The 60,948-nt window shown below is 40.7% G+C and overlaps 2 protein-coding genes across 2 annotated transcripts in view; one reads left to right on the top strand and one right to left on the bottom strand.

Annotated features, from left to right (window-relative positions):
* Positions 1–244: 244 nt before the first annotated feature.
* On the bottom strand, positions 245–38,212 carry cd2ap (CD2-associated protein). Its single transcript, XM_034161983.1, is given in 20 exon segments — positions 245–3,855; positions 4,855–4,918; positions 5,188–5,405; positions 7,814–7,897; positions 9,300–9,412; positions 14,844–14,864; positions 14,867–14,952; positions 15,056–15,209; positions 19,744–19,806; positions 20,993–21,029; positions 21,242–21,295; positions 22,508–22,606; positions 22,941–23,035; positions 23,157–23,241; positions 25,258–25,461; positions 26,671–26,769; positions 27,232–27,332; positions 29,747–29,930; positions 38,143–38,178; positions 38,180–38,212. Coding segments are annotated over 20 exon segments (1,857 nt in total). The 5' UTR covers positions 38,198–38,212; the 3' UTR covers positions 245–3,813.
* A 21,194-nt stretch (positions 38,213–59,406) lies between these two features.
* The window catches only part of epm2a (EPM2A glucan phosphatase, laforin), a 5,978-nt gene continuing 4,436 nt past the window's right edge, over positions 59,407–60,948 (top strand). Inside the window, exon 1 of the mRNA XM_034162596.1 lies at positions 59,407–59,860. Within this exon, the coding sequence (XP_034018487.1) occupies positions 59,614–59,860 (247 nt within the window). The 5' untranslated portion in view covers positions 59,407–59,613. The remainder of the gene's footprint in view (positions 59,861–60,948) is intronic.

Genomic DNA, 60,948 nt, shown 5'->3' with positions numbered 1-60,948 from the left:
TTCAGGATTAACTGGTGACTATAAATTGGCTGTGGGTGTGAATGAGTTTGTCGACATGCATTCGCCCCATGACAGACTGGCAGCCTGCCCATAGTGAACCCCACCTCTGGAAGAGGCTCAAGCACCCCCCCCCCCCCTCCTCTAGTGACCCACAACTGGAATAAACAGGCATAGAAAACGGGTGGACGAACTTTAGCCTTCAAGATGTTTCGCCACTTAGTCAAGCGACTGTTTCGGTTTTTAAAAATGGTCCTCACAAAAGTAAAAATTAAGGAGCCGTACATTCTGCTAAGCTTTAGAAAAGTACACTGGAGATATGAAACCAGGGGTAACCAGCCCTGCTCATGGAGATCACCTGTCCTAAAGCATCATAAAACCACAAGACATTAGTATGGAGGTAAGAAAATGTCCAAGTCAATGAATATCCATTAGAGTCCAGTTAAATACACATTTAAGAAATTGAAAGCGACAAGTTCACCAAGAGACCTGTGACTTCATTCAATGAGCGTCATCAGGAGATGACATACCCCACCGTCTTGGGATCACCCAAGCACACCCTTCTGCCAAATATGAATGAAATCCCACTTGGAAGGGCAGCAATAACATCTACTATCTTGCTGTGACCTTAAAATTTACCCCAAGGTCACCATAATCTACCAGTGTCTGTTGATCACTCAAGTACACCCTTATGCCAAATGTGAATGAAATCGGTCAACTGGTTTTTGAGATATCACGCCAACGAGCGAAAGCAGACACATGTGGACATGCTAAACGCTAGCCTCCAATTTCATACTGGGGGGGGATAAAAAAGGAGCATAAGACAAACACTGCACAAGACACTCAACATGCACTCCACATCATGAAGCTTGGTGGTGGCAGAATGATGCAACGTATAACAAAAGCGACAAAATACAAAGAATTCTAGAGTTGGTTTGCAAAACGTCCTGGAACAAGCAGAAGAGTCATTTTCCAGCAAACTAACGACAAATCCACAAAAGAATGGACCAAACAAATGGCCTCCCAAATACAACCACACAATTGTGAAAGTGTTAATGGGTAAATTACAGCACAGAAACTAAAAGCTGCAAAAGTGTGCAGATACTAAAAGATTTGAAGGGGGCGAATACTTAAGCAATAATTTAGTGTTTTAAATAGTCCATTTCTTTTTGATCAGCGTTTCTCACTTTTTCAGACCAAGAACCCCTTAACCAATAAAAATAAATCTGACAACCAAACTGCAGAAATATACAAAAACAATCAATGTGTTGCTATGTTAGAATTTTGGAGGCACTGAGAAACACTTAGGTTCAAATATGATATTAATTTAAAATGTGATTTTACGAATATACTCAAAGTGGTCGGTGGATGATTTTGATGAAATGTCACTTTGTGAACACTATCAAGAGGTTCAAACTTTTGGTAGGAACTGTTCAGCTTTCAGTGACAGATGGGTCAAACAGGGACGCACACAAATACAGTTTTGATCTCTTAAGACTTCAGTACACAAAATGTATGTTGATGCAACTCAAAGCATTTCCTCAAAGTGCCATCAGCCCTATTCAGCAAGACTATTTTAACACAGGGAGGTGTGGTTAAATAATTATTACCAGAGTTTGTCAGTGATTTTTATGCAGTCCAAACACAGTTTATTTTTACTGATTGCACCCTTGTGTACCAGTACAGATTCAGACAATGTTAAGAAATGACCTCAGGTTATAATAATCCTGTGCAAATACAAACATCGAAATCCTCTGAAAAAGGAGTTTTCTGACATTTATCTCAAGTATGGAAGTGCTGAAAGAAGCATTTCGAAGACAATCGCCGCAACAGCAGCGGAGATTTGACATTCATGCTCAAATTTAGTTTTTGTAGAATTTCTGTGTCAATGTCACACATCACGGCTATGAAACCATGTGATCAAGTTGGATGGAACATTTATTATTTGGTGCGTGTATGAGAGGTGTTCAGACCTCCTGCTATGGCACACCGAACGTGCCCCTCTCTACACACCCCAACCAACCAAAAATGTAAGAAGTGAACAAGACGGATAATGGGACAGACTGGATGATAGAAAGTGGCCGCAAAGACAAATCCATATTCTATTCAGTTGAGCAATTTTAGTAGTTTTTTTTTTTAGGCCTGATGGGTCAGGCCTATTTATTAAGTAGTCACTCCCATCTGTGTCATTTATACAAAGCTTTTCTTTTCAGTATAAAACTACATCACTTCACCTCCCCTTATACAAGTAATCCCATCTGAATTTATCACACACAGACGGCTGCAAACTCACCAATCCGCACAATGGGAGCATTGTGAAGTTTTATCATCTTGCTCGAGGACACTTTGATACAGAAACACAAGAACGCTCAACATGCGATAAAATAGCATCAGGTCATTTTCGAGCTGACATCTTGACATAACGCTACTCCATGATGGAACTCACGCACAGGTTCCATGTTATTCGTTTCATGCCACAGCCAATCAAACTGGCCTCTCCACTTCTTTACAGTATAATCAGTTTAGCCTGGTGTCAAAGGAAGATAAACACCCTGAAGTCAAGCAAAGGCCATCCGAATGACTCAAAGTGCTTTTGAGAAAAATAATACTACCCTCCCTCCCTAATAAACCCAATCCTCCCCGTTTGAGAACTTGGTTTTGATTATTATTGCTCCATTGTGATTCCAGTTTTCTCGATGTTTACTTGGAATGTGGGAATAACAGTAAATCTGAAGTTAAAAACAAGCATCCTATTAATTGTTCCTCCTCTCTGGTGACACAGTTCACTAATTAAATTGAAAGCCACAGTACAGAATGCAAAGATTAGAAAACACGGCAGAAATGAAGGCAGTTTTCGAGATGATCGCTGGAAGAAAATAAGCCTCTTACATTCTTGCCCTCCCTTCTTCTGTTTCAGGTAGTTTTTGTATAGATACTGTTAATATCCTGCAGGCTATAGCAAGAGCGCGACAACGTTGCCAGCGGCTGCGAACAGACAGCGCAGAACGTGGCCGACATCAAGTCAGTGAGTAGGAATGTTTAAAAATAGAGCTATAATATAACATGCTGCAAATTTCCAGATACCATCACGGTAAACGCACAACACTCCCAGCACAGAAACTAAATACAATTCAGATTTCAACAGGCACGTTAGTGTTACCCTGGGTAGGAAGGCAAGGAAGAAAGAAGAAAAAAAATAAATAAAATAAAAGCACCGCTCTCTCTAAAACACAACAAAGGCGCAGTGTGGAATTTAAAAAATAAAATGTCTCGTCGCGTCACAAACTGATTTCAAGATGTTAAAAAAAAAACAAAAAAAAAACCTGAAATCATACATTTTTTAAAAACCAATTCTGTGCATAAAAAAAAAAAAAAAAAAAAAGAAGAAAATAAAGAATACAAGCACCCCCTGCTTTACTCAAAGTCAGTAGTACTAGGAAGGAACCTCCTCCCTGAGGAGTTGTGAGGGAAAGGGAGAGAGCATGAAGGAGAACTGCAAGTCCAACGACAGTTTTTACTAAGGCCTCATTATTATTATATTTTGTGTGTGTTGGTAAAGGCAGAGAGAAACATATACATCTGTAGCTTAATTATATCTGCATGAAAAAATATATGTGCAAAGTGTAAATTTTACAAACTAGGCAAATAGATTATTTTTTTGTAGATCACTGAAAAGGATTGTGTGAAAGATATTTCTTCCGTTTCCCCACCCTCTCTCCAGCCGTGATTATTTGTCCGTCGCAACCCTCCAGCAATGTGATTGGCTGACAGGACAGCAGCTGATCTGGAGCGTTGTTGTTGACTGGAACGCCGGCTTCACGTCGAGTGGATGCTCCGCTTTAGTTTCTCTACCTCCATCTGAGCGTGGGCACAAAGACACAATAAAAGCTCATTATAGACTGAAACTCAAACGATGTGTAACTCTGACATAATTTTCATTTTAGTGTCAAATTATTTGTTTGACAAAAGGCTCAACAGGTAATAAGAGATACAAGACACCTCCATTCACTGAGACAGGAATACGAGTATGTGATTTCATGGGTGGGTTATGCCTCCACTGTGGAAAATCCAGCACACGTACCCTGTAACATGCAGTGAGTGAATCATACATAACTTGACAAGAATCCACTTCCTAATACTTAAGAAAAACTCCTTATTTCCTGCATGTGGAACTCACATTTTAAATGCAGCCTTTGCCTGAGGGTGAGTTTAATAAACTGACAAGAACTCTATGTAACACATGTGCACTCCACAGTGTGGGCTGTTACTTAACATAAGTTCTTTTAAATGACAAAAAAGCAAGATGGCTACAGGTTAACTGGACAACATACTGGATGTTATTTGATGCAGATAAACACTGATCATTGACCCTCACCGATGGAAACACTACAATAAAAATGTGAGTTCATTTTTTAACTCAGCTCATTTATTTCACAAGAAACCAAATATCTTGTAATAATGTGCACATTAAACCCCTATTTTTGGCATACAACTTACAGGTCCTCCCAAAGTAAGTTAAAAGAGATTTATATTGAGGCATGCAGTGTGGTTGTGCGTGCTAAAAATAAATGATGCGCAGCAGAAAACACAAGGGAAGCACTTCATAGGAGAAAGGCATTGACAGATTGTAGGGAGAGATGCTTCCCTCCGTGTGCATCAATGATTTTTAGCACACACGAGCAGGATGAGTACCAGTTATGTGCACCAAGTTGCTGTTTGTCTGTCACACATTGCAAAAAAACTGTTTGCAAATCAGTCAGTGTTTTACGAGCTGCTTTTGTGTGAACATGACATCAATATCTGGCAAGTAATGAATTAGGACAGTACAAAGTATTTTTACAGGACGATCCATTTTACCTGCAAGGCCACACGTTTTACTCTTTCCTCATCCAACTCTCCTCGTAGATCTGTTATTTCTTTCCTGGAAATACAGAAATACTCATTACACACATCTGAAATACACACAAAATGAGATAAATACGCACACCAAAAGAATTTTTAAAAAACGTTTGCATGATGGGAAACACAAAGTGTTTAACATGCAACAACTGGCATCAGCACATTCCCTGGAGAATATTTGTTCAGCAATTTAAATGCAACATAATCAATCTACATGCACGTGTCAGGAAGCATTAGCTGGAAAACTACCGCCAGATTCAAACATATTCTTCACTCCTTCAGTGTCATTACATTTGCTGAGCCTTCAGCAGCTCCACAGACAGCAGAAGTTCCTTTATCTGACTCTTCAGCTCCTCCACCTGGAGGTTCGTCTCGTTGGGATGCGACCGGCCTCTGCTCTCTGGCGAAGCGCCGTCTGTGCTGGAGTTTAGGACTGATGTGGGCGTGCTGGGCTTTGGCTCAGTGGGCTTGAGATGTGATGGCGGTAAAGCCACTGAGCTTGTGGAAGGCTGTAGAGAGAAAAATGAGGGGGGAAACCAAAGTGATGTCTCATGGGATGACGATAATATAACCACAGGTATAACATGCGAGTACGATAAAACGGATATCGGACACATCATAGTACAACTCCAGCCAAAACTTCTCCGTTTAGATCAAAATTCTAGCTCAGCAACTTCAGAATAATAATGTTTTTTTTTTAAAGAGATCATGAAAAATACTGTGGTAACATTGCAAACTGTGACCTTTTCGTGAGCACAAAGTTGGAGGAAATATGACTTAAGGTCATACTGTTGTTTTTCACCAAGAGACCAGGTCAGGGAGCATGCACATCACTGCATCAGCCATCTATCCACTGCAGCCATGGGAAACGCATGGGATATGCAAGCGTCTCCCTGGAGTTTTCCAGTTGCTATGAGCCTAAGCTCTGACAGACATGCATGCTGGCTCATGCCCAGAGAAATGTGCCACACTGCCGCAACGTTGGATCAGACGTTCCGTCGCCACACAAGTGATGCTCCTCAGAGTCTGCCCAAGAACAGTCTGACACACAGGCTTTCCAGTGGAATCCAACAATCCTCCAGAAAGGCAGAGTACCAAAGACATTCAGCCGTCACATTAGGTAGACTGTTAGTGCTCAGAACTTCCAACCAGACAGGAAGCACAGCATCCAAACAACTTGGTCCTCTATTCTCTTTCAAAGACAGCGCTAAACACTTCTCTCTAGTGTCCAATATTAAGGTCACTGCTGAGGTTAAGTGACTCTCCCAACAAGTTTGGCAATTTTACACAGATTGATTCATTTGTGGTGGCTACGTCCAGGAAGTCGCTGAAAGCGTGGGCTCAAGAACAGAGTAGGAGCCAGAACACATCCCTGTCAGTCTCTGCCTCCATCCTGCACAGCACTAACAGTAACTGTGTACAGGCCAACTAAGATGTCCAGCAACTTATCAAGGATCCTGTGAATTTTCAGGATCTCCCACAGACTCGGAGTCGACCGATTACTGGCCTGGCCGATTACCAGAGCCAATAGTCAGCATTTTTGTGGATATCTGTATCGGCCACTTATACTGGCAGAGATCCCAGTTAATTTTGGCAGCGCTGGATGTATCAAGTCACTGGTCGCCAAGTTCCACCTTCATGCACTGTGCGCTGTGGCCTCACTCTGAGCTGCGGAGCACAGCTGAAAGCAGCATCTCTTTCTGAGTAAAAGAAAAAAAACTTCATCAAAATCCTTTATTTAATAATCCAGAGTTCCTCCTTTGTCCATAGCTGCTGTTGCATTTAGAAATCAACGGTTTATTTTACAGATTAAAGGCTTTATGTTTCCAAAAAGCTCTGTTTCCTCAATAAGACAAAACCAGCAGAGATGGTGTCTGAATCAAGGAGAGGACAGGGCAGGGGGAAGAGTGTCAGAGACAGGAGAGGAGAGGGGGGTTTCATTCACTGTCACATGAAAACAAAAGTTATACTTTTCATGAAATGTTTATAAACTGTACAAGCTGTTTACAGACGATGACAATCATTTGTGTGAACAGCGGACTTTAGCTCTAAATGCTTGTTAAAGCAGCGGAGGAACTTAATCACAAATGATCATCTTTGGCACACAGCTTCACTTCGTGAAACTTTGATTCATTAAGTTTTCTTCCAAGTTTTATCCTTTACAATGAAATCAGTCCAGGTTCAGCTCTTGTTCAAATGAGACCATTATTAAAGGGGTTATACTGTTAAAAAAGAAGCAATGCAATTCCAATCAAAAATGTTGAAAGAAAAAAACTATCAAGATGACAGAAAAACTGACTGACATAACGGGATGAAAGCTACTGTGCTGTGTGTAAATTTACAAGGGCATTGCAGTAACATTGAGAAACAGATGGACAAGTTGACAGACAATAGGGCACAACAAGACTTTTCTGCCAATCTGTTTGGGCTGAGATGTAGAAAACCACAAAGGAGGACATATTTATGTAATTAACACTTTGGTAAGAATGGACTGGACCAGTACTTTCAACTTATATTTTCACTGACTGATTTTATAAACCACCACAAGGTGCAAAAAAGCATACAAATCAAAAATAAAACAGTCCAATCTCAAATGAATGTGCTTCGACTATACTGTATTTAGTTTTACTGCTCTCGAGAGTAATGAAAGCGTAAAACTCAATAAATTTGAAACTGGCAATGCTCATATAGACCATGAACTCCCAACGCATTACTCGGCACAAGCGGAATTTATAAAAGGCACTGCTGCCGTCTTCCCTGCAGAAATAAATCAATGCATTTTATGTATTGGAATGAGTTGGCAGATGTCTTCATGACAACGCTGAACTCTTTAGCTGGATTAAATGTCTATTAGGTTGTCTAAAGGCATTTAGAATCTGTAACATCATAAAAATGAATGAGAAGCAGTCCAGGTTACCTTTCTGGGTTCTGTCAGCTTTGGTTTGGGTGTATCCTCGTCATCATTCTTAAACGATTTCTCCACATTCACTTCCTTGGTGGGCTGTAAAAGAAAAAGGTTGCCGTGAATGTTTACATGTCATTTTCATCATTTCACCTCGGCACGTGGGAAGGAAATAAGATCATCATAATATTTCAAAAAGAAAACCATTGAAAGACGAGACAAATTTCAAGTTAAATATACTCATTCAGCCAATCACACAGCAGCAAATCAATGCATTCAGGCATCTAGGCATGGTGAAGACAACTTGAAGTTCAAATCGAGCATCAGAATGGGGAAGAAAGAGGATTTACGTGACTTTAAATGTGGCATGGTTGTTGGTGCCAGATGAGCTGGTCTGAGTATTTCACAAACTGTTGACCTACTGGGATTTTCATACGCAACTATCTCTAGAGTTTACAGAGAATGGTCCAAAAAACAGAAGATATCCAGTGTACAGCAGTTATGTGGACAAAAATGCCTTGTTGATGTCAGAGGAGAATAAGCAGACTGGTTGAACGGGCGACTGCGTGACTCCATGTCAAAATGGACCAAAATCTCCAAGGACTGTTTCCAACACCTTGTTGAATCTATGCCATGAAGAATTAAGGCAGCTCTTAAGGCAAAAGAGGGTTTAACCCGGTACTTTCTCAGCTTTTGCATCAGGGAGGGGGGGGGGTTCCAAAGACTTTCAGTAGTAAGTGCCTTGTTACTGGTTTTAAGACACCCACCAACAAAATGCCGGTATTTAGCTGGACTTGTACATCCATCATCATGACCATTGGAATGATCGTTGTCGTGAGAGGACAAAATCCAGTATATGATGTATAACATCATTTAATGGAAAAGCTGCCTTTTCACATTTGCTTTTTGTCACCATTCTGAAAATACTGCTTAAATTTTGTGCAAATATGTAGTAGAAACCCACTTAGTTCTTGTGATATTTTGATCTAAAATAAGTGTTTACTTGAAGGTTTTTCCACTTGCCACTCTGTTGTAACATTCTGTAGCTGTTTAGCCCATGAAGGCATTCGTGTTCAAATTTAATACTGGACTGATTAAGATCAACAAAGAGTCCAGTTTGAAAATCCTGGAGTTCCCCAATAAAGCTGCAGACTGTTTTCTTGGAAAAACAAAATGGAAACCAAATCTTCAACTTAATGGTGCCAGCAAAGACTCAAGTACAGTGTTCGAAGTTACGGCAATTGTAATGGTTAAGAACAAGCAGCCATTCGTATTCTACACTTAAAAACACCAATCACCTGCCTTTTATCTTGTTACCAAATTCAATCCAACACCTCTCACCTCTCTAATCCTGTCGCTTGTGGAGACATTGCAGATTTTTTTTTTCTTGAAAGTTATGAAATTATTCCATTTGTGAATTAAAGCCACCATATAGTCTTAAACTCTTTTATACAGTCCTGCACAGCTACAGTGTGTATGTGTGTGTCTTGGGTGTGCTCACCAAATGTCCAACAAAGTGGGCAGGCAGCCTCCTGCCAGGCATTTTTGCTCTGGTTGCGGTGGGGTGAGAGAGCTTCTCCGAGTTAGAAGATAAGTCATCAAAACTCATCAAGTCTATGGAGAATGGACAACAACATGCAACCATTTCAAATGACAAATTTTAAACTAAAAATCTGCAGAAGATAGGGACAACATGAACAAACATGCAATTGGAAAACAGGTGCACTACATTTAGGATGTGATCCAAGTATCAACCAGTTTGTTTTGTCAAGTTCAGCCAGCAGGTCTCTTATTCTCAGACTGAAGTTGCCTTTCATATCATACATTCGGGCAACAATTGTGGAATCGCCACAAGTCAAGGACATTAACTCTGCTTCCTTAATTAACAGAAGTCAGTCCTATGCAGGTCCTGAGGCCCCTGGTGACGGTGCTCATCCCTGGACACCCTAGTGTGAAGTTTAGGGTCTACAACTCCACCTGTCTGTCTATTACAGGTTACTTCCCAGCCAAGGCCAGTATCCATTTATAGCTGGGTTGAGTGGGATAAAACAGACAATGTACCTTGCCCAAGGGCACAGGCGGGTAGCCTGAATCACACACACTGTCAACTACACCCTAGTTTATAAATGCACTGGTAGTCAAACTCCCGTCCCACAGAGCAACCTGCTGTTGACTAAATTCTTGTTGGCTCCCTTAACACCTCAGATTCAGTTTTATTAATTAATGGTGTATTGTGTTCCAGAAGAAGTAGATGAGTTAAAAAAAAAAAAAAAAAAAATCAACCAAAAATGACATTCAACACTTTTGGTGCTTCTAAAACTTTTAACCGCCAGAATTCCTGAAGGACCTCAAGAATGAAAGATAATTTTATCCATCGAATTGCTTCCCACTGTGTAGCAGTTGAACTTTCCCATTTCCTCTCTTGCAGGATGGAGCCTTTTCATGCACTAAATTCCTTCATTTCCAATCAGATACGGACCATTTTACTGGCCATGTCAATGAGTTATATGAATTTCCTGGAGAAAAGCTTTCATATTTTTTTGCTCTGTAGTAAGATGCATTATCATCGCTCCACATGACTGTGCTCACCAAAATCAATTTTGCACCCAATGGAATAAAAGAAACACACACAAAAAGTCCAAACTTTTACTGTACTCTTGTTCACTGACTGCTGATGTAATGACTGTCATCTCCCATGGTCCTTTACCTGACATGCAACCCTGCATCATACATGAGTGAGGAAATTAGTAAATACACACAGTATTGAACTGTAAGCTAAATGTCTGGCATAGGCAGTTCACAAAAACTGGGTGACTGTACAAGGAAGAGACAAATTGAGGCGCTGTACGGTGCATCTAGAAAGTATTCACAGCACTCCACTTTTTGTTATGTTACAGCCTTGTTCCAAAATGGAGTAAATTCATTTTTTCCGGACAAAAGCAAAAGTCCCAATGCTTTTTTATGGTTTTCCATGTTATAAAACTGTCTATACTGGGTCTTGTACAACAGATTTTCACTCGCATCGCACAAAACCTCCCATCACAAAGCATTTACATTAAAACCACTCGCATGTGTCTGAATGCATTATATGCGAGTTTTACTGTACTTTGTTGACACACCTTTGGCAGCAATTACAGCCTCAAGTCTTCTTGAATATGATGCTTGGTGCACCTATCTATGGTCAGTTTTGTCCATTCCTCTTTGCAGCACCTCTCAAGCTCCATCAGGTTGGATGGGGCGTGTCGGTGCACAGCTATTTTCAGCTCTCCCTCCTGAGATGTTCAGTCAGATTCAGGTCTGGGCTCTGGCTGGGCCACTCAAGGACATTCACAGAGTTGTCCTGAAGACACTCCTTTGATATCTTGGCTGTGTGTTTTAGGTCATTGTCGTGCTGAAAAATGAACCCTCACCCCAGCCAGTCTGAGGTCAAGAGCGCCTCTGGAGCAGGTTTTCATCCAGGATGTCTCTGTACATTGCTGCATTCATCTTTCCCTCAATCCTGACAAGTCTCCCAGTTCCTGCCACTGAAAAACATCCCCACAGCATGATGCTGCCACCACCATGTTTCACTGTCGGGATGGTGCCTGGTTTCCTCTAAACATGACACCTGCATTCATGCCAAAGAGTTTAATCTTTGTCTCATCAGGCCAGAAAGTTTTGTCACTCATGGTCCGAGGGTCCTTCAGGTGTCTGCCATGTGGCTTTTACTAAGGAGTGGCTTCCGTCTGGCAACTCTACCAAACAGGCCTGATTGGTGGATTGCTGCAGAGATGGTTGTCCTTCTGGAAGGTTCTCTCTCCACAGAGGAATGCTGGAGCTCTGACAGAGTGACCTGACTATCAATCAATCAATCAACTTTTTTCTTATATAGCGCCAAATCACAACAAACAGTTGCCCCAAGGCGCTCCATATTGTAAGTCAAGGCCATACAATAATTATGAAAAACCCCAACGGTCAAAACGACCCCCTATGAGCAAGCACTTGGCAACAGTGGGAAGGAAAAACTCCCTTTTAACAGGAAGAAACCTCAGCAGAACCAGGCTCAGGGAGGGGCAGTCTTCTGCTGAGACTGGTTGGGGCTGAGGGAAAAAACCAGGAAAAAGACATGCCGTGGAAGGGGGGCAGAGATCGATCACAATGATTAAAGCAGAGTGATGCATACGGAGCAAAAAGAGGAAAAGAAACAGTGCATCATGGGAACCCCCCCACAATCTACGTCTAAAGCAGCATAACCAAGGGATGGTCCAGGGTCACCCGATCCAGCCCCTAACTATAAGCCTTAGCGAAAAGGAAAGTTTTAAGCCTAATCTTAAAAGTAGAGAGGGTATCTGTCTCCCTGATCTGAATTGGGAGCTGGTTCCACAGGAGAGGAGCCTGAAAGCTGAAGGCTCTGCCTCCCATTCTACTCTTACAAACCCTAGGAACTACAAGTAAGCCCGCAGTCAGAGCGAAGCGCTCTAATGGGGTAATATGGTACTACGAGGTCCCTAAGATAAGATGGGACCTGATTATTCAAAACCTTATAAGTAAGAAGAAGAATTTTAAATTCTATTCTAGAATTAACAGGAAGCCAATGAAGAGAGGCCAACACGGGTGAGATATGCTCTCTCCTGCTAGTCCCCGTCAGTACTCTAGCTGCAGCATTCTGAAACCAACTGAAGGCTTTTTAGGGAACTTTTAGGACAACCTGATAATAATGAATTACAATAGTCAGCCTAGAGGAAATAAATGCATGAATTAGTTTTTCAGCATCACTCTGAGACAAGACCTTTCTGATTTTAGAGATATTGCGTAAATGCAAAAAGGCAGTCCTACATATTTGTTTAATATGCGCTTGGAATGACATATCCTGATCAAAAATGACTCCAAGATTTCTCACAGTATTACTAGAGATCAGGGAAATTGCCATCCAGAGTAACGATCTGGTTAGACACCATGCTTCTAAGATTTGTGGGGGCCAAGTACAATAACTCAGTTTTATCTGAGTTTAAAAGCAGGAAATTAGAGGTCATCCATGTCTTTATGTCTGTAAGACAATCCTGCAGTTTAGCTAATTGGTGTGTATCCTCTGGCTTCATGGATAGATAAAGCTGGGTATCATCTGCGTAACAATGAAAATTTAAGCAATACCGTCTAATACTGCCTAAGGGAAGCATGTATAAAGTGAATAAAATTGGTCCTAGCACAGAACCTTGTGGAACTCCATAATTAACTTTAGTCTGTGAAGAAGATTCCCCATTTACATGAACAAACTGTAATCTATTAGACAAATATGATTCAAACCACCGCAGCGCAGTGCCTTTAATACCTATGACATGCTCTAATCTCTGTAATAAAATTTTATGGTCAACAGTTTCAAAAGCAGCACTGAGGTCCAACAGAACAAGCACAGAGATAAGTCCACTGTCCGAAGCCATAAGAAGATCATTTGTAACCTTCACTAATGCTGTTTCTGTACTATGATGAATTCTAAAACCTGACTGAAACTCTTCAAATAGACCATTCCTCTGCAGGTGATCAGTTAGCTGTTTTACAACTACCCTCTCAAGAATCTTTGAGAGAAAAGGAAGGTTGGAAATTGGCCTATAATTAGCTAAGATAGCTGGGTCAAGTGATGGCTTTTTAAGTAATGGTTTAATTACTGCCACCTTAAAGGCCTGTGGTACATAACCAACTAACAAAGATAGATTGATCATATTTAAGATTAAAGCATTAAATAATGGTAGGACTTCCTTGAGCAGCCTGGCAGGAATGGGGTCCAATAAACATGCCGATGGTTTGGACGAAGCAACCAATGAAAATAACTCAGACAGAACAACCGGAGAGAGAGTCTAACCAAATACCGGCATCACTGAAAGCAGCCAAAGATAACGATACATCTTTGGGATGGTTATGAGTAATTTTTTCTCTAATAGTCAAAATTTTGTTAGCAAGAAAGTCATGAAGTCTTACTAGTAAAGTTAATGGAATACTCAGCTCAATAGAGCTCTGACTCTTTGTCAGCCTAGCTACAGTGCTGAAAAGAAACCTGAGGTTATTCTTATTTTCTTCAATTAGTGATGAGTAGAAAGATGTCCTAGCTTTACGGAGGGCTTTTTTATAGAGCAACAAACTCTTTTTCCAGGCTAAGTGAAGATCTTCTAAATTAGTGAGACGCCATTTCCTCTCCAACTTACGGGTTATCTGCTTTAAGCTACGAGTTTGTGAGTTAGGCCCTTCTAAGGCTAAGTGACTAAGGCCCTTCTACCCTGAATGCTCAGTTTAGATGGGCGGCCAGCTCTAGAAAGAGTCCTGATGGATCTGAATGTCTTCCATTTACAGATAATGTAGGCCACTGTGCTCATTGGAATCTTCAAAGAAGCAGAAATGCTTCTGTACCCTTCCCCAGATTTGTGCTTTGAGACAATCCAGTCTCAGAGTCTACAGACAATTCCTTTGACTTCATGTTTGGTTTGTGCTCTGACATGTACTGTCAACTGTGGGACCTTAACTGAATTTACCCTAGGTGGACTCCAATTCAGCTGTAGAAACATCTCAAGGATGATCAGTGGAAACAGGATGGACCTGAGCTCAATTTTGAGCTTCATGGCAAAGGCTGTGAACACTTCAAACACCTCTGACTTCTTCATTTTTTATTTTTATAAATTTACAAAAATCTAAAAACTTTTCACATCGTCATTATGGGGTATTGTGTGTACAATCTTGAGGAAAAAAATGAATTTCATCCATTTTGGAATAAGGCTGCAACATAAAAAAAAAAATGTGGAAAAAGTGAAGCGCTGTGAATACTTCCTGGATGCACTGTGTATATACAAATAGCCATGACCTCTCGAATTAAGGCCCAAAGACTACACTACAAGTGCATCTTGATAGTTTAATTTTAATTCCATCACTATGGTCTGCAGAGACAAAATTACAAAACTGTCACTATTCCAAGTAGTTGTGGACCTGACTGTGTGCAAAAATATCTAATGTTCACTTCTGTTCCAAGTAAGGTTTTTCACATGGAACAACCATGCTGGCCCCACCTATGAGTCACACGTACCCGTATCTGAGGTCTTCTCACCCAATCACCAGAGAGTGTTTTGGGTTTAGTGGGCACTGTTGTCTCAAAATCGACCTTTGGCCCTGAGGAAGGGGCGTCGCCATTGTGTCTGCAGAAGGAAACAAAGATAGTGTATAGAATTCCTTTCATGTACGCAAAAAAATTTCAAAGGTAGCAGAGAGCTAAATGGCCTGAAAGTGAAAGGAACTTACTTCAGGTTTGGGGAGGGAGCACTGGGTTTATCAGGCCTCTTTGGTGGGATGCTTCCTGCTCTGCTCTTACCAGGAGGAAGGACCGGCTTTTTCTTTGGGTGGACCAAAGGTGCGCCAGGCTTGGTTGGTTTGTGATCAACCACAGGTGTGTCAACTGGACAAGAGAGAAATTCCATGTGGCAAGAAAACAGAAAAGGTGAAATGAAAAAGGTTACAACAGTCAGGTAGCAGCCGGTGGACAAAAACTTCTGGTGATGCTACACAAGTACAGAGTGCAACCAATACATTGGAATTACACCAACTGGATTTGCTACATTCAGGATTATTCCTGTGATGTGTGTGTGCGCTTCACATCATAAAAGCCAGTTGACAAAAGAAAAAAGATAAACGCACCACTTTTTTGTGGGCAGGGGTTACTGAAAGCTTCTTTGTTGTAACAAAAATACCCTCTGAAGTCACATGGAGTCATGAGAGGATGTCAATATCCTCAAGAACCAAAACAGAAGAAAAGAGCCACAGAATGGCAGACACATAGGTGCAACAATTAAAAAAACAAACAAAAAAAAACCCCACAAAGGCTGAAGAAACAGGAAGCAACACAATAAAGGGAGAGAGCCATGGAAACGGAGAGTGCGGTGTAACCACCTGGATGGAACTCTAACAATTATAGTCAGAAAATGTTGCTGGGGTGAGGGAAAGGCTTGAGCGGGAACAAGAGTTTGCACTTAGTGACTCATATGGGCATCACCTTTCAAAGCCCAAAAAACAGTGGAAATGGAAATGTTTCCACTTGATTTACTCAAAAAGAAAAGAGTCAATGAACAGAGAGACCTGTCCATGTACTTTGAACAGACACCTCATCTGCATTGTTTCACCCAGCTGCAAGAAAGTACCAACCTTTTCTGGGGACTGGCATCCCTAACTCTATCACAGACTCTCATCCAGTTTGTGTAACAAAATCCAAGGTACACTTTTGCACCAATAGGCCTCAGGACCAATACAGGACCTACTTTCTTCTACATTAGGTGGGATATGTGCACAAAAACTAACATCCATATGTAGTGACATACAGCCTAGACAGGACTTATTATGTAGTGACATTTTAGACACAATGGAAAATGGTGATATGGATGATAAAGTTGTGAAATTACACTTGATTATTCCAACCACACATCAGTTTGTGACGGGCTCATGATGACCTGCTGTCGTTAATTATGCCAACAAGGAAGGACAGATGTGTTAACAGAAATAAACAAGGAAAAACTACATTTTAGAAATGGAACAAAACTTAAAATATTGATTTTGCTGAGAATCAAACATCACCAAAAATACATATAATCTTGGAATTTTACAAATTAAAACAAACATGAGGACAACATGAGATGACCCAGATCAACCAAAATAAAAAAAAAAGATTTGTTTCTGACTGACGTTTCGCATTTACAACCGTTTACTTACACAAATGCAACTTTAAACACTGTTTTACAGAAAAATCTAATAAAGCATCATCAATAGGTTCATGTTTTACCACGTGACTCAGACATCTTGTTTCCGCTGAGACAGTTTCAGTTTGATAAGAACTGCAGTGCACGCACACCTTCAAACTTACTTGGAGACAGCAAGAAAAGCATGTCTGAACAAATCATGACTTTAGATACAATGAAAATAAAATAATCCCTCAAGCCAGTGTTTTGTGCAGTCAAAAACAAATATATATATATATATATACATATACATATATACATATACATATACATACATACATATATATACATATATACACATCCATCCAATGACAAACTCAAGTTAAAACAGAAAATTTTAATTTCACTTAAATTGTTTTTCCTTTTGGCTCTCACCTTGAGAACTGAAAAAAAAAGACAGTGACATTACTTTATATAGAATGATATTCTATTTTTTAAGTTGTGTTATATATAGCATCACGCACCAATACAGAGAATATCATTAACGCCACAGACTAAACAAAAACAATGACAATATATCACCTTAACGAATCAAATATCAACCTCCGCATGAGCAGACGATACAAGGATGAATCAATGGAGTTGGCAAGGAAGGACAGAGTCGTGGATGGAAATACGGTAAACAAAGTAATGAGGTGAAGAGCCAAGCAGATAAAGAGGGGATTAAAACAAAAGAAGATGAGAGGGGGGGAAAAACAAATCTATTACCTGCAATAAAACCTGAAGCACATCTGGAACCTTCTAAACTGGAAGAAAACCAATGGTAAAAGAAGGCCCCAAGTCGTCAAAGCAACACTTACAAAAATGACAAAACAAGCGCGATGACAACTAAAGGTGCTAAAAATCACTCAAATTCTGTCATCTGTGGATTGCATGTTAAAAACTAGAGCGCAAACCTCCGCCAGCACTAGTTTACAATTCTACAATTTTTTACATTTGAAAAGATTTTCAATGTCAAAGTCCTGTTAGAAGTGGCTTTTCATAAGCTAAATTCATTTAGTTCATGCACTTGAATAGAAGTTTTTTGTGGTGTTGTCACCCCCCCCCCAATTTTTTTTTCCAGTTTCTGAATTCTTTTTCAAGTCGATCACTGGTTATCTCAACCAGAAATTTCACACTGATTGTTAATAAATACGTCTCTTTCAATGAACCTTATTTTAACAAGCTGTTGGAAGAGTTCCCAATATCACCATTTTAAAGTAAATTAGTAATAAAAAAAAAGGCAACACTTTTGCTAATATTTCCTTCCACAGGACTGCTTAAAGGAAGGAATTATTGAAAGTGAACCACTCTTAAGTACATACTACACAGGGCCTGAGGCCCATTGGTGCTTACCACTGGATTATCGAACGTCATTCATTTGTGAGCGCACTGGACTGTCTCACAGCACCCACAAAGTTTTTCTTCAAATCTCTTGAGATGAGTTCACGTTAACCCCCAAAACGTGAATCAGCTGCAAATCGTGAACTGCAAAACGTAAATGTTGAAAAAAATCTCTTGAAATGTGAACGCACATCTCGCAAAACGTGAATTTCTTCACAATTTGATGTATGTGATTGGCTGAGGAGCCAATTGATGGGAAACTACCATCTGTGGGATTATGACTGCACGCCTCACAATGTCATTGCTCCACCCCTCGACTCACACGCACATTAGACTCTTTCACGTTCTATATTAGTGGGTGAACAATCCAACGCTTGGTGAATTGTACTTCATGATGATAGGAAGAGTTGACATTGAAGGTACAATAAGTGAAGTCGCTATGAACGCTTGGCCGCCACAAGTCAGTTCTCCCTGTAGTAACTTTTCTGACACCTCTTGCTTAAATCCCAAGAAGTCAGAAAGATCGTGAGGTCCCGCTTTCACGGTCTGTATTCATACTGACAATCAAAATCGAGCGAGCTTTTACCCTTCTGCTCCACGGGAGGTTTCTGTCCTCCGTGAGTTTGCCTTAGGACACCTGTGTTGCCGTTTGGCAGGTGTACCGCCCCAGTCAAACTCCACACCTGCTACTGTCCCCGGAGCGGGTCATGCCCAGTGGAGCCAGGCGCTTGACACCAGAAGTGAGCGCCTACTTGTGGCTCACCTCACCAGGTGTAGTGACCCACCCAAAAAATTATGTATTTGCTGAGATAGTTTGCGATCAAGATTCCCTGAAGTAATTGATCCGTAAATTGAAATCCGTAAACTACTTAAACTGAAAGAAAACATATCATGAATGATATTCACGTTGTGCGACTTGCATTTTACGAGACCTGCATTCACATTTTGTGGGATATTTCATTCACGGTTTGCAGCAAAATTATTAACGGTTTGCAGATATTTGCAGTTTGCATAAATTTTAATTCATGGTTTGCAGATAATTTGTGATTTGCAGTACATTCATGTTTTGGGAGTCAACAGTGCACAACTGATAAACCTGTCAAACAGCATGAATCCGTTCGATAGTTTATGATGTAGCTCATCTTTTCAATCCTGGAAGAGCACGCCAACACAAACTGCTACCATGTCGATGTCGTAGGTAACATAGTAAAGCAGTTAAAACCTCACAATGTGAGGTGGCCTATCAGAAAGCAGGTACAACACCACCTCCAAAACAAGTTACATTTCTGCATAATAAAATCACAGATCTGAGGATTGTCCAGTGCACTGTGTGGACAAAGACTGAAATAAGAATATGAACCAAAAATAAGTTGTTAAAAATGTCACAGCTGAACACTGAAGTGTTCATGACTAAGGTTCTCCTCAAGCAAAATTCAGCATAGGTAGTCTAAGTCAGGTCAGATCTTTGTTCATCTTTTATGCTGCTTTTAAATTTTAACTGCAGTTGGTACTAGTATCTTGTCAAACATGTAACCTGATGGAACTTTAATCCTTTTGAATGTGATATGTCATTAAACTAAAATCACAATTATGGAATAAGAGAAGCATGGTGGAGCAATGGTTAGCACTTCTTAAGCAAGAAGGTCCAGGTTTCAAGCAAGATGTCCAGTTCCTCTGTGAAGACAAGACCTCCCCACCTCTGTCTGGGCTTCATCCAGGAACTCCAGATTCTTCCCAGAGTCTAAAATATTCACATTAAGCTGTCTTCTCTTATAGATCTGGAGATACACTTCTGCCGAAACAATATGGCCCCGAGGCAACACAAGTAGCCGAACAAATGAAAGAAAGTTGAACACAGGATAAGACCGGGAACTGTCTTACCTTTGTCCTCTGGCCTGACGGAATGAGGCTTCTTATCGGCACCGGGAACGTCCGGCTTGTGAGCTGCAAAACGGAACATGATCCAGAGCAAATCACAGAAGAGGACTTTCTGTTTGACAGCAGCAATTCAAGTTTTAACAGATCTGCACATAAGCTTTGACGAAAATGAGTGGGCACGAGCCTGCACGCCTCCAAACGTACGCCGTGTATAGCTCACATCATCTAGCACAAAAACAACAAAAAAAAGTGTGTGACATTTGTCCCATTTGTGGGTTTTCATGTGCAGACCCACACACATGCACACTACAGTAGCGCCAAGATGTGAGCAGTCACAGTGATGTCGCAGAAAACCACACACAGGGGTAGAAGACACGAAAGTAAACTTGTGGGCAACTTCCTGTGCAAACATGAACCAGAAATTATGCAAGTGTGCACTTGCAAACTGCAGATTGTGAAGATGATGGGATGGGCTGTTCACAGAGACCCACAGTCCCAAAAAAAAAAAAAAAAAAAAAAAAAAAACACAACTTTAATCAAAACTCTCCAAGTCTGCCAATTAGATTAGTTTGACCATTTCCTTCAATTAGAAGTGCGAAAATGTCAGGAGATGATTTTTATTTATGCATTCCAAAAAGCAGCACCCTTTGAAACCCCCCAAGCACCCATTTGTTGAGAGATTCTTAATGAAAATGGCTGAGCCAGTCTTTGGGGTAGATCTTTCAATATTTATATATATATATTAACACTGCGATACAAGGTGTTGGTTGATATTGGGGTCTTACTGTTGTTATGTCCCTAAAACACAATTATTTCACTAAATCCACATGGCTTTTAACCGGACAAAGCATCTTCCTCATATTATTTAAAATCATACCGAGGCTGTTCCAGTGCAAAAACAAGTTATACAGTTAATGATAAGATGACCGTATTTATTTAAGGGTACCATATGTTCTGAAGTATAATTTGCGCCATTTTTCCTCTATCATCACTTCTTTAATTTGGGATTTTGTGCATTGTTGTAATGTACTTTTTACTGAAATTTATTATTATTAGTTTACTGTTTTGATTCTTGGGGAAAGTGTTGTATAAAAGAAACATCATAACTACGAATGAATGTGTGGTTTTTCAGTATACAAGCTGCACCAGTGTATAAGTCACAGGACCTCTCAAACTCTTAAAAACCATGATTTATATGCCAGAAAATACAGTATATAAAATTATGTAAGGTGGGAGAGACTGAGTTTCTTACCGGCATTTTTTGATGGTGGAGGCGGCTTCCTTGGTTTCTAAGAGAAACAGAAGACATTCAGAGTAAACCACACACACACACACACACACAAAAAAAAACTCCACACACTGTGACCGGACTCTTGGGATTCTTCATTATCTGATGCTCATCAATACTCAGACTACTTAAGAGTTTGAGAAGTACACGATAAAAATGTTGCCCACCAGCAGTACAGGAGCGAACATCCTGTTGGTGGCACTGATTGCTTACCTCTTCTACCTCGTTCTTAGCTGGTAATTGCAATGAGCCTCTGGAAGCGGAAGCCTGAAACAAGAATACAAGAAGATTACAAGCCATACTAAAATACAAAATGAAGCAAAGGGGGGGACTGATAATCACAAAATGGGGGTAAAACGTAACGAAATGGAGCAGAGTGAACCAGACTGACTCCAAATAAGTACTTTCATTTAATTGTTTGGCTTTTGTTTTTTTTTTTTTCTGAGATGCGCTCAGTACATGTAGTAGGGGCAGGTGTGCCATCTGGCAGCATTCAAGAGATGAAACTTCAGTCAATGGGTCAGTCTGGTCCATTTTGTTACGTTTTACCCCCGTTTCATTATTATCAGTCCCCATTTCGCTCCATTTTGCGCAAAAATAATTAAATAAAAGTACTTAATTTAATCATATTTGGAGCCAGTCTGGGTCAGTTTGCTCCATTTCTTTAAATTTTACCCCCATTTCATAATTATCAGTCCCCATTTTGCTCCATTTCGTATTTTAGTATGGCCTGTAATCATGTGCTCTTGTTATCAGGCTCCATTGTGCCACATTTCGCTCCTTTTCATATTTTAGTATAGCCAGAAGATTACACATTATCTTCATTAAGCCACTATTCACTCAATGCGCTTTACAGCGGCATAGAAGTAACCATTATACAGAGAAGTAACCATTATACAGAAAAGCAACATTAAGAGCAGCAGTAAAATAAAACATTAAGACAGTAAAAGTGCAATTCAACAGTATTAAGTTTTTTTGGGGGGATGGGTGCCACAATTCCATGAAGAGATCTAAAATTCCTTACTGACCCCGACATGGCCAGACAGAGCAGCAAGATTTTCAAATTAACAGCATAAGAGATATTTACATAGTTTCAGATCCTATTTACAGAGCTGCAATAACTACAACTGCCATCTTGCCAACTATAAAACAAAGATTTTAAACCAATTTTGTCTTTGAAATTTATTAAAAGAAATGCTAATAAGCCAAAACAAGGAAGCCATTAAAAATATTATGTTTGTTTATAAGCACAGCTGGCATTTTTAGTTACAATTAAGTGACAAATGCACAAAATACTAAAAGATGTACATTAATACACGGTATAATATGACCATAATGCCCAACAACTATTCAGTTCCAAGATTTCACACCAGAATGTACCTGTCAAATAAAAGTAGCCATTAAAACGTCTTAAAGTTTCCCAATAAAACCCTTACCTTATGTGTAAGCACTGTTATTCCATTCATACTAGAGTCTCACCTCTTTCTCTGCTTCAGAAAGCAGCACCACAAAGTTGTCTGGGAAAACTCCTTCCTTGCTTCCAATCTCCCCTCGCCACCAACCGGGCTCACCTGTGTCCTGTTAGAGATGACAGACAAGGCAATGATAAGTGTCATTACGCGATAATGAAATTAAAAAAAAACATGAATAAATAGTCTAATCAGCACATTGACTCATACATTTGTTTCGGTTTGTGCCTTTGGAACACGATAGGAACCTGGAGCGCTCAAAAAGAATGCATTTAGTTACAAAAATGCTGGATGACAATCTAGTAAAATAGTTTAGATAACAGCTCTTTTATTTTGGAAGAAAGACAAGAAAAGAAAAATAATCCTCCCCAAATCCTTGAGTTTCCAAACAAGTCTAGTAGTTTTGTCCTTCAGTTTCGCAGTATAACACAGTGTTATCTCACCTTGGTCAGTACGTGGATGACATCACCCTCTTTCAGGTCTAGCTCGTCCACGTTTGTGGCCTCGAAAGGAAAGATGACCTTACAGTACTCTTTCACTGAGGAGACAGTCAACAGTTACTCAGTTGGTTTTCGACTGGAATGATTTAAATATAACATTTCAAACTTCGGGCCAAACATTTCTCCTCACTTCATTATACAATCCTCTTTGTCTTTTACCTTTTGATTTGTTCTCTCCATATGCTCTCTGTGACTCTGTAGTTTTGGAATCGGCGGGCTTTGCAGTTGATGGTAATGATGGGGGCTAAAATGAAGCAAACCATACAGGTGGAAATGACTTATTGGACATGAGTGTGGCTTCATGTGGACAAATACCAGCTATGAGACACTTGGTGGTTGAAGTCAATCATCTGATCATGGCTTCATGCTCTCAAGTATGGATGCTAATGGACAGTGCAGTTTGAGATGTGGTTAACGGTGATGAATTATAGGCAGCATGGCGTGGGGGAGAAAAAAAAAAAAAAGATAACCCTGAAACAACACAGTCGAAGGCTTGATGACTAATACTGCATGCTATGACTGAAGCCATAATTACTTTGAGATGTGCAAAAAATAAATAAATAATAAAATAAAATTTTGAAAACTGAATAAAACCACATAACTTGAAAGGAAGGTAAAGGGTTTATCATCCACCCTGATAAATTGTGGGGGGGGTACAAATATGCTGTAAGAGTACATTCTGTCTCAATACAACTTTTTGAAAAAATGTTCATTTCAGTATATTTCCTGGTAATCCTATCAACATTCTCATGCTGCAGCTCGTTCTGTGCTCAAATAAGGGTTAAAGAGGGAGTTTGGCAACTCAACTCCACTTACTTAAGTAGTAAGTTGCTCAACTGAAAACTCCCGCTTCAGTTATGCACATCTATTTTTCTTGAATTAGTGGATCTACTGCAAAAAAAGTGCCCATTGTCAAAGGAGTTTCTGAGCTGCTCTGTTAATGTGTATTGTTGCGCATGATAGACTACTGCAGCATCATGTACAATTGGACAGTCAAAAACATGTGTGAAGGAAAAAATAAAAACTGACATCTTTTAAAATGACAATATGGCACCTCCAGGTGACTTGTGTCCAACCAACAACAAGACAATCTGCAAGTCTTCAAACTTGAGAGGCTGGAACCCACGATACTACAACCCCTGGCAAAAATTATGGAATCACTGGCTTCGGAGGATGTTCATTCAGTGGTTTAATTTTGTAGAAAAAAAGCAGATCAAGCAGAGGGAAAAAATATGGACTCACTCAATTCTGAGGAATAAATTATGGAATCACCCTGTAAATTTTCATGCCCAAAACTAACACCTGCATCATATCAGATCTGCTCGTTAGTCTGCATCTAAAAAGGAGTGATCACACCTTGGAGAGCTGTTGGACCAAGTGGACTGACATGAAACATGGCTCCAACACGAGAGATGTCAATTGAAACAAAGGAGAGGATTATCAAACTCTTAAAAGAGGGTAAATCATCACGCAATGTTGCAAAAGATGTTGGTTGTTCACAGTCAGCTGTGTCTAAACTCTGTACCAAATACAAACAACATGGGAAGGTTGTTAAAGGCAAACATACTGGTAGACCAAGGAAGACATCAACTTAAAGCAATATGTCTCAAAAATCGAAAATGCACAACAAAACAAATGAGGAACGAATGGGAGGAAACTGGAGTCAACGTCTGTGACCGAACTGTAAGAAAACGCCTAAAGGAAATGGGATTTACATACAGAAAAGCTAAACGAAAGCCATCATTAACACCTAAACAGAAAAAAAACAAGGTTACAATGGGCTAAGGAAAAGCAATCGTGGACTGTGGATGAATGTTATATTCAGTGATGAATCGCGAATCTGCATTGGGCAAGGTGATGATGCTGGAACTTGTGTTTGGTGCCGTTCCAATGACATTTACAAAGATGACTGCCTGAAGAGAACATGTAAATTTCCACAGTCATTGATGATATGGGGCTGCATGTCAGGTAAAGGCACTGGGGAGATGGCTGTCATTACATCATCAATAAATGCACAAGTTTACGTTGATGTTTTGGATACTTTTCTTATCCCATCAATTGAAAGGATGTTTGGTGATGAAGAAATCATTTTCAAGATGATAATGCATCTTGCCATAGAGCAAAAACTGTGAAAACATTCCTTGCAAAAAGACACATAGGGTCAATGTCATGGCCTGCAAATAGTCCGGATCTTAATCCAATTAAAATCTTTGGTGGAAGTTGAAGAAAATGGTCCATGACAAGGCTCCAACCTACTCACCTTGTCTTTTTTTTCCTCTGAGTCGATCACAAGTTGCTTTAGTTTCAGTGAACCGTCTCTGAAAATGTCTCCAAAGCCGACACCTTTAACCTTCTTGGGCTGAGCGATGACTCCGTTCCCTGTGGAGGGCTGAGGTGATGTCGAGTTGTTTGTGCTTTCTGTGGCACTTCCATCTGGGGAGAGGCACCAAGAAGAAGAGACTGACTGTAAAACTCAAGGTAATGAAAACTGAGTCACAATGCGCCATTTCACTGCTGCTTAGCAGTGATATTAAGTTGTGTTCACGTTTCAGCCACTAGATGGTGATAAAAAACATTTTTGTAACATGATGATTGATTTATTTGAATGATCAATTTCATTCCTTAAAAGGCAAAGAGGGTGCAAATTTATTATGATCACATGAAATTACGGTATTGATAAACTCGTTCATTCCACTCAATTTGGTGTTAACTGGTAAATTCAGCTGGGCGAATGTATATGTACGTATATACATGCGTGCGCAGACAGTTTTTCAGTCTAAGTCCCAGGACCTCTCAAACTTATATATGGGTTTTTCCTCTTCAAGAGGTATTTCTTAAACAGGCATGACTCTCCAGAAAATATGCTCTCTCTCACACACACAATTTTGTAAATTCTCATACAGGATCCCAACATTTGTTGCTATGTTTTAGAACTTGCTTTAGTTGGGTTGAGTAGCTACATTATTCAGTTAGAGTTCATACAGTAACTCTGACAAAGATAAGCATAAATATGCATCTATCGAGGGTGGCGTGCTGTCTGCAGAATGCGGCAACTGACCATCTGAATGCAGAAGAAAAAAAAAACAAAAAAAAAAAAACAGACTAAAAATCAAGCAAACCAACTGGGAAGTGCAGGCAGGGACGCTTGAAGTCGGGGAGAGTTAGCGGCGTTAAGACAAAGTCTGTTACATCATGATGTCACATTACGTGATGCGTTGGGTAACATTCACGGTCTTTGCATAAATTTTGTACAGCCAACGGCAACACTTTACACCAGTTTAAGGATGTTTTATGCTGCAAGAGCAATCTTGAAGACCAACTTGCTGTATGTTAAACAGGAATTGTACCATATTCTTATACAGCAATGTGGCATGCAGTTTTACTATTTTGAAGTATTTTTTTAATAAGCTACAACTACATTATACAGGTAGCAATAGAACAACTAACCTGATATTCTCACACAGCAACAGAAAACACTGATAGGTAACTACAAAAAGACCACAGGCACTATAGAAACCCTTGGGCAGGTGGGACTCAAACTAACTTTTTGCCTTGTAACTACAGCTCCCTGCCAGTCAGGGGTGCTGCAGTCCCATCAGCACCTACCTCCACCATCCCTGGATGCAGACTTTTCAGTGTCTTACCTGCGTTGTCTGTTGTAACGTTAATAGACCTCTCCGTTCTCTCCAATGGCATCCAACTCTTTGACAAAGTTGGACGGAAAGAGTCCTGATTTGGAATTCAAGGTGCCACTCCACCAACCCTCTTCAATCTGGAAATAAAAAGACCATGCACAGGTTCATCGAATACTGTATCGTAAAATGTGCACAAGCACACATACATGTACCGGCAAATAACACAGAATTTAAATACACAGTTTTACAACTGTCCCAACAAAAACACTCCTTCGATTAGGGGTGCAATGATACATTGCGAATCTTAATATTTCTATTATGAAACCTGTATCAAATCTTTTTTTTTTTTTAAATGAATGAAGAGATACCATGAAAAATACACAGAAGAAATAATGATCTCTGCCTGAAGAATCATTAATAGCTTATAAAATATACAATAATATACTTCAAAATTCATTTCCTTAAAGTTAAAACATTCACCACAGATTACTTTTGGCATAATTAGTGTGAACACTAATGCAATTACATTGTGATATGCATCGAATCATGATCGCTGTCCCATTTATATACTTGAATAGCTGTACACAAAATACAAATACCTCTTCAGTGATATCGATAATGTCTCCTATTTTTAGCTCAAGTTCATCTTCATTCTGTGGCTGGTATTCAAACAGCACCTTGCACTGTCTCTTCTTAGGCTCTGTCAAGACAAAGGTCACAAAAAGACCAGTTTGACAACTAACCCTCCACAGTGGTACACACGACTGCGTAAAAGGTGACCTATCTGTGGTCATGTGTTCAAGCAGTTACATGGGGAAGAAAAAAAAACATGCTCATGTGTCTCAGTCTTTAAAGAAAGTGTAAAACCAGGAAGTGGGAGGAGAATAAAGACTCCCACCCCACAAGGAATTCTGGAACATTTCTGCAAGGTGATACTCTGGCCAGCAGTCGACACACCCCGCTGAACAAGCACAGCTACAGAGGAGGAAAACAAAGGACAAAAAAAAACAAATCCACAACATATTGCATCTGAAACAATGAACACAAAAACTACACTATTCAGACAATCATTTTACCCAGGTACAAAGAAAGAAAATGAGAAAAAAAAGGGCTAAATTTAGCCTTCTTAGAGCTTCAAGTGTGAGGATTGATTGAGTTTATATCAAGTACTTGAAACTGGATGCAATGGTTTGAACCCCTGCACACCATAGACTGAGAAAAACCATTTATAAATCTTTGAATTTCTTCAAGCTCATTAAAAGTTGTCCTCAAGACAGTTGGTCATTTTGTGCTTTTAATAAGCGTGCTAAACAGACTCCAAGTTGGTGAAATTAGAAATATTGTGGGTTTAAACAACCACTGATTGCCATATTTTTGAACTTATTTGATATATTAAACTGAATTGTTTTGTCTATTTTCTCAGAGAAACCTGTGATGTGCAGTGATAAGCCTCATTTGAAGCCACGTGTGAAATTGAACTTTGTCCAGTTTAAAGTGGGGTTTTTTTTTGGTTTGTTTTTTTTTACAACAAATACCTTTGAGGGTTCCGGTGGAAGTAGAAAGTCTTATACAGGACCTGAGGCTTAATGGTACAGGTACCCTTTCCTAAATACAGTAGTGTGAAAGGAACACCAGGCCATCACAGATTAACACCCAAGACTGGAACCCATTTACAGCTGAGTGGACTGGGACCATAGAGATGAAGCATTTTATCAATTCACTTAACCTCCATGTAAAAGACATGCAGGTTAAGTGAATTGTAAATTTTATAGTTGTCCAGGTCTCCCTTGCAAAAGAGATCTTGATCTCAGTGGGACTAACCTGGTTAAATAAAGGTTAAATTAAATTAAAACACAGACACAAGGAATCAAACCTCAATGTACATATTGGTATCCCCGGTACCACAATGGATACCCCATTGTGGTACCTGCTCTGTTCTGGTGGGGTCACAATAAGAACATAGATATAACCTCCTCATGTCTTGTATGATGATGGTTGGTGGATCCTGAAGAACTTAAAGGGTCAGAATATTCCAGAATTAGCTTACATCTGTGGAATAGGTACAATATCTCGACCAAGGTCATGATCTGTCTCAAACCGCATCCATTATTTGTAACAGAACAGCTACATTCGTAATGTGGCAGATGCTACAAGCTGCTGAAGTTCAAATGTTCCTGTGATAAACCATCCTGGCGCTGTCAAGTCTTTAGGACTTCTTTCAGTCTTACCATTTTGACAAAATTAAGCAACATTCATAAAGAGGTAGTTCAGATTACCTCTCAACACTTTTACATTACATATATACAAAGCTCGAGAGGTTCCAGCAGACACAAAGCAGAGTTCCCACCAGTCACTGCTGGTGGAGTAGTATAAGTGCCTCTGTGAGTACAGAGGACAGGTATTTTCCATAGAGACACATCAAACAAATTCTACAAAATAGAACACGTTTTGTCACAACTAGCAAATCTTAAATGCAGTAAGTCTAATTCTTTCTGTACTCCAAGCCAGAAAAAACAATAAGCATTTCTCCCAATAGCATTTATGAATTTACAGAATGAAAAGTACTTGAATGGCTGAATGACCTGCCAAAACTTTACAATTTGGAGTTACTCCGGCTACGCATTTCATCATATCTGTCTGAACAGGACATTTCTTAATAAACATTCTCGAGTTATTGTTGTTGGAATGATTACAAGGAATCATTTGAAAACTTGTAAAAGCCATCCTCTTTGTATCATCACAATATATAGACAACCTAAAGCATTCTTGAAAAGTCACTTCATCCTCATTAATATACAAATATATTCATTGAACAACCCTAAAATATAACAAGTTCATCTATTCCTCCTGGAGGTATCTAAGGTGTATCAAGCATCTGAAGCTTTACTAACTTTTGGTATTTCCAATTATACATCCACAGACAGATAGGCAAGATAAACTGATGTCAAGATAGGACTTATTATAACTGCAAAAATGTAAAAAAAAAAATTCCATTTTCATTATGTTTATCAAACAGTGGCCACACACTTTCTGGTTCCATCATCTCAAATGTTAGCATTTGCCTGTTTTCAATGAATTAGACATGGCATTTCGCCCAAACACACAGTATCTTACTTTTCAAAGGTACTGGCGGCTGTGCGTGAGGCTGGAAGCCACCAGTGGGTATCCCAATCGTACTCATCCTCTGAACCAGGTTGGCCACGTTCCCTGCACTCTTTTCTCTCCTGCGAGGCTGACAGGTCTCTTCTTTACTTTCATTTTTTAGTTCCTTGACATCTTTGGTTTCTTTCTTCAACTCCTGAAAACATATGATAGAGAGACATGAGTGTAAGACAGCCGTTCAGAGACAGAGTGTCAACATTCAAATTAGTACTGCACTGAAGCACTGATATAGCATGACAAGTTTATTTTGTAAAACTTCTGCTGGGGGGGGGGGGGGGGGGCACAGCTCTTCAAAAAGGATGGAGAGCCTAAAGACACCCACCTTCAGGTTTTTGCCAAGTCCACGAACTGATCTGAACTGAAACTGCTCATTTACAATGACGTCTTTTTTTCCCCCATTCCAGTGAAGTAAGCAGAATGTGAAGTAAAAACTGAACACACACAAAAGCAAGAGCGGAAAAAGGTTAGCAGGTACGCTAATGACACTAAGGGGATCCATGCATTTTCTAATGAGAATGTGCATACGTCCAGTACAGTGCTTATGTGCACCCCTGGCAAAAAACCCTTTCACCTTCCATTTCCTGTTTCCTTCCTGCTGACTTTGCAACTCTACTACAGAAGACGTCCATCTGTACATGTACATACTGGGTGTGAGACAGATGAGGAAATGGAAATAAATAAATAAAGCGAAGAAGCTATCCTATCCAAATTGTTTGTTGAGAAATTTTCGAGCAAAAGTGGTACCTGAATAAAAGTCTAGTGTCTGACTTCTCAACAGTCATTAAACTTAACACACGACTACAGTTTCCAACAAATGAGACATCTAACAGAAGAAAATGCTATGAAGAGCAAAGTATCCCTAAAACAGAAGTCGAAGAGGAAGAGAAATGTGAACGTTCCCAACATGTCGCATGTCGCAAATTTGATCTGCAATTATCGTATTTACAGTCTGCCAGTGTAGATGTGCAAAACGACATCTCTACTGAGATCTAACAAACCGCCAATTGACACATACATACATCTCGACATACACAGCTGCTATGCTAATTAAATTCCATAACACACAAGCTCTCTCCACGATGTGTCTGACATCTTTTGGCTGAAGTTCCTCTTTAAAAAAGGACCACAACAGTTGTTACTCAAGAAAAAAATGATAGCTGTGACGTACATATTCAGTTAGCGATACTCATTTTTCCATGTACTTGTAACACTGGAATAGGAGCGTAAACAGCACGACTACTGAAGGCATTTACTCTTCTAATGCACATACACCGTTCAGCCGTAACATTGTGATCAACTGCCTAATATTGTGTCGGTCCCTCTTTTGCAACTAAAAACAGCCCTGACACATCGAGGCAATGTCTCCACTAGACCTCTGAAGGTGTGCTGTGGCATCTGGCATCCAGACATTAGCTGCAGAACCTTTAAACCCCGTTTGTTGTGAAGTGGGGCCCCTGTGGATCCAACTTATTTTGAGAATACTCAGGCGCCATCTGCTCCACAACAATCCACCACTTATAAATCAAAGCATATTAATCAACATTTTGTACCTTTTCACAAGCAAAATACCAGTTTATTATTATTACTCACTTTTGTGAAATTTGTATGTTCATTTGCAGTTTATTTTTGGTGCCCGCCATCTTAGATTTTCTCCTCTCATTCCTTTCTCACCAACTTGCATCACAAGATCTCATGAACTGTACCTTTCTATATCAGTGGAGGATTCAACCTGCAAGCCTTTTTTGCCTTGTTAAGTCACATAAACTGACATATTCTATGAGATTGCTTTCAATCTACCAATACAGAATATCAGACAAGGATTATTAACATGAAATACACTTATCGGACTGCCCCCATTGCTATTAAAAATGGTCATCACCGTTGGTATGCTGAAGTACTGCATTGGCTTCTCTCCAGCAATGGGTAATCCAGAACCACTCATGCTTCCTTGTCAATCATAACAATGAATATTTACAAAACTGAAATTTAAAGTTTGCTTTTTTTGGACTTTCAATCTGACAGACAATGCAGAGATTCCAGTTGAAGTCAATAAGAAAAAGATTGCAACACTTGACATGGAATTTTGAAACAAACCAAACAAGTATTACTTTTTGCTTTTGTGTTCTCAGGTTTTGTTAAATCTGTCTCTAAGATCAACTGCAAACACACCCTCAAAAAACATCAGTTTTAAATAACTGCAAAAAAAAAAAAAAAAAAAAAAAAACATTAAAAGTGCAATAATAATATGACACTCAGAACATAGCAGAAGGTACCATCTTTTTCAAAATTTCCATGGGGAAAGGGGGGATGCCCCCAAACCATTCTAGACTGGAGTCACTCCATCTACTGATTTTCAAACAACATACTTTTGTCCAGCGCATCTCACATGAACCTGTTGGTCGTTTCACTTTGTACCTACTGGGAACATCCCACAAGAGCTTATAAAACTATACAAAACACACTGAACCACAACATCACAATTTGTCCCTTGTTAAAGACACTCAAACGTTTGTGTCCCCACTTTTCCTGCTTCCAGCACATCAACTTTCAGGACAATATGATAACTTGCTACCCAATATATCCAACCCACTGACAGCTGCCACTGTAATGAGATCATGAAAGTTACACACTTCACATGCTGGTGGTCACAATGTATGGGTGATCGGTGTATTTTAGCTTTTCATTTACAGTGAGAGAAACTTAACTACTGGAAGTGAAAGACAACAGTGCTACAGTCAGGATTTCTGTCAAGTTCAACAAGAGCATTACATTGATGCCATCATACTGAACCACATCAATTAAAGAATTTATTTGAAAATGAGATTTGCAACTTGGTAATTGAATTATTTCACACACAAAAACATCTGACTTTGGAAAAGAAACATTTATAGACGTTCCAAATTGTGCCCCCCCCGGACCCAATAACCGATTCTGTTGATTGCACTGTGCAGTTTTAGTGGCATACCAGGACAAAGCTAAAAGTCACTGGGCCTGAGAATGTTTTAAAGTAACATTTCAAACTTTAAAAACAAGATTAGAAAGCACAGCCTTTGTACAGTTACCATCTCTACTTAACTTTTGCAACAGCAAGCAAAAGTGTGACGCTACATCGAATAACTCACTTTCCAAAGTATATTCCATCATGTATAACAATGCAAAATAAAGAAGAGCAACTCAAAACGACAGGCTTGGGGGGGGGGAGCACTGGAGTCACTCCACCAATGGAGCAAGAAACGAGACATGCACGGGTAAAATGCACAGCAGTTTACCCTCGAGCTTAAACAAATTTTCAGCAATATTTGCAAACTGCAGTGTTTTCATCACAGACCATCCACATTTAAACCAGAAATGGCAGAAAGCAAGTATTTAAGTTATGTCAATTTTGACACAGCCAGGAAAACCTTCATTTTTAATACAAGTGTGGGAGGGGGCAGGGGATGTCCAAGTTTAGGTAAACGTCATTTATAGCATACACTCAGCAGCCATTTTATTAGGTACATCTCGCTAGTACTGGTGTCGCCGATCGAACAGTCTCCCCTAAAAATCAGTCCGCCCTGCCTTCACTACACATGCGTAATTTTGGAGAGTCAGCAGCAATTCATTGATTATCGCCTTGTTTCTGCTTAAAACTGACATTAGAATGATTTAAGAGGTTTTACTTTGTCATCTGATGGTTAATAATCACATTATTCCCTTTGATCACTTTGGGTGTACAGAATCAGACTCCGAGAGTCAGTCTCAGACGTGCTGCGTGGTGCTCTGATCATGTTCAGTGAAGGTAGGGCGGACCAATTTTTAGGGGAGACTGTTCCGTTGGCGACACCGGGTTGGACCTACATGATAGCATCAAGCAGTCACCCATTCAACCAGTCTGTGTCCATTCTCCTCTGACATCAACAAGGCATTTTGTCCACACGTCGTCTTCTCTTTTATTGAACCATTTCCTGTAAACCCCAGAGATAGTTGTGCATGAAAATCCCAGAAGATCATCAGTTTCTGAAAAACTCAGACCAGCCCATCTGGCACCAGCAACCATGCCACATTCAAAGTCACTTAAATCCCCCTTCCTCCATATTCTGATGCTTAGTTTGAACTTCAGGAACTCGTCTTTACCACGTCTAGATGCACTGAGTTGCTGCCATGTGACTGGCTGATTAGCTATTTGTGTTCACAAGCAATTTTACAGGTGTACCCAATAAAGTGACCGGTGAGTATGTTTAACTCACTGAACCTTTCAACATGACCTACACACAAAAGGTCCAGGTAGCTACAGGCAGTATTATTTTAAGTTGAATAAAATGAGCAAACAAGTACAGCGACAAAGCTCCAGTCTGCACTCTCCTACCTTCTTCTATGCCCTTCTGTGGGATAGTAGTAAACTTCAGCATTGATAGTCTGAACTCATGACATCTCGTAAATCAGATGGTGATATGGGTAGGACACTGCTAAACACCAGAAAATAATGACTCCAGTTGTATCAAAGCCAAAGTAGAAAATTAAATGGCCTTATCTTCAAATCGCTTTAAAAAATGGTTGCATATCACCGCCAATAAACAGTTGACCCCCTACTTTGACACACCATTTGTCACTGTGGCATCATCACTCAAATTATTAATAACACCAGATAAATACCCAGATGTACAATTCTTTCCAAACAAACCAACACGGTGAACATTACTAAACCAAAGTAAGGTCTGCATGAAAAATATATTCATCAGGAGGAACACCAACAACAAACTAATGGCAGCCCTTTCAGGTTATTCTGTCACATCAGAGCCCGGTTTAGTTCCTTACCTTCTCCTCCTGAGACATGATGCTCGCCCCTGAATCAAACACATAAGGCGCGATACTTTGTGAAAGTAACTTCGCTGGGAGCAAAGTTCAACAGCCAGCAGGCTCCTCGGTAGGTAAACTATCCACAGTTCAGTGACTAACTGCTGCTCTCTGTGTACACAGTGGAATTATAGACAGAAGAACATGTGCAATTACACACTGTAGTATGATCAATCAATCAATGATTGATGAATTGATGAAACATGTTTGGTGGTGGGAGAATAAATGAAGCAACATTTGGTGTCATAAGAAGAAAATGCACTCTCCCTGTTGAAGAGTAATCATCCATTTATTAGTATACAAACAATGGTTTATGAGTGCAATGGTACAAATATTTCATGAGGTGAAAGACAATGAATGGACATTCCAGCTTTCACCTCATGAAATATTGTACCATTGAACAAATGAAACAACAATCATTATTTGTTTTATATAACGCCTAAAAATTTGATATTTTATTCATTCATAAACAAGAGAAAACAGACTTGCATTTGGTGTGCGTCACTGGTACTTTGACGTCAGGAGGTTCCAAACACTCCAACATGAATATCAAACAGTAATCCAATCCAATCCAAAATTGTTCTCAGTCAACTTGCAAAAACAGTCAAATAGTTCAAAAACATCCTGACAGTGTAGCCCACAGCTGATGGTCATGTACTGGCTTCTTTGTGTACTACTTGTGCTTTTCTTAGTCCAGCAAAAATCTGCAACAGAAATTTGTCGAGCTCTTCATCCGACAGCGGTTCTATTGTAGCTAGATACGTCCCAGCGAATACTGCAAATGCATCCACATTTCTTACGGCGTACTGGATTTGTTTTTTCTTTTGTGTTAAAAGAATGAGCAGCGACTATCAATAAGCAGCAAACATGCTGTCACCACTCATGTGCGAGCACGGTGGTCACAGCGTGCACTGGTACAAATCATATGGAACAAAAACTGCATGCTGAATGGAGCATAATGGCAAATGGGACAAATGATCAGTACCATGTGACAAACAAGACAAATACAATCAAATGATCTTGTCAGGTGTTAGAGAATGTCAGATGGGCTATTTATACATTCTAAATAAATCAGTTGTTTAAAATTCAGTTTAGACACTTATGAAGGAATTCCTATCCTGGGTCAAAATTGACGTGGGCCATATTGCAAAGGCATGAAATATGAACAGTATGCAAGGGTTAAAAGTCTCCAACTTAAAAAAAGGAGAAATAGTTAAAGCCTGACACAAAAAAAAAAATACTTTAGTCTCAGAGTCTAGTTTCCCCTTTCATGACAACTCAACAGGGGCGTTTTGTATAGCTCATCCGTTTGAGACATTTTAAGCCAAAAAAACTATGCATTATTAAGGAAGTGGCCACCTTGAGTGACAGCTAGTGTGTCAAGGTGAGGGCCCTAGTAGCAGTGGCCACTAGGTGCAGTCCAACATACTGAACGCAAGATCTTCAGCTTTTACAAAAGAAAAACAAATGTCACTATGCCAGCAACATTTTATATAGAATGTGATCACAGAACTTGTGTAATCATAGAAGTATTGCCTATTACTGAAGTTATAAAGAAACACTAGACTGATTAACATCACTGAGCAGATACCGATGAGTTCATCAGTGAAATCACCTGCTGGAGTCAGTGGCTGCAAAGAAACCTGCCCCTCTTGGCCCTTTCTGGAATACGTTGGACGCCACTGCACTAGACAAAGCCTGCAAGACACCACATAGGGTTTTTTTTTGTTTTTTTAGAGACCCAGAAGAGCAGATATGAAGCTCATTTCTGGGCGTCACCATCCGCGTTGATTCAAGATGAAGTCAATCAGTGAGTAAAGTGGTTGACCATAAGTGGCTCGGTGTGTGACACAAGAAGCCTGAACATGCCCCTCTCTTTGATTCAGAACCACCTAAGCTAACAGGCTAACCTTGGTTCAGGTATCAATTAAAACCATATTTTTGGGGTGTGGACATTAAACCTATGAGCTGCTTATTTCCCCGAGTAATCATGCATTAATAAAGCTTAAGGTATCAGGCTACCAAAAGCTGGTAAAAGCGCTAATGCCGTTATGTATGACAATAAATAATATTTGGATATCACTTCGGTGTGAATATTGTAGCAGGGACACCTCAGATCCATTAGGACATTTCCCAACAAACCAAGCCATATTATTCTAGGTGTTTGTAATAAAATACTCAAAACAAAAGACACAGCCCTCTACAACAGCTAGCAGTCACACTGAGCGGCCTCGGAGCTATGGTCACAGTAAGAGCTGGTTTACCACCGAATGGTCCCCCTAAAAATTCGGTCTCCCCTGATGATGCAGTTCATGGATTAACACCTCATTTCTGCTTCAAACTGCACTACAGTCATCATCTATCTCAGCGACAGATATCTGAAGCTTTTGTACACACAATCATTTCCACATAAATTCAGCAATATTTCATCATAAAAGGTGGCAGAAAAGATCAGAACGCCACGGCTAAATGAGCTGCTCGCTGATGCGTTCACTGCGTGTCGGTCATTTCAAAGCATCACGGAATTTCGTCAAGTTTCTGCTTAAAACTGACTTTAGAATGATTTAGACATTTACCTTTATCATCTGATGGTTAATAATCACATTAATCCATTTGATCGATTTGGGTGAAGAGACTCGTGCTGCTGTGGTCCGAAAAGAAGCATGCGCCAGATGCAAAAGGCGGACCGATTTTTAGGAGTGGACCGTTTCGATCTGCGACACTGGGAGATGCTCGCTGTTAATCAAAGCAACCATGCACCCAAATTTACAAACTTTATGGTTAAAATATCTTAAGTAAGTTAGACCATCTATAAAGACCAATGCAGTTTTTTTTGCTCCAAGCTGTAAACATGTTCTTTTCTGCCCTAAAGTTGACATTTCCAGTTGCTACTGTCCTCAAACATGGAAGCACCAAGAGCTGGATAATGCAAAGCAGTAACCTTGTCCATGGCCAAAATGTAGCGCAGAGATTCCCTCCCAATGCCAGTAAACTACTCATACCGACTCTCCCCAAGTACCAGCTGTGTTTGACTCAAAGTCATTCAAGTGGTACCCAAGGATGCACCATAGACACCCTGTCTGTGTTAAAACAGCAATTAATAAACAAATGTGGTGCATAAATTTTGGTGTAGCAGAAAACCCAGATTTAAGACAAATGATAATGGCACATGGCTTCGTAGAGTTTATGTGATCCTGACTATCTCACACACATGATGGAAGGACCAGGATTTACAAACAGGTGAAGGAAAAGAGTTTCTAAGATGTTTTGCTATCCCCACTGTAGTTGAGGCACACAAATATGATGGCATTACATGTTTATATTTTATCTTGCACTTCATAGTGTTCAGTGACACTGCAATAAAATGCCACTAACTGTAGCAAAACTGGAATGGAAATTTAAAAGTGTTGCTGTTGTAATTTGCCTGATTACACAAAGATGCAGCTTCATAGTGATTATGCAGAAAGGTGTAAATCAGCAAATTAAAGAAATTGATATAAACAGGTTTTTCCCACCTTTACAAAGTTGTCAGGGAAGAGGCCCCTTCGCCCCGTTGAGATCGCCCTCCATCCAGCCTTCTTCCTCTATGTTCCGCACATTCTTGATAATGTCACCCGGACGCAAAGTCAACTCGTCCTACCTGGAGTGCCTCATACTCGAACTCCACCACAACCTCTACACAACACAAGGGGGAGAAAGATGAAGGAAGGGTGAGAAAAAAAATAAATCAATCAATCATCAAGTGATTAACAGAGGGCCATGATAAAGCAATAAATGAAAGAGGCAAGAAAGGAAGAGGCAGTTGGGAGTTTTTTTGAAAAAGTACAAAAGAGAAAATAGTTGAAGAAAAAGTTATAGGAAGAAATGTATTGTTTGAGTCACAAAATCAGCTGTGAAACAACCTACTAATAACTTGAGATGGTGTTTTGCTATCTTCTTGTCCACCACAGAGCTTTCTTTTCAAAAGAGGCAAACTGCCTCAAGGTTGTAGTCATGGAGTTCAGTGTCTATAAATTCATTTTGACCTGGATAAAAATCCTGACAGGAACTTTCTGTGAGTAGCTTTACATGGGTCATTTACTTTGTGTGAAGCAGGCATCAACTGATTACCAGGTTCACTGTATACCGCAGTTTGACAATAGCCGTTACAAAACCATAAAGGTTATCAAACTATGAATCACTGCCAAAAGGGTGCGGGAATATTGCAGTTAGAGATGTGGCATTTTATGAGGTAAACATTTTTAACAACACTGACAAAATACGGAACAACAACTATCCATTAATTTAGAAGTCCGGTGTCGCCGACCGAACGGTCCCCCCTAAAAGTTGGTCCGCCCTGCCTTCACAGCACGAGTCATTAGCCGCAATTCACGGATTATCACCTCATTTCTGCTTCAAAACCGCACTCCAGTCAGCATTTATCTCAGCGACAGATATCTGAAGCTTTAGTACAACAATCACTTCCAAATAAATTCAGCATTATTTCATCATAAAAGATGGACGAAGTGATCACAGCACCACGGCTACATGAGTTGCCAGCTGATGCATCCACTGCGTCACCGAGTTTCGCCTCATGTCTGCTTAAAAAAGGACTTTACAGTGACTTAAGAGGTTTTACCTTGTCATCTGATGGTTAATATTCCCATTAATCCATTTGCTCTGAAGTGACGCATGCGCAGTCAAGGCAGGGCAGACCAATTTTTAGGCACAGACCATTTGGTCTGCGACACCGAAATTACTTCAGCACATCGGTAGTGGATGGTTTATGGCTTTCCCTCACGTACACAGTATCTTTTGAGGAGTAATGTTTTGTTTTAATCTCACCAGCAGTTAAGTCAACAGTAGTGCAATTTGTCAAGGTGCTGTCCAGCATCAATTAGAGTTAGCAGTCAGAACATTCAGAATCCGACATGTACTCAAGAGAATTTGACTCCTATCAGCACAAAAATCAGTCACAGTACACTACGACAACACACAAACAAAAGAGGTGACAATGCAAAAAAAAAAAAAGGTGCGACTTAAGACTCCAGTGAAAATTCATACTGAAATCTGAAACTGCTGAAGAGCATGGCATTATGTGAAAAAACACAATCAACTATTGGTGTAAGATACTGAAATGTCCATATCGGTCCAAACAACAGAGAAAACTGTGTTTGAAAACATGCTCAGAGAAATGCACTAATAAACTCTTGGAATGGATAAAACCATTCCTACAGTTATTTTTACGTATCTTATTCAGCGAAACGTGATACAGTATTCTTAGCATCACACAGCAGGGAAAGTACACAAGCAGGAAGTACAATTCAGCTTCGACCCTAGACAATTTTACAATATACTATGTGCATGTAACCACAAAATATATGGTGGTCTCCGGTAAACAAAGCAAAAGACGACACCGACAACAAAAATAATACTCTCCTACGTTAATGTCAGTGTTGTTCTTTACGTGCTCCACTTCCACATGGCTGATGTGGAGCAGAGGGACTTTCTGCAACACGCAGATTACAACCAGACAAGCACACCCTTCCAGAGGAATATGAGGTGGTTAAATATAAAACAAACAAAAAAAAAATCAGTTCAAATCTAATCCTCTTTCAGTAACTATTTTTGTTGGCCAATATATTCCAAGAGCAAACAACTATTGATTCTTAATAGTCAGACAAAGGAATCTGAATGTTAAAAAAAGTTAACTATATACACTTCACATAAAATTAAACCACACAACTGAAACAATAAATAAAATGCACACTATCTCAGAAATAAGTAATTCTCACAGACCCATTGGTGCATGTGATTATCCCTAGTTTCCATAGCATATGACAAGTCTGCCGTCCCATGCAAACCACAGCACCAAATTATAATTCAATAACAATTCTTGAGAATGTGTGAGGTTTTCACTCACTGGGTGCAATGCTGAGAAATGTTGGTTTTGTCAGAATGCAAAAGATGGAAACCACACCCTACTTTTCTGGTTCAGGCTCAAAACTCTCAATCACCTCATAGGCTGTTCTCTACAAGCCTGAAGTGAAGGTGATCATAAAAAGTGGCAAATCTAATTCCAATTCAACATTTTCAACCATTATCCTCGTCTCGCATGCCACTTCTGTCAGCAAACCTGAATTAAAATATGGCAAAATGTTAAAACTAGGATGTATTGATCTCATACTTAAAATCATCATTGATCTGTGAGCATTAACCTGGAAAAACTATCAGCAATGGAAGAATGGTGCCTCTAGGAACACACCAGCCTCAAAATTAATACAATTAGAAATTTTAATTACAAAATACCATCTTACCAGTAACAACCCATGTACAGTCAGCTCAGTACAGGCAGAGCGAACCGAATGCAAGGGGGTTACACACAGCTCACCTTGGACAAGTTCAGGCAAAGCTGAGATACTGTCAACAGTGAAGGCACTTAAAGAAAGGCATACCACAGCCAACATGCTACAATCAAGAATGCTTTTCCCAGCCTACATTTCTAATTTAGAAAGAAGTTAGCATGTACATACGTGCTGCAACGCCACTGCTACTAACTAACTACTAGTCTTTCCTCATCCAAGGTCATCATCGCATACAATTTTGACAGAAACGGGTGCTACTTTTAAGAGATATCACAAATCTGAAACAGCAGCGATCATACAACCTCAACCCAAATTCACCGGCAGCAGAGTCAATCATTTCCATCTTAAAGTGAGACCTTGAGAACCTCCCTGAGGCTTTCTTATCTGTATAATACAGTCCAAAATATTACGGTAAATTGGCTGTGCAACAGTAATAGCAACATTCTGATTCTAGTGCTTCAACACCTGCAGGTATGACTAAACTGTTTCATGGTGGTAGCTCATTAGCACATACTTATGGGCCTCAATAACTATAACTACTACCATAATTTCTATTTGACAACCAGGTCTGGATTATCTGGATAAAATATCTATATTGACAATGTGATATCGTAGACAAGTAGCGGTGCCATTAAAAAAAAAAAAAGTTGTAGTTTTAAAGCAATTCTCAAAAAAGGAGTGGAAAGATGTTGGAACCAAATCTTGATCCAAACCTGATCATGGAGGATTCTCCCTCCACATAATGTAAATATTTCTCCTGACACACACACACACACACACAATAATCCACTTAAGTTACCTTCAGTTTCAAGAACAATATCTAAGCATTCTGTCAGCGCGCTTGGGGAAAAACTCCACTTTTTTTCTGCTTTAACAATATAGCAGGAGGGACAGGTGTTACTATACTTAAGGGCAGCAACTAATAATTATTTTCATAAAATCAACAGATTGATTGATTAGTCGTTAGCTCCATAAGATGTCAGAAAATAGCGAAAAACTGTTGATCAATGTTTTCCAGAGCCCAAGAGGATACTTCAGTGTCTATTATCCACAACCCAGAGCTATTTAGGGTGTTTTCACACATGCAAGTCTGGGGCAAGATCGAGAGTTACGAATGTAACTACGGTTCTATGAATTCCGGATGACCGCCAGAGGGTGGTGCTTTAGCACCTGGATAACTACATGTGCGCAGCACAGAGGTCGAGAATATATACCAACAAAGTCACACCATTGAATGTGACCTGGGTGACGTCACTGGTTGTCTTTATAATACCAGAGGCACCAGCGCATCTGCTTCTTTTCGGAATGTAACTTGCAAGACTGAGTGACAAGCAACTCGGCGGTCATCCGGAATTCATAGAACCGTAGTTACATTCGTAACTCTCGTTCTATTTCATTCCTCCTGACCGCCAGAGGGCGGTGCTTTAGCACCTGGATGACTTAATACCAACAAGGTCACGAAGAGTCACACTCACCTCATATCAGCAGGGGGGAGTGGAGGCAGACAACACACCGCCAAGTTACCGCAGGAGGAGCGGCTACATTCAGTCCTGTAATAGCGGCGAAGGTACAGGACTAAGCCCACGTATCAGCAGCACAAATATCACTCAAAGGGACACCTCTCAGTGCAGCCCAGGAGGTGGACAACCCCTCTGGTGGAATGGCAACGTAACCTTAGGAGGCTGAAGACCTCTGGACCTGTATACTTGTAAAATGGTATCCACGACCTAATGCGAGAGTCGCTGCTTCGAGACAGCACAGCCTCTTTGTGATCACCGTAACACACAAACAGGGCATCCGTTTTCCGGATCCGGCAGTCGCCATATGTACTGCTTCAACATTCGACAGGACACAGGAACCTGAAACAGATAATCCTGATCAGAATGTGGGACATACACAGCCAAGGAAACTGGCTGGTTAACATGAAAAGTTGAAATTCTCTTGGGTAAAAAGGACGGATCAGGCCACAGTGTAACCCCAGATCCGTCAGAATTCCATCGCAGTCCCCAGCGACTGATAGGGCATGGAGCTCTCCCACCCGCTTAGCCGAAGACAGTGCAAGTAGAAAGGCAGTCTTCACTGACACCCATTTAAGATCAGCACTTTCAGCTGTTTGAAAGGGGATAGCTTAAACCTTCCAGGACTAGAGAAGGTCCCATGAAGGTACGCGTGGAAGCCTTGGAGGCCGCAAACGTAGAGCACCTTTCAAAAAACGACACACTAAGAGGTGTGAACCCACTGACCGGCCATCAACGTAGACGTGCCGGGCAGAGATTGCAGCAACATAAACCTTCAAGGTAGCGACCGAAAGTCCTTTCTCCAGCAGTTCTTGTAAATATTTGAGGAGAATAGGCACAGGGCAATGCTCCGGGTCTAACTTTTGTTTCTCACACCACCACGCAAACAGCTTCCATCTGTTGTCATACAAAGCCCTGGTAGAAGCAGCACGTGAATTAAGGATAGTCTGAACAACAGCCTGGTCTCAAGAACTTAACAAGGAGTCTGGCCCCTCAACGGCCACACATACAGTTGAAGGCGTTCTGGGTGAGGGTGCCAAATCCTCCCCTGTAGCTGTGACAACAAATCCTTCCTCTCCGGGAGAGCCCAAGGTTCTCCCTCGAGGAGTTTGTAAATCATGGGAAACCAAATCCGCCCAGGCCAGAATGGAGCAACCAGCAGCACCCTGTGGCTGCTCTGATCTATCCTGTGCAGTGTCAATATCAGCAGCGGGAGAGGTGGGAATGCATAAAGGAGGCAATCCGGCCACGGGTGAGCCAATGCATCCTGCCCCAGCGGGCTGTCTGGTTCCAAGAGGGAGTACCATCGTGGGCAATGTGTCGAGGGGGCTTGAAGCGAAAAGGTCCACTTCCGCTGCACCATATTTCTGCCAGATCATTTGGACCACATCGGGTTCAGTCTCCACTCTCCCGGTGGTGGTTTCTGTCTGGAGAGTAAATCCGCTGCGCTGTTCTGTACACCGGGCAGATGAACTGCTCTGACACTCTGAAGGCGAGGCAACGCCCATAAGAGAAGCTTCCGAGTTTCTGCCAATGAGTGATTGGACCTGGTGCCCCCCTGATGGTTTATGTGATAGACTGTTGACGTGTTGTCCGACCGGACAAGAACATGTCTTCTCTCAGGGCTGGGAGGAAATGCTTGAGAGCCAGTCGCACAGTTCGAAGCTCCAGCACGTTTATGTGTTGGAGTCTCTCCTGGGGACTCCAGACACCCCTCACCATCCTGTGATTCCACACGGCCTCCCAACCTTTGAGTGATGCATCTGTAACAACCACCTCTCGGCGAGAAGGAACAGAGCCTAGAGGGACACCCTTGCAGATGAAGTCCACGTTCCCCCAGGGTTTGAGGTGCAGAAGGCACTGGTTGGAGAGTCGTACAAGCCTGTGCTGATGCAACTTCGAGTTGAGGCCTAGGTTGTTGATCCAAATCTGTAGGGGACGTAAGAACAGAAGTCAATTTGCCCATCAACCGGAGCAGCAAACCAAAAGGCAGCGTCACAGCCCGTTGAATGTGTGAGACGAGACGAATTACATCGTCCACTCTCTGCGGGGATGGCGATGCAGTCATAGTCAGGGAGTTGATGGCAATGCCGATGAAGGTCGTTTGTTGACTGGGAACAAGAGAACTCTTTGCAAAGTTCACTGTGAGTCCTAAATGAGAGACATGGTTCAGTAGAAGAGCTGTGTCGTTGTGCGCCTGCTCCTGAGTCGGAGCGCAGACAAGCCAATCGTCTAAGTAGGGTAGGATTCTTAATCCAAGAGCTTGCAGTGGGGCTAGTGCTGCAGCCATACATCTGGTAAATGGTACGAGCGGCAAGAGAGAGGCCGAAAGGAAGCACCCTGACTGGTATGGCCTGACCTTCGAAAGCAAAGCGGAGAAACTGCCTGTGATGAGGCGCCACTGGCACATGGAAATAGGCGTCTTAAGTCGACACTTGTGAAACAGTCTCCTGGTGTGATAGTTTGAAGGACGTCTACTGTGCGGAGCATGTGAAACTGCAGCACTGTGATATAACGATTCAGACGTCGGAGATCGAGGATAGGACGAAAGCCACCATCCTTCTTTGGAACAAGGAAGTAAATTGAATAGAACCCCCTGAGCTGGTCTGATCTGTGAACTGGCTCTATGGCCCCCTTCTCCAGGAGTTCCAAAATCTCCCGTTGTAGGGCAGCAGACTGCACCGAGTTGGAAACAACAGTCATCCTCACCCCATTGAACTTTGGAGGACGACATCCGAACTGAATTCTGTAACCTTCGAACAAGGTTGAAATGACCCATGGGTCTTGAACTTGAGCCTCCCAGTGGCTGAGTTGATTTTGTGAAAAACGGCTGGGGGCTAAACATTGGCAGTCAGACCAGACCACCTCTGCCTCGCATCCCTGAGGACCTCTGGGCGCGATTACTGGAAGCTCTGCGAAACCGTTCAGTTCTCGGGGGTCTGCCCGTAGGCTCACGAAAGGCAGGCTGCTGGAGAGCTGGCCCTCAACTGCAAAAGCACGTGCAGCTCGGAGTCTGCGGAAGCCTGGATGTAGACGGAAAAGCTGTAGCACATCTGACTGGCTGAGATCTGGAAGACCGGTGTAGGTCAACAAACTGTTGCCGAGATTTACTAGCCTCAACAGCACGCTCTAAAGTTTGTTGGGCCGCAGGTCCAAATACTTGGCCTGGAAGACCGGCAGCGAACGGAGTGTGCCTCTGCAGGATTCGGAAGGGGGGACTGCGCAAGCCACACCTGACATCTAGTGATGGTAAGGGTTGACATCAGTCTGCCAAGCTCTCTGGACATATAAGCAAAGGTTTGGAGTGAGGCATCACTAAGACTTTGCGTAGCATCATCAACCTCTGCCTCCCTCAAAGACTTTGAGAGGGCAAGGCTAAATGGGACAGTGAGTTTGCCTAGGCGACCGATGCAAGCAGCTATGACATAGCTTTTGGTGAGGAGGTCATCAGTGACCCTACACTGAGGGCGTGGGCAGCGGACATCCGGCCGAGCAGCATCAGCTGGAGCCACAACCAGGTTCGCAATAATGCTGTCAATGGCGGGCATACGGTTCAGACCATACTGCGCTGAATCACACATCGAGCTAAGGGCTCTGCAGTCCTGTGATACATGGGTCAATGATTTGGGGTCCGCCCAACATTGGTGGAGCTCCTCGATATATGGTTGTGAAACTGGAACGTTGAACTCAGGCTTCTGAGTGACTTTGAAAAAGGCACTTGAAGCGGTGGTTTCCGCAGGGGGATTGTCGACCCCAAGCCTGGATAAAGCCAACTGAACAGCTTGCTTGACAAAGGATAGTCCAGGTCTGGTTTGCGGCATGGACTCTGCCTCGGAGGTATGAGAGCCCACTAATGAACGGCTTGGAGAAAGACTCCTCTCATCCTCCACACAATTTATATCACTTGTCATGTACAAGGAATCAGTTGCAGCAATAGACACGACATCGTCCTCCTGCTGAGTAACTACATTGGTCTGATCAGCCTCATTAGGGACAGCAGGAACTGTCAAGGCATCCTTAGGCTGTAGATTCAGAAGCAAGGACTTAATCTGAGCAAACTCAGAAGTCAAAATTTCGACCTTTTCAGCCAAAGCATGGTCATGAGTAACCTTCTTAGCAGAAGGGGCTCCTGCATGTGGGCGTTTACGGCGCTTTGGGTCCTTCCTGGGGCTGGAGGCCAAAGTCGCACTAGATATTCCACTTTCCAATGCCGCAAGTCTAGCAGATCTCTCTGCCAGTGGCATGCTGGCACAATTAAGGCAGGCATCGCCAGTCAGGGCTTCCCTCAGGTGTCCGATCCCAAGACAGGAGGGGGAAAACATATGTCCATCATCTGGGCTCAAGGGAGCCAAACAGGTACTACAGCCATGCAACAAAGGCCCTGTCAACATTGTGGACTGCGTGCAGATGGCTAACGCAAGCCCTGATGGTTACAAATGGAAAGACAAAGCGTGAATCACACGCAGTGTAAATAGTAACACGAGGCACGGAGCGTGAAGCACTCACAGCCGCAGACTCGACACGAGGCACGGAGCGTGAAGCACTCACAGTGTAAAAGCTAATACAAGGCCCGGAGCGTGAAACACTCACAGCCACAGTAATAACACGATGCACACAGCCGAAAAAACTCACAGCCCAAGTGCTAAGTCACTTAAAGCAACGACGACAACACTAGCTGCTAGCAGAGCTGTTAAACTTAGCAAATGGCAGCAGTGCAGACAAAGTACTTCAAGGAGTGGAAAACACTCACGGCAAGCCCAACACAGTACACTATACTGGTTCTGATACACACACACACTACCACGTAGTTAACGGGGTTAGCGACACAACTAAACAAATAGCCAGCTTTCATCGAAACAACACAGCTAATGTGCACAGAGGAAAATATCCAGCAGGGCAGCGGCAAGGCACGCACCCGGCGTTTAGGAAGGTGTACTCACGACAGGCGTCAAAGAATACAAAAAACTGTGAAGCCGTGTCCCGCAGCCTCTGGAGGACGTGTGCAGTGCACGTAGCTCCAACCGAAGCTGGGTTGCGAGGCTACAAGCGAGAGTGGCAACCGCAGCTAAATGCGTTCTCAACCTCTAAGAATGCGAGAATGTAGAAAAGAAGTGAGCGCTGGGTGCGTCTGGTATATAAAGACAACCAGTGACGTCACCAAGGTCACATTCAATGGTGTGACTTTGTTGGTATATATTCTCGACCTCTGTTCTGCGCACATGTAGTTATCCAGGTGCTAAAGCACCGCCCTCTGGCGGTCAGGAGGAATGAAATAGAACTGAACTAAGGTTCATGTTTGTATACATTTGGTCTGGTGGTTAGTTTGGTTTCACACTGCAATGTTGTGGTCGGACGAAAGAGCTTTTTATGGACACTTACATCATCTATGTAGGCTGTGTCTCCACATACTTGATACTGATTGACTTGTAGACGTGCATGCGTCCGACACCTGCTTGCTATCAATTTTTGTGTATAGTTTCATATAAAACAAAAAAAAGTTGAGCATGACTGAACAGGAAAAAAATAAGCGACTCTGTAACTCAGTTGGATAAATTATCACTATTCGCATGTCTGTTGTGAACAACCATAAATATATCATAGGTCAAGTCCGGTCAAAGAGCTCAGTGATCAACTCCACTCTGAGTCAGTATGGACATCAAGTTGTCATTGAATTCACACATTTGGATTAAAATCTGTATTGGACCTTAGTGGTATCATGGTGCTCAGTGCAAAGAATGAAGCAACACTACCTCTGTGAGTGCCCTTATCAAAGCTTTTTTGTCTGGCATGTTTAATGCACATGATTGCTGCTCAGTCACATTATTCCACCCCAACACAGCAGTACTCACTTCTCACCCTATCACTGTTGAATATTTTCTACATGGCAGACAGTAGCAATTTCACAGGAATTGCTCCAAAAACCACTTTCAAAATGATAAAAATGCCTCTGGTCAAGTAGGGCTGGGCGATATGACCTAAAATTCATATTGCGGTATAAACTGAATCCCTTCACAATAATGGTATATGTCGCGACATAAACTTAAGTGTAAAAACAATAATGGAAGTGTTTTTTGCTAAGCTAAATTGATTTAAAAAAATAAAAAACAAAAACATAAAATTTTGAGAACACTTATTGTGCAGATCTCAGAACTACAGTCACAATTTGCCATAAGGTACATCTAACATGAAAGCCTAAATTTGATATTTTGGAGAAAGAATTATAAATACATTTATTTACTGTTAGGTCAGTGGCTGAAGTTTCATCTCTTGAATACTAGATGGCACACCCGCTCTGAATACATGAACCGTTTTCAGGACGGAGGCATTTCATAATTTCCAAAACACAAGACTTATTAGGTCTTTCTACTCCAGCTAAAACAAATCCTTGTGTTGTTCAATGTGGTGCTTTCACAAATGTTTTATTCAGGTCGCAATGGAGCGTCACCTCTGCCCAGAGTATCCACTCAAATAAACAATGGCTTTGCAAATATTGCACGTTGCCATCTTAGCTTTTCGGTGTTCAGTGACAGAACTCCTCCATGCTTGCCTGTTAGCTTCACTGCTCAAATCCTCGTCTCAGTGAAACAGTTTTCCTGGATCAAAAAACTCTGCGGGCATTATTGTGATTGGTTGATGGACTCCAAATCTCTACCGTAGGCCAAATTTATATCATTTCTACAGTCAACCACAAATACCATGCACCCCTCTGGTCAAGAGTGTAGTAAAACTACGGTCAACGTTTATCAGGTTTCTGGAGACTAGAGAGCCACAAGACAAACACTGTTCTTTCTGCCGAATGCCAACAAGAGAAGGGTAAAGTGGAGGAAGGGCCAAGGAGGGAAACTTTATTTTGGTCTGGAGAAATGTAAGATAGCACCAAGCAACAGAAGACAGAAAGGGGGGGGGGGGGGACAAAACAAAACCTCAAATACTGCACCTTTAAAGCCGGTTTGTTCATTTAAGCCTTTTTTTTTTTTTTTTTTTTTTTTTAAAGAACAGACCTCAACCGTTTATTTTATTTATTGTTCAACTTATGTGGCCTTACTGTGATGTCCAACTTTTGTCAACAGGAGTCAAAAATCTGTAGATGTCAGACATGATATGATGAAGTGTTAACTGAACTGAAGCAACTGAGTCGGTCAGTCACAGGTTGTGGCAATTTCCCAGTACTGCTTAACATGCATTATTTCATAAACAAGAATATGAGCAGCAAGGAAAAAAAACTGAGTTTGAAAGTTGTTGTTTTTTTTTATTTTTTAGCCACAATGTATGTAAATTTAAGTGTAATTATCAACTTAGGAATAAGTCAGTCCTTCCGGCTCATATCAGCAGTCTCAAACTCAAACCTGTTTCACAACATAGCAACATTCTTGAAGGTGTCTTCCTGCACATAACCACACAAACCACAGGCAGCAGCATATTCAAACTTAGTATGATGCAAGATGGTTTAATTACAAATATTAGGAAATTAAGTGCATTAATTCCTCATCCTTATCACAACTCTTTGCATGAAAAATACTACAGTACAGGTAACAAAACTCCACCGAGTACTGTCCCTTTGAAAACCAATGAAAATCATGAAACTACAAAGTGTTTATAGGCATGAATGCACCTGTCAGCAATAAATCTGTACCCTTTCAAGATTACATGTGCAGAGACTGTCTGTACAAGTAACATTTACCTTTTTCACTTCTGGTGCTGATAAACTTTAAGGTTAGGGTTGTTTCAGAGGTTAGTTGGTGTCAATCTACATACATTCACCAATGATACCAGCTGATAAGCAGCTATCCCAACAGTAGCATAGGCCTATCCCTGACTGTTGGCTCCAGCTAGTGTGCCTAGAGAGAGTGGCAACATGACGAGTAGAAAAGAAAAAAGAAAAAAAAAAAAAAATCGGTCACATGACTCCTGGTGCCATCTTGGGCTCAAAATAGTGTTCACTGTTAATCTATCTGCATGTAAATCCAGCTATTTTATTTATTCGCTGAAAATCCTTCAAGATGTACAGATTCCCTTCAGATCCAAACAGAAGAAAAATTTGGGAAAATAAAGTCAGCTGTGTGGAATGGAAGCGACTTCATCGTCAAAGCTTAGAGGTACATTTATTGTTCAGTCCCATGTAGAGTAAAACTCACCTAAAGCATCATTGAATAAACTGGATATTTTCAGTCACCAGACAAAAAAAAAATAGTACCAAAGATTTTATGTTGTTTTCCATGTAATAAATCATTGTATATTACAGATTTTACGCTCACAATGGATAAAAAAAAATCCCATCCTATCGCAATTTATTTCCATTAAAACCCTCGCATGTGGGACTGGAGTCATTTCCGTGATTAAAAGTTTGACCGTTTATGTTTTTCACACTGTGCTCAGACTCGGGGCCACAGCCTGACGTGCACAGTGACGGCAGCAAAGTGTCAAATCACAGCTGACTGATTTGACACTTTGCTGCTTTCAATCCTTCGTCTGCCATCATATTATAATAGTATTTGCGCTGATTACAAATGGATCAAAAAAGTCTGCAACTTTGCAGCACAAAGTCGATAAAAGAGGAAACTGTACAGCTTACCTTTGATTTGGAGGTGATGATTGCAGAAAGAAAAGCTTGCTGAGGGTCAGATTAGTCCAGAATAAAGCATAATTCAGAGACAGAGAACGTCAATGCATGACAGAGTTACAGAGCTGCAGCTGCACAAATCAGGCTTTAAATTAATTAAACCAATCATCATAAATTGTAAATGTATGTAAATTTGATATCTTAATTTTTATATTTATTTTGATAGCACCTGTACCTGGATGTGTTGCTGTATGTGGATAAATGATTAAAAAAAAAACAAAAAAATCTTGAAAACATTAAAGGTTCATTCAGTAGTTCAGCGCATTTGGGCCCAAAATGGAGCTATGTTCTGAGTTGATGCTACTATCTAGGCACACTAGCAACACCCCCACCCCACCCCCATGACCCTTAATTGATGTAAGCAGTTGAAGATGAGTGCATGAGTGACTGAGTGCAAAATATACATTAAATGGGTTCTTCAGCATCAAATATAAATGGCCACAAAATCTGTAATCTGGCTCAGATCCAGATCAAACTTGGTCAGTCGTTAAAGGATACCATCCCACATAATGCTCTCAAATATGAAAGAAATTAGTTTTTTTTTTTTTTTTTTTTTTTTTTTTTTTAACATAGTTATGAATTTTTGAAAATTCGCTCCAATGTTAAAGACAGGGAATTTTTTTGCCAATTTTCCAGTATTTTTCCTAACTTTGACCTTCAGTATGACCTTGAAAATTGAGTCAGTTCTTGCCTGTCAGGATAAGAATTTTCTAAAAATTTCGTAACGATATATGAAAAATTGTGGGTTACACGCTATTCACAAACAAACAAACGAGTGAAAAAATAACGCCCACCCACCTTCGTTGGTGACAAGCTAACAAATGTGATGTGAACAGCTACAAACTGCAGGCCAATTATTACTGAGGAAGATGTCAGTCTGAGGAATGTTCTTAGGATGAGCCTCATTCAAGATACACCATCAAAAGAAGAATACATGAGTTGTACGAAAAGGAGAGGACTACAAAAGCAACAGCGTTACAACGTGCGCCAACTGTTGCTCTCACTGGAGACTACTGGACATCACCAGATAAGCACCTTATTCGTTTAGGAAGTTGCTATTTGTACAGAGCCATACATGTATTTACTATTGACATGTAGATTGCTAAACTGTTAACCACAACCACGAATGCTATCCATAACCCCCTACTCCTAACCAGACTACACTACGTACCAATAGAATTTTGAATTATTAATATAGCTACTACCTTTGTTTAAAGTGTTTGCAAACCAAAGGTTATTGCACTTTTGTACTGTTAAAATATAAGTGTGCCATACACTACTTTTGCAATTAATCACATAAATCAATCGATTAAAATTTTTTATCATTGCCTAACACTAACTTTTATGTATTCAATGTTTAGTTTAGAGAGACAATTTAACGTACACATTTCCACCATTGTTGATGTATAATGCCCCTGGTGTGAGTAATGATTTTGAATTCCTTCCAAGAATGAACAATTCTCCAGTTTATTTTCTATCTTTTAGTTTCAGTTTGCCTCCAGGAAAAAAATAATGATCAATTTCAGCTTCCCAGGAAGAGGCTGGGAATCTGTTGCACAGGTATGAGGAAATAAGTCACATTCCAGAAATGAATCTGCAGTTGAAAAAGTAAGAAAATCAGTGAGAATTCCACATTGCACTGTGTTAATGCCATTTTTCAACTTGCAGCTCCACAGATTTTTACATTATAAATTTGCCTTCATTAGTTGAGTACTATTACTCATCGACAAGTCTAGTAATCATTTTTATCTGTTTTTTTTTTTTATTAGTTTTTACAAGCCTAAAACTAAGTGACTATACAACAAGTAGACAAGAGAGGGAAGTCACCAAGATACCATTGATAATTCTGAAGGAGTGACAGGCTTCTGCAGGTGCGACTGGAGAACTTTTACTTGTTAGGTTACCAGTCAGTATCATGGTGGTGAGTAGACACTAAAATTTTTGTTAAAGCCTCTGAAATAAAGTTGCAAGTCTACACCATAAGCACATCTTGATTGTTTTATTCCAACTCTATTGTGGTTGTGTACAAAGGCAAAATGGAGCTTGCTGCTGCTGCAGTTACAGCAGTTCAGAGTAGTTGTCTTCGTTTACACTGATCACATCATGCTACTGAGCATAACCAGAAGCAGTTTGAGGTCAGAGGTCATGGGTGGAAGGAAAAGAAAACATTGTGTCAATTTTGTACTTGTTAAATACATAAAAGCACAAAGGAACCTTCAGGTACGCCAGTTTTGATTTCCCACCAGACACTCATATTTGCAGATATATTTGCAGTTCAAAGCATTTTCTCTTTGAACTGCTTCGTAACATTTCAGTCCAAGTTCTGTAAAAGACATGTTCATTGTGTTTGGTTCAGAAATGTTTCAAGGATCTGCCATCTTATATTTATAACATAAGTTTGCCACAGATTTATTGGAACTTAAAATGTTCATTACATATTAACGATGAAACTGGATTACATTTTAATGTGAAGAAAAGTGTCCATGAATGATCACTGTAGACTCCAACAGGACATAACTTTTTTTTAAGCAAATACAAAAAGTTTTTATTATCGTCACTGTATTTACTCACAGAAACACATCTTTCATCTTTTTCAATGTGTCGTCATTGTTTCTTAGAGAGTAAAATTGTGAACCAGCTTAGTTCAATTCACTGACAAGTTAAACCGCTGTAATTCTGCATGAGCACATTGCAAGTCATGTTATAGAAGTTCAAATCCCAGTTCCTCCTGTTTGTGTGTTGATGCCGAAACTTAATTTTACTGGGCTGATTACTGTTTACATGCAAGTCGCTTTGCATACTTGCATCTGTCAAATGTATGAATGCGATTATAGGTTATGTCTAAGGGGTATTGTGGCAAAAGAGCCAACGTGCATACACAACTGTTCTATGATACATCTGGATATTGATTTATAACACAAATCCAACTCTCCCAGGCTGACAGTGCGTTTGAAAAAAATAAATGAAGACAAGTGGAACAGTCAGTGTGAAGGCTTGATTCTTTGGGTGTGAGAACTTGAATGGCCACTGTCACGGAAGGAATGCAAGTCACAAATGTTTGCACAATAACCCTGAAAGGAAGTAGTAAAACAATTTAAAAAAAAAAAAGCTTATTCGTTTTCATGCGACTTAAGGTGGTTTTGTTGTTTGTTCGTTTCCAAAGGAAAAAAAAAAAGTTAATTTCAAGATATTTTCCTGGTTTCAGGACAGAGGGGATTTCCTACCAAAGCAAAATTGACATTATTCGCCCGTTTTGGTTAACGACACGCAGAAATAAAGGTTTTGTTTTCCACTTTACCAAACAGGCTAAGCTAACCAGCTAGCCAACTGCTTAAGCTAACTTCAACTCCTTGGGAGGAAAAGGTCTTCTGCCACACGTCTTGTGGTGCTTTATGTGGTCTGAGCTGTTTTAAAGGAGTCAAGGTGACAATAATAACGAGTTAACACACAAGCACAAGGGGCCATATCGTGGAAAACTCACCCATTCCTGCCCTTCCCACCGCCTCGCCTTGAAACGCTGGGAATCTTCGGCAGCCTCGGCGCTAAGTACGTTAGCTCCCAACCAGGTAAGTGTGGATGTTCAACCACAAAATGTTTTGCTTAAGTCGAGTCACTCTCGAAAAAGCGAAACGGAGTAAAGGAGGCGTAAATCCATTCGTCTGTTCCCCGACGGTAAGCTCACTCAAGCTTTGGTGGTGATTTGGAGACGATACTGCAGGAAGTTGAGCAGGAGTCTCCACCTTTCTTGGATTTAAGTCCAAGCTGCTGCTGCAGCTGGTGGTGCAGCCTCCGAAATACAACAAACGTCGCGATGTTTCAGGAGGAATGTCCCGTGAGAAGAGCGCAGACTCCCCGCTGAGCCGCGCAGAAACGACCACATACACGGGCGGAGAAATTAGGGGGCACCCTCACCAATCCCCCCCCCACCACCACCACCCCCAAAATCCAGTTTTGATTATTTTATACCTCACTTTAAAATTTTCATGAAACAACCTTGAGATGCTACCCATATTATATTTAGAATTTTACAAGTAATATAATGAATTCGATCACTCCATCTTGAATATAGTTTCTAAAAAACACATTTTTTGCATTTATATTCTCTGACCTTAAATTGTCAAATAGACAAAATTTATCGCTTAAAATACGTTATTAAAAATGAGCAAAATGAAACATTGGATACATGCATGTCTATCTGAACATTACTCTGCCAAAAATTCAAACTTCAAATGTATTAATTTACATAGTGCCAATTCACGATGAAATCATCTCAAGGCGCTTCACACAACATAAAAAAACTGAATTAAAATTTTAAAACACAATAAAAAGACAACCATAAAAGAATACAAGAATAAAAACACATAACACTAATGATAAAACAGGGAAAACAAATGAGTCTTTAAATGTGACTTAAAAGTCTCCACAGTATCCAATTGCCAAATGTGTGCCAAATTGGTCTTGCAGAGTAATGGAAACAGAAAATAATTTGAATACATAATATAAACTGATCCAATAATGTAATAGTGTACATTTTAATACTGCACAAAGCACCCAAATCAAGTAAATCAGAAATCAGATTAACCTTGTTTTAAATAATGAGTAATAAAGACATGCATAGTTGATAATATCTACAATAGGAAATTATTAAATTAAAAATACCAAAAAAGAAAAAGCTTCAGAATGCAATATTCAACAGAAAATTATTTTTAAAATGTCCCCAGAACACCCCCCCCCACAAGCCTTGCCCGTGACACCGGTGCGCATCTTAACCCTTTATACTGAGAAGCCTTAACACTCAAAATATAACAATATAAAATATATAATATAAACACAAACTGAACTTAAAGCTAACTGAAAACAATCTTAATATTAAACTAACTGACTGTAACCCTGACAGTAAAATGTAACTTGAACATAAAGACAAAACTAAACATAGAATTAACTGAATCTAACGACAAATATAAAGCAAACTGATCACAAATACACTCAAATAAATGCAAACCTAACTGGACACAAAGCTAGCTAAACATAATTATTCCACAGTAAAAGCCAGAATAACTGAACGTAAAATGAAGTGAAACCAAAACAAATGTAAAACAAACTGAACATAAATACATCCAAATAAAAGCAAAGCTAGTTGTGGATAAAGTTAGCTAAATATAATTGTCACAAAATAAAAGCTAGCATAACTGAATATAAACCAAACAACTTAAAGCTCAGACAAATATTTTGTCTGTTTGCTGATGACCGGGGTGGCAATCAGCAAAGCGAGTTTAAAATATAAACCAGGTTTATCATTGATCACTGCGCAGAAATTAGACCTCAGGACAAAACCCGCACAGAGTTCCTATAACACCAAACTGACCCAAAATCATTTCTGAGTTCTGCTTTTCAGCATATCTTTATTTATTCTTTATTAACCTGTATTACATCATTAAAAAGTAAGTGGTTACATATTGTAGGTCACAGTTAATAGGTTGTGGCAACAATGAGGTCTGGGAGCATGTAGTGGTGCTACACATCACTACATCCACCACTCTACGGAATCACCTTAAGTCCGGGCTGGCAACAACCCAGACATACAGTGCATCTGGAAAGTATTCACAGTACAATTATTCCACATTTTGTTATGTTACAGCCTAATTCCAAAAGGTACAGCCTTAATCCAAATGGTGCATCAACAACGTATTGATCAAATGGTGTGAATACTTACATGTGATTTCTTAGTTTTTTTATTATTATTTTTTAATAAATTTGCAACAAAAAAAAATCCTAAACTTTTTTCATATTGTCATTACTGGGTATTGTGTGTAGAATTTTGAGGAAAAAAAATGAATTTTAATAATTTTTTAATAAGGCTGTAAATAACAAAATGTGGAAAAACTGTGAATACTTTTCTGATGCACTGCAGCCAGCCACTTTTCACTTCAGTCTTCTGGCTGAGCTGAAACATACAAAAAGGCAAAATTTAAATATGTCCCTTTTGGGCTACTGTATCAACATACCCGCTCCTATGTAAGATCCATCCCTGGTTCTCAAGACCAGGCACCTAAGTGGCTCTACTCTACTCTTTTCTACTCTCCCATTTTGCTCTTCCTTTTTAGATATTTAGATATAACTACAGAGGCATAAAGCTGATCAGCCACAGCATGAAGTTATGGGAAAGAGTAGTAGAAGCTAGGCTTAGAAAACAGGTGAAGATCTGTGAGCAGCAATATGGTTTCATGCCGAGAAAGAGCACTACAGATGCAATGTTTGCTCTGAGAATACTGTTGGAAAAGTACAGAGAAGGACAGAGAGAGTTACATTGTGTGTTTGTGGACTTAGAAAAAGCTTATGATAGGGTGCCAAGAGAAGAGTTGTGGCATTGTATGAGGAAGTCTGGAGTGGCAGAGAAGTATGTTAGGGTAGTGCAGGACATGTACAAGAATAGTGTGACAGCGGTGAGATGCGCAGTCGGAATGACAGACTCATTCAAGGTGGAGGTGGGATTACACCAAGGATTAGCTCTGAGTCCTTTCTTGTTTGCAGTGGTGATGGACAGGTTGACAGATGAGATCAGACAGGAGTCCCCATGGACTATGATGTTTGCAGATGACATTGTGATCTGTAGTGAGAGTAGAGAGCAAGTTGAGTCTAGTCTGGAGAAGTGGAGATATGCTTTGGAGAGAAGGGGAATGAAAGTCAGTAGAAGCAAGACTGAGTACATGTGTGTGAATGAGAGGGAGCCCAGTGGAATAGTGCAGTTACAAGGAGTAGAAGTGGTGAAAGTAGATGAGTTTAAATATTTGGGGTCAACTGTTCAAAGTAATGGAGAGTGTGGTAGAGAGGTGAAGAAGAGAGTGCAGGCAGGGTGGAGTGGGTGGACAAAGGTGGCAGGAGTGATTCGTAACTGAAGAATATCAGCAAGAGTGAAGGGGAAAGTTTACAAAACAGTAGTGAGACCAGCTATGTTGTATGGTTTAGAGACAGTGGCACTAACAAAAAACAGGAGACAGAGCTGGAGGTGGCAGAGCTGAAGATGTTGAGATTCTCTTTGGGAGTGACAAGAATGGACAAGATTAGGAATGAACATATCAGAGGGACAGCTCAGGTGGGACGGTTTGGAGACAAAGTCAGAGAGGAGAGATTGAGATGGTTTGGACATGTGCAGAGGAGGGACCCAGGGTATATAGGGAGAAGGATGCTGAGGATGGAGCCACCAGGCAGGAGGAGAAGAGGGAGACCAAAGAGGAGGACATGCAGGTGGTTGGTGTGACAGAGGAAGATACAGAGGACAGGGTGAGATGGAAACGATTGATCTGCTGTGGCGACCCCTAATGGGAACAGCCGAAAGACAAAGAAGAAGAATACTGGCATAGTTGTTATGTGTCGGACGCAGCCCGGAGAACCGACCAGCGTTTGAAGGACCCAGTATGAAATAAGCAGAGCACGGTACAAAGGATAACAGTGTTTAATAAACATAACAGTGAAGTGATACGAAAACAACAAAAGAGTGCGCGGTCTGGCGTGGTGGATTGCGGTGCGCTCCCAGCAGCGCTAACGGTCCGGAGCCAGAAAACTGTTCGGACCCAAGGACCCCGCCGACACCCCCCAGGTGGCCGCGACAAACCGAGTCTGTGAAAGAAGAAATCATTATGTGAGTCCACACTCAACACACAGAGAGACCACTCAAATTGGCTTAATTGCAAATCAGCTTCCCACCCTGCAGGCATAGAACAAACACCCTGTTCACAAAACTCCACTGCAGTGGAAGCTGACCCAAACGACCAACATACAGCTCAATATAATAAGGTGTGAGGGACACCACATTTACTGACTGTATAAATGTTAGTCACAAACCAAACGTACCTCAGGAAGTGTGCTGACGAGCGTGAGACCTCACCCCCTCCTCTTTCACAGACCATGCATCAAACCTGGACATTCTCTGCATCCACTGATGGGAGATGGCTCTAGAGACGACGATCTCACCCGTCTGGTCACAAGGTCAAGTCTCTGGCAAACACACACTGTGCACTCCAGACTTAAATGCCACCATGTTCCAATCCGTGTAGATGCACCACAGCTGTGAGTCCTGACGAGCTGCACGTGATCAGCCTCAGGTGATCAGGGTGAGGTCCTGATAAACTCAGCTACACAGCCACTCAGTCCCAAATGCGCACCACCTGGGAGGAAAACCAAAAGACAGAAACAGAAGACACACAAAAGCCAGCCAGGCAGGCCAGCCACAACAATAGTTCCACCTTAGACTTGGAATATAATATAAAAGATATACCTTACTGAATTTTCATGAAAACACATCAGTTCATTGTTGCAACTAATTATACGTAGACAGCTATGAATGCTATTTATGCTAATGAGCGCCCCTAAATTCTACACACTGTAGCTTTAAGGGTTTTTGTTCCCCCTGCAGCCTGTTTATTTTTAGGTTTGACAGAAGGTCTGTGAGGCAAAATGAAGACACGTGGACCACAATAATGGTTCTGGATCGCGTTCTTTGAAAGCATGTTGTTCAGATTCGGTGTCATTCTCACTCCGGAGTCTTCGGACGTCGAGGTTTTCGTGTTGGGTTCGCGTGCAGAAATGGGTCAGTGGGATCCGAACAGAGCGGTCCGGATGCAGGCCTCACAAAGAGTCCTGTCGCCGCACGAACCGGGTCTGTGGATCGCCGACGTGCAGCTGTCAGAACCCGTCCGAGACCCGCTGTGGTTCAAGTTCCTCAAGCGTCTCAGAGGGGATTTTATCTGGGAAGGTAAAGTGACGTCACTCAGAGCTGATCGCTCATATGGTGTAATTCGCGTTTGGAACCGCATGATGGCAGTGCAGGCAAACAAAAGACCATTCAATGTTCAGCAAATCAGCAGGTCAGCTTTGATTTAAGGGTGTTAACTTTCAAATCAGGCGAACACTACAGCAAATACTTTTAAGGGAACAAAAGTAGCTCTGCAGAGTATCATAATAGTATATATATTTGCTGTTAAACCCTCATGTAGCGCTCCGGTGTTTGAGGTTTGTGTTCATTGGTGGTAAAAACCCCTGTGTTTACTCAGGCAAAGCTTCTTCTGATTGTTAACACAAATAAGTGCAGGGTGTTCTTGATCTAGTCAACTGCTGCAAAAAGGATTTTCATCATCAGGGGTTGAATTCTTGTTAATTTGTCCAAACAACTGACATGAGGTGATGGTCTACTAGTTTAGCATTGGACTTGAGTGAAGTCCTTAATCTCCAAGTTGTTCCTGGTGTGCAGTGAGCACCCTGCATGACAGCTCCCTGATATTGGTGTGTTAATGGGTGAATGTGAGGCATCTTTGTAAAGTAAGTTGGCATTTCTGATTCAGATGGAAAAGTGCTGTATAAATGCAGTCAATTTATATTGTTGCTGATGGGTTTATTTTGATTCTTCACTCTTATCGTTACTTGCTTGTGTGCTGCTGATGGCAATATCGACAGTTAACAGCAACCAACAACTTTTTTGTGTTTTCTTGTAGCTCTGCAGCAGATTATCCAATCATTACGAAAAGGAAATGTCTACAATTCACCCAGTGTATCTGCACTTTGATTTCCTCTTTATTGTTTGCTTTCAAGTCCAACACGGTGTGAGACAAGGTACAAATATTAATGGGCCAAACTACACAGGATCACTGGCTTATATAGTAAACTGAATGTCTTTAGACCAGCAGATGAAAAATGTGCTTTTGTTTTGACATAGAACCATTACTTTTAGCTGTGTCTGATTTATCTCTCTAAGAAAAAAAAACAAAATAAAAACATCATAGCTCATTGTTTTTCTTTCTCTCTTTCTTTCTCAACAACAGTCCCAAAATGTGCCGTTAGTCTCCA

This window comes from Thalassophryne amazonica, chromosome 21, assembly GCF_902500255.1.
Source record: "Thalassophryne amazonica chromosome 21, fThaAma1.1, whole genome shotgun sequence".
Lineage (NCBI taxonomy): Eukaryota > Metazoa > Chordata > Actinopteri > Batrachoidiformes > Batrachoididae > Thalassophryne > Thalassophryne amazonica.
Note: the sequence above shows the minus strand (reverse complement) of the source record. Positions and strands in the feature narration are given on the sequence as shown.